The sequence below is a fragment of the Dioscorea cayenensis genome, chromosome 11, assembly GCF_009730915.1.
Source record: "Dioscorea cayenensis subsp. rotundata cultivar TDr96_F1 chromosome 11, TDr96_F1_v2_PseudoChromosome.rev07_lg8_w22 25.fasta, whole genome shotgun sequence".
Taxonomy (NCBI): domain Eukaryota; kingdom Viridiplantae; phylum Streptophyta; class Magnoliopsida; order Dioscoreales; family Dioscoreaceae; genus Dioscorea; species Dioscorea cayenensis.
Window position 1 is genome coordinate 18729665 of NC_052481.1, and position 72089 is coordinate 18801753.

A 72089-nucleotide genomic window follows, 5' to 3' on the forward strand; every position below is an offset into this window, starting at 1 on the left:
TTGTTATACTTTTGGCGTTGGCTTTGTGGAAAATAATGGTTATTTCCGTGATGTGAATGCTTGTCCTGGATAAGGATCCTGTGTTATGATTTATACAGATGGTATTATTGTTGTATTTACTTGATGGTTTTGATGGTGACGGGCTGAGGCCCGACTCATCTGATAGTGGGTCCCCACCGGGCCACCTTTAGAGATGGCGTGGTGGACTCGGGTGTTGATTACTACGAGGGCCGGTTCGAGTGGGAGTGTAGAGCCACCCGTATGGATATTCATCAGTGGCCAGGGGTCGACCCGATGAGCCGATGGGTCAGCGTTAAGGACATGAGTTCCTTGGCGGCTCTGAACCCCTACGCGACCCGGCGAAGGTTTAGAGAGTTTTCTGAACCATGTTATCTTTGGGTGAGTGTTGGGTATTGCTTTATTTTTGAATTTGAAATTTATGTTATTTTTGAATTGTGATGAGGCGATCTCTCACAAAATTTGTGTTTCCAGAAAATCAATTGATGTTGATCTATGTTGAATTTATGTTTCAAAAAGTTCTTTAAAGATTGTATTTTCTAGAATTCTGGTATTTTGGAAAAGTTGGAAAAATTATTTGAGAAGTTGGTATTTATATACTTTATATATATCATGTATTTAAATATTTGAAATTATTAAGCCACTCAACGACCAAATCGAATGTCTTTGTAGAGTCACAGGGAGGCGGGGACCTTAGATTGCCTGATCGACTATAGAGCTAGTTTGGTTGAGTCCAGGATTGCAGTGGGTCCCATATCTTTCTTTCTATTTATTGTTGTTGTGATCTTGTAGCGGTTGTACCCTGCAAATTGAGTTATATGATTCAGTGATATTTATGTATTCGAACCTGTAGTTGGTGTAAAAGTCAGTAAAATGTGATTTGTAAGTCCGATTTTGTTTAAGCAGGGTGTCGGTTTCAGCTTAAAAGAGAATTTTTAAGCGATGGAGTGCCACGTTACCTCGGTAGAAGGGGTGGGTGTGAGCATCTTTTTGGTATCGGAGTCGAGGTTGAGATATCCTGGTTGGTAGAGATCACGGGTTGTGATCCGAGCCTAAGTTTGAAGTCGTCTCTAGACTTAGAGGGTTTAGTAGGGGGTTGAAAGCGGATGGTTGAGGGCCCGATAGAAGTATTTAGAGTCTCCAATCGGGTTAAAAACCTAAGTTCAGCATGTCGGGATTGAGGGATCGATAGTAGGTTTTGACATTTGAGACAAAGAGTCGAGTAGTGTACTTGTGATCGGGATCATGGGTTGAGATATTTCGACTGGAATTGTTTTTATCCAAAATGAGGTTGACTTGAAGATGCCAAAAGAAGTGTGTTTGGCATGTTGTTTTGTTGATCGATATATAGTGATTCTGCAGTGTGATTATTTACTATTGAGCTGATTTGTAGCAAGAGAAACAGGGTCTTGGAACAAGTAAGCGAAATTCGGTGATATCAGATTAATGTATGCTAAGAAATTTCGAGGACGAAATTTTTCTTAAGGAAGGATTAGTAATACCCTTTAACCTTTCGATAATTACTTGAAAAAATATATTCGGGGTATTACTAGGTTGCGATATATTTTTGTATGCGAGTAATTTTGAGTGAGAAACCCAAGTGGAAAGAACAAGGACTTAAATGTAAAAGTTTTTAAAAGATTTTGGGTTAAAGAATAAATGAAAAGGATGGACATGAAATGTTTATGGAAACCGAGGACTGAAAAGTAAGATGGAAGGGATCTTTTTAAAATATTGTGTTATAACCTGGGGACCGTTGGGTAATTTGAAAGGACCTTTTGAGAATACTATTTTCATAATTCAAGGACCATTTGGGAGTTTTTCAGGGACTGTTTTGTAAGAAATTATCTTTTTCAGGGACTAAAAGTGAATTTCAGCTGAAGAGTTAATTGAGAGAGAAAATCTAGAGCTTTGTGTTGTTACATCTTCTTCCACCATTTTGCTACGATGAACTCGAGAGTTAGAGAAATGAGGAAAAATGGGAGATTTGAGGCTGGAGGATGGGAGATCGCGGAGGGAGCTCGCGGAGGGATGGTTTTAGTTGGTAAGAGCTTTTCTTGGTGTATTTTTGATGAATGAGTGTATGTATGCATGTATATATGTGTATTTGATGGATTTGATGAAGATAATGATGGATTTGAGTAGGAAAAACATGTTTTAATGGTTATAGATGATTGTTGCTTCAATTTGTGTTGAAAAATCATCTGTATTTGTGATGAATCTAGCTTGAATGGAGGATGAGATTTTTCGGTTTCTTTATGCAGCAGATTCATGTAGCACCGAGATTAGGGTTTGGTTTAGTTAATTAAGTTGATGATTATGATGATTAAGATGTTAATGATGATGGTTAGATTGGAATTGGTTGAGTTAGGCAAGTTGATTTGGTTGGATTAAACCAAGTTATAATTGATTTGGTTGAGTTAAATTGAATTGATTGAGTTGGGTTTGATTTGGTTGAGTTGGGTTTGATCAAATCAAGTTGAGTGTGGTTGGACTTGAATGGTTTGGTTGAATTGAATTAGTTGAAGTTGATTTGGGTTTGGTTTGGATGTTGGGCTAAGGGTTTTGGGCTGAACCAAGTTGGTTCAACAGAATTTGTATAAGAATTAAGTTGGTTCAAGGCTAGTGGGTTTAATTAAACCTGGTTTAGTGAATTTGAGTTTGGTTCAGTGGAATTGAGGTTGGTTCAAGTTGGTTCAGAATGGTCTAGCCCAAATTGAGTTGGTTTAAGTGCAATTGAAAGCCAGTTGGATTATGCAAAGTCGGATTTTAACCGATTGGAGTGAGTGGGCCCAATAGAGAGTTGATTATTATTTTTTTTGTATTTTCTTTTGAGTTTAAATATGTTATTTATTTTTATTATTATTCTATTAGGTGTTGTTCAGTCTTGGGAGGGAGTTCCAGGTCTAGCAAGGAACCCAAGGACACCAGGTGAGTTGGTAGTGGCTATTATTTTAAATAAATAAATTATTATCATTATTTTGAAATAATTGTTTAATGGCTAGTATTTTGGAAATAAATGTTTAAGTATTTCATTTTATCATGTTTGATTCCATATATAGTTGAAATATACGTATATTTGTTTGCCATTGATGTTCATGATAACCGTATTGATACAATCGTTTTGTATAATTATACGTATTTGTGAATAGTGAAAATACATGTATATGTGATTTAATTATTCAATTCTTGTATTTATTTTTGATGGGTATATATGCTTTGATTTGGAGTGATTTGCGAAACCATGTGAGCATATTAAAGATGTTTTATCGGCATTATTTGTGAAATTGGTTTTCATTCCTGGTATAGGAATGGTATCGTGGATCTGGGCTTTACTGGTATTATGCATTGTTATACTTTTGGCATTGGCTTTGTGGAAAATAATGGTTATTTCCGTGATGTGAATGTCTTGTCCCGGATAAGGATCCCGTAGTTTACGATTTATCTGGATAGTATTATTGTTGTATTTACTTGATGGTTTTGATGGGCGACTTGCTGAGGCCCGACTCATCGAGAGTGGGTCCCCACGGGCCGCCTTTAGAGGTGGCGTGGTGGACCTGGTGTTGATTACTACGAGGGCCGCTCGGTGGGAGTGTAGAGCCTCGACTGGATATTCATCGGGTAGCCGGGTCACCGAATCGGTGAACCCGATGGGTCAACGCGTAAGGGACATGAGTTCCTCGACGGCTCGAACCTAGCCGCTGCCACGGCGAAGGTTTAGAGAGTTTTCTGCACCATGTTATGCTCTGGGTGAGTGTTGGGTATTGCTTTATTTTTGAATTTGAAATTTATGTTATTTTTGAATCATGATGAGTAGGTCTCTCACAAAATTTGTGTTTTCTCGAGAAAAATCAATTGATGTTGATCTATGTTGAATTTATGTTTCAAAAAGTTCTTTAAAGATTGTATTTTTGCTAGAATTACGTATTTTGGAAAAGTTGGAAAAATTATTTGAGAAGTTGGTATTTATATACTTTATATATACTGTATTTAAATATTTGAAATTATTAAGCCACACTCGACCAACCCGAATGTCTCTGTAGTCGGGCAGGGAGCAGGACCTTAGATTGCCTGATCGACTATAGAGCTAGTTTGGTTGAGTCCAGGATTGCAGTGGGTCCCATATCTTTCTTTCTATTTATTGTTGTTGTGATCTTGTAGCGGTTGTACCCGCAAATTTGAGTTATTGTATTCATAATATTTATGTATTTGAACCTGTAGTTGGTGTAAAGCTGTAAAATGTGATTTGTAAGTCTGATTTTGTTTAAAGCAGGGTGTCAGTTTCCAGTTAAAAGAGAATTTTAACTGATGGGTGCCACATTTACCTCGGTAGAAGGGGTGGGTGTGACACCCTGTGACCCCGACATCCTGCATGGACCTCCGGTCTGAACCTGGTCCTTCACTCGTCGGGGGCCTCCACGCGACGAGCCACAGTGGGAGCTTCGCTCAACCGGCGGTAACACACCCTGTGAGTTGGAATTTCACATTGATGATGGTCTTTTAATGTTCTTGTGAATCTATAGATTTTGACATATTTATAGGATGGATTGACCTGGTTTTGGCAGTTGATGCTTTCTATTTTTTTTATTTTTGCATTTGTTCTAGCCTAGATCTCTTAATTTCTTGGTTTCTATTCAGTCCTCATATGGAGCTTTGTTGTAATTAACTACTCCACCATCAATCCCAAGCTAACTCATACATTGTTTATCTACTAGTTTTCTGCTCTTTTGACCTTGTTCATATGACTCCTGCAAAACCCCTTTAATTTCTTGGTGTTTTATTCCTGGTTAAAACAATCAGTTTTAACCATGTTGGTCAATTATCATGATGCTTTTTTCTAATGAATATGGTTTATCCACCTTTTCAAAAAGAAAAATACCGTCATGTCCCCGTAGATGGTTGGAGAATAATATCTAGCCTTTTAGATTTTTTTTGTATTTTAATATGATAAGTTATTTTGAAACTTCAGTTACTCCCATGTTGTTTTGGGATGTTAGTAGGTTTTACTGTTATTATTACTCTAATTAAATTCTTGTATATTTCTTGTAGGGATCTTGTGTATGCTAGTACGGTTACATTGTTAGCTAAACCTGATTGTTTGTGGAAGATTTGTGTATTTTGCAAGTTTAATGCATGTTTTGTGGGATTACTAAGTATAATAGCTTAAGGATAAATTGGATTTATTTTTTTTATTATTATTATTATTATTATTATTATTATTATTATTATTATTATTATATATATGGCCTTTCTTGTGCATTTCATTCGAGTGTTCAAGTTGGAGTTATGAAGTTTGGAGGTTTCAGTTAAATAAATCCACATATAAATTTCTGTATTGATTAACTATAAATTGTCACATTTTTTTATTAATGTATTAATTAATTGTAAAATTTCAGAATTTTTTTATTGTTGTGTTTATTTATTTATTTATTTTAAAAATAATTGGATTAATTTCTTTAAATTGGGATAATGAAATGATGACCTTTAATACATGTATGTATTTATTTGTAGATTTATTTATTAATTTTAATACATGTATGTCTTGACAAATCATTTTGTTTATAAGACTTGTTTTACATCTATTAGTTTATATACTTAGTTATCTTATCAGGCTACACATATTGAAATTCTTGAAAACTGCTTTATAGATTTTAACCATTTATCTTAAACTCTACATAATTCCAAAATGGTTTTACTGAATTTCTTACTAGGTTATCAAGCTCATAATTGCATTTTTTATTATTTTTTTTATCAAATGAGGAGTAATTTAGTATAGTGGGTACATAGCTTAGCAGAGGTTAGTGAGTTCCAAGTGCACACTCGTTGTGGAAAAGTCTTTTGTTATTGACTTGTGTTACAAACTTCAAACATTTTCAATATTTTCTACTTAGAAAGATCTTGCTTGCTTATTGGGTTCATACCCTCTAGGCTTACAATTGTTTTACGCACTTTGGGTCCATCTGACTTAGCCTGGGGTGCAGCATAAATCTTATGACAAAACAACATATATAAATTCTATACTTTAACTTCATGTCTAAGTATCACGCTTGCCATATTTATACATATGAGTAAAACTATGCATAACAGAGCTAGACATGCAATCACTCCCCAAGGATTCCAGACCACTTATTATAGATTGCTGAGTATGGTAAAAAGAAACCAAAAATAACATTAGGCGAAAATTTAAATTTAATATTTATTAATTGAGAAATAAACTTGTATGCAAATCCTTATTCATATTTCAAAGATTTTCAAAGGATGGTGACTGATATAGGGCTCCTCATGAAGTGCTTTCCAGAGTCCAGTTTAAGTTGCCCATCCAAAATATTACCTTGGTTTAAAGACATTCCCTTACTGCTAAATTCAAGAGTGATGTTTTTCTCCTCGCCAATTTGTGAAAATTGAATTGAAGGCTGAGAGACAACCACACTTATTCCTTTTGGTTCTTCAACATCTATGTTGTAAACCTCATTAGCATCCCCGACATTTTTTAGTGTGCGATAAACAAACTTTGTTTTCGAGGGATCTAGAGATATTGATATGGAAGGATAGTTAAGATCCTCAGGGGCAATGTTGCCAACAATAGAACATTGAACTGAACTACCAGCGACAGTGGAAACTTGTGTGTCATTGTATCCTAGACCACAAAGGTATTGAATGTAGTGGTCCGGGTTTATATCATAAATAAGTCCAGGGTCATTGACTGCAATAGGATTCACTTGTCCTGAACCCATGTCATTAGGCTTTGCACGATTGATATGTTCCTCATAGTCATCAAGAATTGGGTTTCCATCAAGATCAAACCTGTTGGCAGTTGTCATAATTGCTGATATGATTGCTGCGGATGACCAATTCCTGTGAGTGCTTTTTAGTAATGCGGCAATCCCTGCGAGATGAGGTGTGGCCATTGATGTTCCACTGTCGAAGTTAAAATATCAGCCTGGAGGACCATTCGGATTTGGTCTAGGTCTAACTGGCCATGCAGAAAGGATATTCACCCCAGGTCCAAGGATATCAGGCTTTATTATACCACCATTATAAGGATGCGGACCTCTTGAAGAGACGAAACCAACAGTGGGAGATGGTCATGCTCCAAACTTTGTACCATTAAATGCAATTGTTGCAGTAGCAGTTGAGCTTGAGTTTTTGAGATAACTTAAAATTTTGCGAGCTGTGGTGTAGTTGACATGAGCTGTTGGAAGTACATAATCATAAGATAAAGTAGTAGCTCCTTCCACAAATGTATCCAACACTATCATCCCCGCACCACCAGCATCTTTCACATTAACGCTCATGTCTCTGTAGTTGCCCTTTTCAATATTGCACAAAACAATCTTTCCCTTTACATTAGTGTTATTGAAGGAGTTTTTATTGCATCCTAGTGTGCCATTCTGAGCTCCAAAGCCAGGGAAGATGATGTTACCTGTAGCATTGAAAGTTCTTGGCTGGTATCCAGATTCTCCTTCAACTTCCACACCGTTTCCTAGTTTGACAGTGGCACTAACCCTCCTATCGTGGGTGCTAGCTCCAACAGTAAGGATCCATGGAGCACCATTCTCAACACTTTCTCGATAAGGGCCTGAGTTTCCTGCAGCCATACAAACAAATATTTTCGCTCTAACAGCAGAGAGCGTTGCAATCATTATGTCATCATCATAAAAGGGAAGAGATTTTTTTCCTAGGGAAAGTGAGAGAATATCCACACTATTTTTCATGGCTTCTTCTATTGCTGCCACAATATCTGCACCACTACAGCCACTAGTGAAGCAAACCTTATAAATAGCAAGATGAGCTTTAGGTGCGGTGCCTGATGCGATGCCCCTAGCAAGCCGAAGAACATTAGCGTTATCAACAAAACTTCCAGCGGCAATACCTGCAACATGTGTCCCATGCCCGTCCTTCTTAGCATCTTTTGGTTGAGGCCTTCTTGAGCCATGAAATGCAATAGCGCCAATAAGCTTGTTGTTGCATAGTGTTTTGTTGTGAAAACGACAACGCCCCTTCCATTTGGTGGGTTTGGGTGGCATTGTGCCATCATCCATGAAAGAAGCATGGTTTGGAGTGATGCCACTATCAACAACACCAATTATGACGCCTGACCCCATGAACGAGTCGACCCATAAACCACTTTGACGGTCTAAACCCAAGAAACTTGGTGTGTAAGTAGTGGAGAGCTTTAGTGTCCTAGATGGTCGGGCTATCAAGAACCCTTCCATAGACTCTATAGCCCTCACTTCTTCTGAAGTCAATCTTGCAGCGAACCCACTAATTGCATGACGGTATGAGTGAACTAGTCGTGGCTCACCAGTATCAAGAGTAGTGTTTGGCAAGTAAGATCTATGCCAATCTTCTATATCTTCATCACCAAGCAACTCATCATGCTTTTGCCTTTGGACGTGAACAATGTAGGTTCGAAGTTGGCTTTCTTTCTTGTCAAGTTGCTCATCAAGAACCGAGGATGACAGGTTGCCATAACTATGCCTGTAAAAGGAGTTAAAGCATTGAAAAAAGAACAAGGAATAAAGCAATGTAAACAATCTATACTTTCCCATGAGGCTTCAATAAGAAAGTAAAGTGATAGAGATGATTGCTTAAATTGAGTGGAGTGATTCTTATATATAGATAGATACCAATTAGAGACCCCGAAAGCATGTCTAATAGTTTCCCCTCGATGCGTGTCTAATAATTTCCACACAATAAGTTTTTGTTAAGGGATCCTATGCCTCCCTATGTTTCCTACAAGCAGCTTCTTGCTTTTTATATGATAAACAAGTTTTCATATCCTACTAATTTTTGGAGTAGCATTGGTAATGATTCTTTTGTTGAGGTCTTCGGGGAGGACAAAAGGAATAAGCATAATTTCTCTATTATATGTTCAGTTGTGGTAAAATCAAGTTATACATTTGTTAGTTTTATTAATGAGCAAATTTTTAAAAGTAATGCTATTTTTACATACTGAATTTATGAAATAGACTTCTCAAATTATTGATCATTCTTTAATGCATTTAATTAAAATGATAATGTTGTTCATCTCAAAAAAAAATTAATATTAAGCAATGAGTTTAGTTGTCAATTAAGTAAATCTAGTCTTTAAAAATTATATATACATACGACATCCACTCACACAAATTCATTTATGATAATTATTTTTAAATTAGTTTTAGAACACCTTTTTTTTTTGAAGAGTGGATAAGCCATAGTAAATAGAAAATAAAAAGAGTACAGACGGGCAAATGCAAAAAATAAAAAGGAAGATGTGAAGTACATAAAACACCGGTAGATGACAGAATGCAACCCACTAGAGATGGTTCCAAATGACAAACAAAAGCACAAAACCCACAGTGACTACAACCATAACACTACAAAAGGACCAAAACAAGAAAAACATAAATAGAGCAACGAGCCAGCCGGCTGTGATAGCTCTTGATTAGGTTGCTCTCTAGAAATGATCACTTGAATCCATTTAGGTACCTTTGAACTCCAAGTTAGGCTTTGCTGAGGCAGCAGAGTCCTCCAATTTTGCCTTCTTCGCCTCTAAAGCTGCTTCAACCCACACTAAAAACATATGAATAACTTTAATAATAATGCATGCGATGAGAATATATCATTGAAAATACGAGCATCTCATTCCAACCATATATTCCATGTAATAGCTCTAACATTGTCAAGTGCATCATTAATTTTAAAAAAATAGAGTGGCTATGTGTAAAAGGGTCATAATTTTTGAAAGATTATATTCGAATCACTAAGTGTTAAAAAAAGATTATATTCATTGTTGTTGCTGGTTTTTTTTTTAACCATTGGACAAGAAACTTACAATGACTCAGGCACACAGCTAAAATTACATTCACTAATTAAAAAGGTGATCACAAATAAATAGCTAAAGACGGAATTACTTGGATAATCATGTGATTTGATGGAAGACAACTGGTCCTTCCCATTGTTGGACGATGAGGACGATGGGGACGAAGACGACAATGATTGGACTACACCACCATCATGGTTAAACACGCGATTAGTGTTCACCGCCGATTTGAAGGCTGTGTACAAGCCTATAGAGTTCTGATGCGGGGCTTATTGAGGAGCTAGCCTGTAGCTTTCTGGAAAAATGGGACAATGCCTAACATGGGTATTTTGGTAATAACGTCACTTTCTGAGCGGTGAAGTTCTGGTGTTTTGAGGGTCCCACTTGATGGAAGACGGGATCAACGAGCATAAGTCACCAGCTTTGCTTGTGAGTCATGCATGTTTTTGGCTGAATTCTATCATCTTAATGATGCTGGGCGTATTAAGGAGCTAGCCTATGGCTTTCTGGAAAAATGGGGCATGGCCTAACATGGGTATTTGGTAATAATGTCAATTTTCGAGCGGTAGATTTTTGATGTTTTGAGGATTCCACTTGATGGAAGATGGGTTAACAAGCATAAATCACTAGCTTTGCTTGTGAGCATGCCGGTTTTCGGCCGAATTCCATCATCTTGCCCTCAAAAACAGGGATTTTGCCGCTTTAGGAAAGATTTGATTTGCTTGTATCTTTAGCTACCAATCTCATATTTGTATGATGTTTTGGGCATTAGCTTTATTTTGTTAAGAATTTTATTTCCCTATTGTAATCCCTCGGTCTTTTTATTTTTGTTTTCTCTTCTAAAATCCTTGGATATTCTCAAACTAAACAGGATCTTAGTTCTTATTTTTTGACTTGGGCATTCTCGAACTAAACAAGTCATCAACCATATCATTACTTGGCGTTCATTCGCTGCGTCAAGTTTCCTTCACACCGGAATGTTAGAGGGGATAGTGGTTGGAACACCAAAGCGAGGCCATCGCCATCCAAGTTGCCACAAGGTCAGAGTGCCTACAAGGATAAGCCAGCCAAACCATCGTCTGGAAGTTCCATGAAGCTTTGCATCGAGGACCAGATAGCTTCCAAAGCCTTATTCTTGGCAAGAGATGCTGTTGTATTTTGTCCAGCGGTCTAACGTACGATGGCGATATCACCAAAACCATTATATATTATTGAAATAAAAAAAATACATAAGAACAAAAGAATGACAACAATAGATAAAAAAACAAAGCAAAAAAAAACATGAAAACAACAATGGGAAACAAGAATCTGCCAACCGGTAACTACGGTTAGGAGAAGCATTCAGTTTTCAGGGCCTTCTACACAAGATGATCGCAATCCTAACGTGCAGGTTCTAGATCCATCGATTGGCACTTGATTTAGCGTTTGCATTGATTACCCAGGTAAAAATGGCTTCTTGAGGCTCAGGTGATCTGTTTGTTATATGCTAGTACTCTTGTACCTCTTCAACTATGTACCTTATCTTTTTCATACTTTACTCATATTTTTTTTTTGAAAAGGTGGATGAACCACTTCTATTAAACCAGAATGAAAAAGGAACAACAAACCCCTCCCCAACAAAGAAGGAGAATAAAACAACAAACCACTAGCTGTGGTACAAACAACTCAAAAACAAAAGTACATCAAAAGAAACATAGATGAGGAAAGAAGGCCTCCTCACAGCCAGCAAAAGAGAGGACTAGTCTGTCTGCAAGACCGGCACCTCCTAGGCTAAAGAACACTCTGAACCCACCTCAGAAAGGGGTCCCAAGAACTCCAAACTTCGATGGACACTCCCCATGGCCTCTTCAAGCTTCCCTTTGGTACCCTCTGCACAGTTAGAGAACTAGGACAAAAGCAACCGATCAATTTTGATAATAAGAGTATGCACGGGGACATCATTGGCATTAAAAATTAGATCATTTCGAGCAAGCCAAACAATCCACACAAGAGCTTTCACAAATAAATCTCCAAAGTCCTTGAAAAAGGGTCGCACAAGCATCCTCCACGTAACCCAAAGGTCGCACATCGAGGAAGGTGGCTTTGGCAACTTAAATAAATTAACAAAATAATCCAAAATTCTTCTAGTGTAAGAGTAGCTTAGGAAGAGGTGATCCACTATTTCAATCCCTGAATGACAAAAGACACAAGTAGCAGTAGGAAGTTTGTTACACTTTCGAAGCGCCAGATTCTCCAAGGAGAGGACCTTGTTCTTCCACACGAGCCAGTTAAGAAGATTGATCTTCTGTGGGCAGATCTTGAGCCAAAAGAACCTCGCAACCGGACATCTGACCCCACCATCATTGAGGAAATTATAGAAGGATTTAACAGAGAAGAGCCCATTACCCGTCAACATCCAACTTTTCTTATCACTCCTTCTTCTCCCCCCTCCCACCCAAATGCACGCATATGTTCCCTGAGATGTAAGGAAATCGGATTTGCAGAAAACGGCAAACCATCTAGAAGAAAGGACAACTCTCGCACAGTACAGTTAGGAAGGTTACTAAGTAGGAATTCTTCATGCCACAAATACCTGGGAGCAATGCCATTAAACCAACGATATTTCCAGAAAAGGGTTGTCTCACGCGAGTTAGTGCTATGCACAATGCACCTTCTAAGCACTGGGAGACAATCATATACCCCTTTTCAAAAGAAAAAAACCCGACCCGTCTGCCTGGGGAAAAGATTCAAACTGGACAGCCCATAGTTGAATTGCACAACCGATGCCCCACACCAATTAGGGTCCATCATAAATTTCCACCACCACTTCCCTAATAAAGCCATATTAAAATTGTGCAAGTCTAAGATACCCCAACCACCCTGATCACGAGGTCGGCAAATATTCTTCCAACCAACCAAAATACACCTAGGATGATCAATATCCGGTCCTGACCACAAAAAATCTCTTCTGATACGATCCAACTCTTTGATAACCCAGCCTGGAAGTCTAAAAATAGACATCCAATAAGTCGGTAGAACAGACAGGACAGAGTTAACCAAAGTGAGACGGCCCCCCAAGGAGAGATGCCATACTTTCCATGAAGAAAGTCTCCTTCTAACTTTTTGTATCAACCCCTCCCAATCCTGTCTACGAGGCCGCCTTCCTGCAATAGGAACACCGAGATATGTGATAGGAAGATAACCAACTTCACAATTTAAAGTTTTGGCAGCTCCCACCTGCAGATAGTTCCCCCATCTTGCTCGAATAAAGACATGTTTTTGCAAAGTTGGTTTCCAAGCTAGTCATGCCTTCAAATAAGTAGAGGATGAGTTTAACAATTCTGAGATCCTCCAGACCCCCTATGGTGACGATCAAAAGATCATCAGCATAATGAAGCTTGCACTTACTTCCAAACTCACCCAGAGGGATACCCACCAAAATCTTGGATCTAAGGGCATGGGTAAACATCGAACTTAGCACATCAGTAACTAAGACAAACAACATGAGAGATAAAGGATCTCCCTGCCTTAACCCCCTCTGATAGCGGATATAACCCTGAGTCAAACCATTGACAAGGATGTTGGCCTTAGAAGAGTATAAAATACTCTTAATCTAACCCACCCATCTGTTTCTAAACCCCCTAGCCGTGAGAAGATCAATGAGGAAATCACAATCCACCATATCGAAAGCTTTTGCAAAGTCAACTTTTAAAATATAACCAGGTAATCTACATTTATAAATGCTAAAAATTAACTCTTTAGCAGTGGCAATGTTGTCCAAAATGCATCTTCCTTTCATGAATACCAATTGATCAGAGTCCACCAGAGAAGATAAGACCTTGCTCAATCGATTCGCCAGAATTTTAGAGAGGATCTTCAACGAAGAGTTAATTAAGCTAATGGGTCTGTAGTCTGTGGTCGTCGCCGGGGAATCAACTTTGGTGATAAGCGCAATACTGGCCCAATTAATTCTTTCCAGGTTTGCACGCCCAAAATAGAAATCCTCACAAAGTTGCAGAAGATCAGGTTTATCGTATCCAGTATTGTTTGAAGAAATGAATCGGGAATCCGTCTGGCCCTGGGGCCTTGTTACTCCCTAACTCAAACACAGCACACTTGATTTCATCCAACCGGAATGGTTGCTCCAGGTACGATAAATCAACATGCATCTTAAAAGCCAAAAGCCTCTCAAGATCAACCCTGAGTATCTTGTCCCTCTTCTTACCAAATTGCAGCTTAAAACGCTCAGAGAAAACCCTGCCAATATCCCTTGCATCCTCATAAAGAGCACCATCCTGTCTGATATTGGGAATAAAATTCTGATTTTTGCGACCGTTTGCCACAACATGAAAAAATTTTGTGTTCTCATCTCCCTCTTTTAGCCATTGGAGTCTGGATCTTTGCCTCCAGTAAATCTCTTCTTGCTTATGAATCTCCCTCAAATTATCCAAAGTCACCTGCTACTGCTGTAACTCCGTCAAGGATAGCCGACGGCTCTCTTTGGCAATGTCAAACGCTTCAACATCCTGCAGCAACACAAGCTTCTTTACTAAGATAAACGCCCCACTAGAGGTGGGCACGGGCCGTCCGGAAAACCGGCCCGGCCCGTGCCCGGCCCGCCGGTTCAATGACCCGTAACCAACCCATACTGTAGACGGGCCGGTTACAGGTTGGAGTTTTCCCGACCCGTGACCCGGCAGGTCAACCCGCCGGGTCAACCCCGGTTTAATGTTATTGTTTTTTTTAATACTAGTGCATGTTGGTCATGGGATTTGAACCCATGATCTTGAACTTGGATAGCAAAAACCCAACCACTTGAGCTACAATTTGGTTTAAATATTTATTGGAAAAAATTAAATATAGATAGATGTAGGACATGGATCAAAATATTTTACATATATATTTAATTTATAAAAAATTAAGAAACTATATAATAAATTTAAAAATTATAAAAATCAATTAGTAAAATATCAAATTATCAAACAATAAATTTTCATAAATATTTTTTAAAAAAATAATTATTTTGTTAATCGTCTTTTAGCTCATAAGCACTGAGTCCCTACATATGCACACTCTTAAATTCTCTTAAATAGCGCACTCTTATTTGTCACATATATATTAGATTATTTTGTTTCAATTTATAAAATAAAAAAATAAAATTACAAAAAATTGTTTTTAAATTATGTATATCAATTTATAAAAAAATATATTAGTAAAAAAAAGAATATCTTTGAATAATAGTTAACACCATATTATTTTGATTTGTAATTTTTTTCAATGACAACATGATAAGCACAATAATAACCCTATAGTTAGAGACCAAAGTGAAATCTAGAGCCAACCTTAATTATAATAAATAAATAAGTTGATGATAACTTCAATTTAAAATAAGAATACTACTTGATATATACATTTTTGTTGCACTTAAAAAGGTGTGCTAATAATTTAATTTGATAGATAAATAAATTAAAAATGTAGCTTTTTTATCCTTTTTAAAATTATTTTGGTATGTCTTAAAAACTTTTAAGTTATTATTATAAATTATTTTAAATTTTTTGTTGTTTTAAAAAATATTTTGCAACTTCTTTATATTTATTTATGTTTTATACTAAAACAAGAAAAATTTGTAGGCCAATTGGTTAATGTTATTTTCTCTAAGTGTGCGGTCCTAGGTTCAAACCCCATCCATGGTAATTTTTTGTTATTGTTATTTACATAAACCCGTCGGGGTCAAAGCAGAGCTGGCCGGACCCGGCGGGTTACGTGATAAGAATGGCCGGATTACGCGGGCGGTTCCGGGGCCCGGCTCCAGTGAACCGGGCAGGTGGGCCACATGCTAACCGACCCGTGCCCACCCTCACGCCCCTGACCCCACCGTTGAGAGTTCCAACCACCATTATACCACCAATTCCTGAAAACCCTCCGCCGTAGTCCAAGCCAATTCGAATTTAAAGGATCTCAGATAGGAGCGGTGAAGGCCAACTTCTAATCTAATCGGGACATGGTCCGACCCGAGCCTCGGTAGACTGTTCTGAATCAATTTTGAAAAATGAGATGCCCAAGCAAAATTTACCACAAAGCGATCCAGCTTCAACCAAATGGGGTCCGCTTGCCCATTAGTTCAGGTAAATTTTCTACCAGAAGCAGGATGTTCTAACAGTCCAAGGTCAAACAAGAAAGCGTTAGCACAACGGATATCATCTATATCAGGAGTACCATAGAGTTTGTCTTCCATCACAAAAATTGCATTAAAGTCACCACCAATGACCCAAGGGATGTCAGAATCACTGCAACATTCACGCAGTTCCTCCCAGAAAGCCATCTTAAGCGCCTACGCATTCGGGCGTTACACAGAGGTACAACGCCACTTAAAGTTATTCAACTTAGAGCAAAACTCCACAGTCAAACTAAAGGCCCCCACCTTTGCCACAGCACCAACAAATAGTCCACTATTCCGACCTATAATAATACCACTACTCGGGACCTCGTGCGAGGGAGTGAAAAGCTAAAATTGGTCTAGATGACTCCCCAATCTCCCGCCACTTAGAAGGAGAAACATCTTCAAGCTTTGATTCTTGAAGACAACAAGCATCCACAAAATGAAGACACAAGAAATCCTTAACTAGAAACCTTTTAGCCGGTCTCCCTAGTCCCTAACATTCCAAGAGATAATATTCATAAAAACAATTAGGGTCTCGCGACCCCTCAGCGGAGGTCTCCATGCAGCCTCACAACAAAGGCGAGCGATGATCGCTCTAGCATGCGAATGTGATTAATACAATCAAGCACTGAGTTGGCAAAGACAATACCACAAGCATCACAATAATTTGAAATTTGTGCAATTGACCAATCAGATAAGAGAAGGGGTTTAGAAGTACCTTCTGCAATGCCCCTCCCCCAGAAGAAACCTTATTTTTGATTGACTTTGGCGGCTCAACAATAAAACCAGCATCTTCATTGAACATAGAAGACGGTTTATTTGGCCTCCCGCTCCTTCGGGTTCCTTTCTGTTAATCGACAGTCATCTCCTCAACATCACCTAGTAAATCTGGTAGAAGTGCCCTGAGATTGAGTTCGAAGACCCGACTATCGAGTCCTCAAACTACGCACTATTGATTTGTGAAGCCCCCGCCTGAGATAGAGTTCTGGTCCCACCCAAATCATGCTAATCACCCTCAAATGGGTTGGTCCCTGTATTAGAATAAGCCACTGCCGGCACCCTAGCCCAAACTCCTGCTAGAAATTGCCATCTGAACCCTGGAGATGGCACCAAAATAGGAGGAACATTGCGATCACCAAACCCTTTCTCGAAAAAAATCGGGTTCCAAGGGGCCCAATATGCTTTGACCCGAGTACTCGATCCGAATTTGGGCCACGCTCAGGCCCAATATCACCACCCACAGGTCCATCTGTATAGCCCAGAACTGACCCAGCAGCGGGGCCCAGAGCCTGCTCAACCAACTGCGGGCTCAAAATAAGGCCCACCTCACAAATAAGTAAAGGATCTTCAAAAAGGCCCACCTCGTTTCCTCTTAGCCCAACCTTAGCCCAACGAAAGTGCAGCCCGACTTTTTGATTCAGCAGGGGTCGACACCCCCATCCTTGCTCTCCATCACTTGGCCCAGCTAACGATCCGGATAGTGCGCATGGATGCCACGTTTTCGGCAAAAAAACAACACTAAAAAGAATCGAGAGCTCCAACCTTGGAGCGCCCAAACCTCGTCACCTCGGCGACTAAATCGAGGCTAGCCGAACCCACCTTACAACTCGATCGATCGGTTTGTTGAACATGCCGCCGATCGACATGTCGGTGCCTCGAGTCCACGAAACCCTAGCGTCATCACGTCTCAATGATCGAACACTCACGGATGAGCGAGTTGCGGCCCGAGCATCATCATCGCCCATCGGTCCTCCGCTAGAACCAGCGGTTCTACCGATCGTTGTCAAAGCGAGGCAAAGCCTCAACACCATCGGTCGAGGAGCATGGCTCGACCGTCACCGGCAATGCCTCCCTTAAAGCTACTCGGTTCCCACCTTCTTAACCACGGGGGACGATCCCTCAGTGCGCACTCTCGACCAATAGTTCTTGAGTGCCGCTATGCGCCTCGACGATGCTCACCGGGCGGTTAACACAATCACTAGGGCGGGAGCAACGCTCAACCATCCCCATCTCCATACTGCTAGGGTACGTCTTGGGTCTTCTGCGGTTTCTTGCCTTTCTCCTCCCCGAAATCTCACGGTTCGCTAACTGCAGCGGGGAAAGAATAATCTTCATTCAATGGTGTGAGAGGGACCCGGTGAGCTTTGTTAATGATAGAGGGGCAATATCTAACACACCTTTGGTTGTCACGTCCCCATTTCCCACAGTACGGGCCCAGGGATAGATCGGCCGCATCCAGTGGGACTGGGCCCCACTGGGTGCAAGGCCTCAGCTAAAAAACCAGGTCAGAGTCAACCCTAACAAGCAAATATGAACAAAACACAAAAGCACAAATAGGATATCGAAAAATTTAAAAATACTACAAGTACGGACTTTAGTGACCCTCTAGAATACAAATACAACCCAGCGGTTCACTAAATTACAAATACAATCGGGAATACAAGTCTTTACACTCACAAGCGGTAATAACAAGATCATCGATAGCGAGACAATACGACTCTCGACACCCCCGGACCTAAACTTGATCTTCTCCTCGTGAAAAGCAGAATACACGAGTGCATGAGCCACAAGGGCCCAGTGGGATCGCGAGAAAAAACAACGGTATAGCGGATATTGCGGAATAATAGCTCATGCTTCATACGAATACGAAAATACGCAGAATCATGGGAATAATCCAAAAAAACACGAAAAACACGCGAAATACATCTCCATGGCTAATAATGAAATCAACAGACGCGTGGGTCGGATCTTCGACTATGAAGTCGAAGCGAGCGAGCGAGCGAATATCACTCACCATAGCCGGATCTTCGATCGCGATCGGGGGATAGCGCTACTACGAAAAAACATGTGCACATGGCTAGGGACTTACTCCTCCTGAGTCGGGCGAGCCGAAATGGAGATGTACTAAAAAGCTCAGAAAATACGGAATACGAGACGGAGGAATTCATCGAATAAATAATGCAAATAAGAAAAATAAATAAATAAACATAAATACCACGCAAATAAATAAATAAATAAAATTATTAAACAATGCAATAATTAAATAATAATTATTGCCGAAATACTGGAATACAGCGGTCGAGAGCCTACGGCTCCGGAGCTACTGAGTTGGGTTCACCAAGTCCCGCTGAACCACGAGCCCAGGGTATGGATCTACCCAAAGCATGAATATTCTAACTTAGGTTACAAATCTTGGGTCGGGCCTAAATTACAACTATAGCTCAAGCTAATTCAACAAATAAAAGAGTTCATAGCTAGCATGACAATAGAACAACCATGCACATAAATATAAACACATGAAAATAGCATGAACATAAATGATCAAACAAAAGCCAAGCTCATTTTAAGAAAATTAACTAATTGAACCAACAAAAACCCAGGCTGCAGGTTTAAAAGAGTTTAAAGAAAAACTTAAGGTCAGACAAACCCTTCTAACTGCAAGATTAACTATATAAAATAATCATAAGGAAAACAAAAGGTTAAAGAAAGGGTTTAAGCTCTAGTTGAAAGATTACATCTCAAATTAAATCCGTATGAATATATCTATATATATATATATATATATATATATAGATTTTTCAGAAAATAACACATGAAGCTATTGCCATAGAACTAAATACATATACAACTGTATTCAAGACTTGAAGATATAACCCATTAATCAGTTGAGAAAACAAAATTGAAATAATAATAATAAAATACAAATTCCTAAGCAGTCAGGATTATGAAATTCTGCAGAAGCATTAAGCTTAAAACGATTTCAACATGGGTTAGTTACACTAAGCAAGATTAACAAGGATTAGCTTTACTTAGTGGGTTAAGCTATAAATTCACAATTTTTGATATAAGAAAACAACAACCTACAAGCACTAATACAATACTCAAACATAAAACAAGCTGGTAAGTATACACCTAAAATGCAACCCCAAAATATACAAGCATAAGTTTAAGGTCATCAACAAAGCATGAGAAAGGCAGCATGCTACAACACAAAAAGGTCAACATGCTCAAACCAAGGAGACAAACATTAAGACACACTATCAATAAACCAACTCAAGACATCAGACATGAAGTACAAGAAAACTCCAAGCAAGCCAGAAGCATGTTGTTCCTCCGCCAAGCTTCAACCACAAGCAAGAAAATCCTACCTCTAATCTCTCCGAGGATCCGCCGGTGAAGAGAATCTCCCTCCAACTCCAAGCTTCAAGAGAAGAAAAACCTGGAAATTCAGCCTCCTGAAGATGCCACAACAACAAGCTTTGAGCTGCTCCCCTTAAAACAAAACAAAGCAACTCATGCCAATAATTGCTCATCAAGATCCGGTTTTTAAGGGCAAAGAGACAAACAACGGGGCCCACTCACCAAAAGCTCAGTCAGCCGGTCAAAGTTGAAGAAAAAGAAATTTTACAAACATTACACTGGCCTCATTTACATAACCGGAAATCATCGAGAGAACAGCCATGCACCTTCGCAAGCTCCTCCCTGGTCTCAGACATTTCCGGTGTAAGGGAGAGTGATAGTGCCGCTCGACGCTAACGACAAATCCAGACTAGAAGCCATCGAGTCAAGAGGAGCCCCGGTCTCCTTTTTCACCTCCTTATGCACCTGCGAATTCATAATCTTGGAACAAACGTGAAGACGTTTTCTCTGTGGACTTCTCCTCAAATCCACAGAGCACCTCGCTGCCGCATGCCCGACACCAGAACAGCGAAGACAAACCACCTGGTGACGACACTCGGCTAGCTGTTTTGTGTGTCGATCTGAAGCAGCATCCACAAGTCTTGTCGGTTGGAGGCCGAGGTCGTTTGGAGCCCACCAGCTTCTTCGCCCCACCATGCTGGCCTGATGACACACACCCCGAACCCTCACCAGCAATCATCACCAGAGAAGAACCATCTCCCGACGAGGAAGAACTTACCACCTGCGCAAAAGTCATACCTTGCACTTTGAGATCGATTACCCTGCGCGCGGAGACGCCTTCTGAGTAGTAGAAGCTTTCAAACCCCCCCTCCCGGCCACCTGCGTCACCACCACCACCTCCGGCGTCGCCCCACAAGTCCCGGAGCAAGCTTATACTCTCCCCTCAGCTTTTCACGCGGTCCTAACCCGGTCCTTTCTCTTCTCAAGAAAACGATGGAGTGAAGCTCTCCTAACCCTATTTTACTCATGTTTGTACTTTCACTTCCAGTGGAAACAGGCACATGTATTTTAGTTTTTTTAAAAAAAAATAGAGATTAATCTTTTTCCTTTTATAAAAACCCTATCAATTATGTTTTACGTTTTTCATATTTTTTTTTAAAATCCACGTGGTTGGTTTCCTTTTATCAAATAAAATACATAACTATGTGTAACCGTTTCTCGTTTCCCGCGCTGGAAAACGGAAAGGGGCCGTTGCTCGAAAGGGAGGGAAATGGCGGGCCTTTCCAACGGTGACCCGGATCCTCTCATCCCGATCTCTCCGGGATTCCTCTCTTTCTCAAGCTCTAAATCCCTAAATATTAGGGTTTTTCTATCCCCCTATCTCCCCACCACCACTTCAATAGGGTTTGGAGAAATCTTTCTCTTTTGTTCTCCAACCCCTTTTTCTTGTTGGATTGGTTGAAACAAGGGGTTCGTTTCGTTGCCCATGGATTCGTTGCTTTCCTCCACTTCGGAGGTTTTGGTACCTTAAACTCATTTAATTTTGTTTTCTTTAATCTTTGTATTGCTTTTGTAATCATGAGCAATGCTGATGAGGTGGGATTTGGATTCCTTTGTGGTACAATGGAAAGTATTGGAGTTGTGGATTGTAAAAATATAAACATTTTTTTTTCCTTTAGCGAAAGCATGAAATTTTGTTTTTTTTTGTTTTTTAAAGCATGTATAATTGAATAGGATGGTGTTGGAATGAGTGGGAAGAAGGTAGAGCGGGGTAATGTGAGTCTTCTTCTGTAGAAATATATATAGCTGCACTTGGTTTTCTTGATTTGAGAGTGGAGATGGATTCAGCCAGGAGTTGGTTTCATAAGCTTCAGCCTCGAGATAAGGCTGGCAAGAAGAAAGAGGAATCAGCCTATGAGATGGAAGGCACAAAACCGCCTACCGGCGAGGAAGCTCCTTCAAGCGTTACCAAGCAGAGAGTTGATGCTGCCAAGCAGTATATTGAGAATCATTATAAGGAACAGATGAAGAACTTGCGGGAACGCAAGGAACGGTATGGATTCAATTATTAAAAATTTTGAAGTTTTTGTGTCTTGCTTGATATTTTCAATGAGGCAGAAGATAGAAGAAGAATATATGATTTTTTCTTGCATTGGTTAGTCATTGATGTTGTTGTATATTGGAAAGATATGACTTGAATCTGTTCTGTCTCAAATAGTCGATGTATTCTTGAGAAGAAATTAGCTGATGCTGATGTATCTGAAGAAGAGCAAAGCAATATCCTAAAACATTTGGAGAAAAAGGAAACAGAATACATGCGCCGACAGAGACATAAAATGGGTGCCGATGATTTTGAACTTCTGACAATGATAGGGAAGGGGGCATTTGGTGAGGTATGTTTCAATGCAATTTTCTTTTTAGAATCTATGTACTTTGTTTTGCTTGTGATGTCAAAAAAGAATATTTATCTGCCTATTTGGCCTATATTCATGTTTAAGATTTTCATATAATTGGCTGTTATTTAAATTGTTAATGTAAATTATGATCATGCATTTTTTTTTTATCTTCTTATATCATCATAACCATGTAATGCAGGTCAGGGTTTGTAGGGAGAAGACAACTGGTAATGTATATGCAATGAAGAAACTTAAGAAATCGGAGATGCTTCGAAGAGGCCAGGTTGAGCATGTCAAAGCAGAAAGAAATCTTCTTGCAGAGGTTGATAGTAATTGTATTGTGAAAACTTTATTGTTCCTTCCAAGACAATGAGTACCTGTACCTTATTATGGAGTATTTACCTGGGTGGGGACATGATGACCTTGCTCATGCGAAAGGATACCTTGACGGAGGATGAAGCCAGGTTTTACGTTGGTGAGACAGTTCTAGCTATCGAATCCATTCACAAACACAACTACATTCACAGGTTTGTTCAGAAAAATTACACATGTATTGAAGTCCTTCACCTGTATGTAACTTGACCTATGATGTTACAGAGATATCAAGCCAGACAATTTGTTGCTAGATAGATTCGGTCACTTGAGGCTATCAGATTTTGGACTATGCAAACCACTAGATTGCAGTTATTTTCCGAATTTGCATGAAAAGGATCTCATATACCGGAAAAGCCCCAGTGGACCACTAAAAAGTGATGGCAGACCAGCTTTACAAAATCGCACACAACAGGAGCAACTACAACATTGGCAAAAGAATAGGCGAACATTGGTAAACTATCTTCTGCCATGTTAGCCAATGTATTAGTAGTGTCAAGTATATTTACTTCTTTGAATAATCTGTAACAGGTTTCTATAAGTTGATGTATCTGTGTTAATTATTATAGTACTTGTGCTTATCTGAATACCAGAAATATGGTGGCAATTGCTCAATCTTGATATGTTCCAATACACGTAAATCATAGATGAAATTTTATATTGAGTACTTTACATATTGTAAGCATCTTGATTTTTTAACTGAACTTTTGCTACTTATCAAGTATAGGCTTTCTCTACTGTTGGTACTCCTGACTATATTGCTCCAGAAGTTTTATTGAAGAAGGGTTATGGAATGGAATGTGATTGGTTAGTCTTATTTTTCCATATTGTATTTGTATATTATATTTGATTTTTATTAGACGTTAAACCAGCCTCATTTCATGCAGGTGGTCACTTGGAGCTATCATGTACGAAATGCTTGTGGGCTATCCTCCATTTTATTCTGATGAACCCATGGCAACTTGTAGAAAGGTAAACTGAACCAACATCTCTTATTTTGTGGAACTTACACAGAATATCCAATGATAATGAAACGTACATTTCTTAATGTATTATCAATTTGCCATTCTTATCAGTATATCTGCTGCAGGAGAAAATAATAATAATATGGACCATCTTTGTTTTTCCATAAAAATACCCTAATATGTCTTCTCTTCTTTGTGATCAGTGACAAAGGGCATTGCATTGCCATTTTGTCAGTTTTCTATGCCATCATATAGTAGTTACATGATTTGGTTTTTGTTCCATTTGATTGGTCTATTTTAGATTGTAAATTGGAGAACACATTTAAAATTTCCTGAAGAAGCCAAGCTATCTGTGGAGGCCAAAGACCTTATTAGCAAGCTATTATGCAATGTAGACCAGAGGCTCGGCACGAAAGGTGCCCAGGAAATAAAGGTTGGCTTCCATGTTTTCTTGAGTTCTGGTCTTGTTTCAAAGTATGTCTCTGCTTGATTAATCTGCTCTATTGTTGTCTGCATTCCAGGGTCATCCGTGGTTTAAAAATGTTGACTGGGAGAATTTGTATCAATTGGAAGCTGCCTTTTTACCTGAAGTCAATGATGAGTTGGATACCCAAAACTTTGAGAAGTTTGAAGAGGTAGAAATACTTGTCCAAACTCTGTTTTTTACATGTTAGTTTGAAACGTCTTTAACTCATGCATGGATTTGCAGTCCGAGGAACAACTTCAACCTTCATCAAGGTCTGGTCCTTGGAGAAAGGTAAAGATAACATCACAGCATTGATTTTTTTTCCCTCGATTACATTGTCCTGCTCTTATCTTCAAAAATTTTCTTCATACTTAACTATTTACATTTGTAATTTTTCCCCCAAAGTAGATGATACTTATTATGCATCTCTTTCCTTTTATATGGTGATGCCTGTACCCTTTAAGTGCTCCTTATCAGAGAAAGATTTTTTATTAGGATTCCACATGAGGCTGATATTGTTTATGTCAATCTTTTTATATATACTTCTGCTAATAAATTTTGCTTTAAGCATGTGTCATAAGGCATTCTTCTCAGTTTGTTTCTAATTCTGAATAAAGTTTCTCTTTACTTTCACAGATGCTTTCCTCAAAGGATATTAATTTTGTGGGCTATACATATAAGAACTTTGAAATCGTCAATGATCCTGATGTTCCTGGAATAGGTAACTTGCGCAAGTTTTACTGAGATATTTCTAACTTTTGCTCATAGATCATCTGTCTCATTACTCTTGTTACTAATGGAGCATAAATGTGTTAGTAAATTGTTGATATGTAAGCATAATTGCATCTTTTTTATTTTTATTTTTATTTTTATTGTTTTTGACAACTTCACTGGCCATTCTCTCCTCTTGACAGCTGAATTGAAGAAGAAAAGCAAATCAAAGAAGCCTTCTGTCAAGTCACTATTTGGTATTCATCCTGAAATTTTTGCTAAGTGTTTTGCGCTAGTCACTCTTTGGTGCTTACGTCTCTCCATTGACATGTTTCAGAATCCTCGGAGACTGATGATCAACCAGATGAACCTACTGAAGGAAGCTTCCTGAAACTCTTGCCTCCCCAACTTGAAGTCCCAAAGAGTCAAAGCTCAAGATTCACATAACCTCATTTATCTGCAATTGTGATACTATGCAGTTATCTTTTAAGCACTGAAGAGATCCACATACATTCCACTGTTGGTATCATTATTTCGAAAGTTTTTAAAAGCAATTATATGCAGAAACTGATTCAGTGACATCTTAAGCAAGAGGTTATCAAATATGAAAAAGAAGTCAAAAAGGCTAGTTTGCACTGCTCTTGTTCCAAATTTAATGAAATTCATGTGAAAGTAAATATTCATTCGTTTACAATGAAATTCATTTTTTTCTCCAATAATATTATTGTAAAACTTCAAACTTGTAGATCTGTCTACTTCCAGTCTTTTTTTAGTAAATAAAAATACAAAAAAAAAGTAACCTAAATAATGGTTGGAACAATAGAAATTTCATTTTGGATCCTGAATGTGAAAATCTCATCCAGTTAAATACTTTTGAAATTTTATGTAAATGAGCTATTCAAGTGGTTTGCAAGGTGATGAGTTTTCACTCATCACAACCAGTGATACTTACGAAACGTTTGTGCCCACAGCGTTATACACAGGTAAAGAGTTTTAACATATTGAGTTATGTTGAGATTATCGTCGCTTCCATGATGATATTGTTAGATGTGAACTATATATCCACATCCATGTTTACCGAATTAACCAATATAGGACTATTAGTTACTCTAACATATATCATATTGAACTGATTATCAATTTTATTATGAATGCTGCAAACAGCTAAATTACTGTCATGCAGATCGCATTTAGACCTTTTATTGTCTCGTTATATGGATAGAACTGCTCAACTTAGTACTAAATTTACTTTGCATTATTATTAGGATTAATGATTAATTTATATCCAGATGGCTCCTGCTGTCCAAGCATCATTTTTATATCGATAACGATTTGGGCAATACATTATGACAAAACTTGTTGACTAGTTCTCTCCTTCCATTGAAGAATAAGGTTAAATGTTGTAATGATGAAAGCTCACTCAATTTGTAGCAAAGTGGTAATAGCTGTAACGTTATTTTATATTGATAAGTGAAGCTTAAAATCATTGTTTCTCAAGATTAAATAATGAGGGTTTAGAATATTTCTGTTTAACTAAGTTTCATCTTGGCCTGAGATTGAGACTTTGTTATTGTTATAGTGAGAACATTTTCTTGGTCAGTAACATGACAAAGAACAGGATTCCATTATCCTCACCGGATTTTCATGACAAACTTCTAAATAGGAATTCGAAGAGAACAGCTTTGTTAATCAATGAAAAGCCTCTATGTTTGGCTAATTCATGTTTTTCATTTGAGTAACTTTCTACTGAGATTATCATACGGTGGCACCATTAATGTTTCATTCATTACATTCATGGATTAATATGGCATGCCAACTTTTGAGGTTACTGAAAAATGTAACATTATATTTCAGCATGGCTGCATCTTTGTTTTGTTTCTTTTTTTTTTTTAAATGGTTGTTTGTTTCATTAGCTAAGAAAGAAATACTACACCAAGAAATCAATTACTGACATGTAGTGGACTCAATGTTATAGCCACTCTGCCATGTTCACATCTTTTTTTAAAGAAAAAAACAATTGACAGATCAGGATTATATCCACACATATATCTTCAGACAAAAACAACAATGACAGTGGAAGTAGGAGCTGGGTGTGTATGTCCAAAGAGCAAAGCATCATCCCATATTCAACATTGGCTACATTGACCATTTCAGGTATCTTCTCATACTACCTTCATGCTAAATTGCAGTAAAACTTTAGAAGATTATGTTCCTTATGAACAACTATTAAACTGAAGTTTTGCTGTTGTATTTTTCCATATATCAGTGTCATTTCAGATATCTTTGCTTATACAGCGCAGTATACCGTAAACTAGTGCAATTGGACACACTCTGTTTTTCCATTTAAGTCTATATATTCGCATTGTTATGATTGCTGCTTCTCTGCTATCAGTATCAGAGCTTTCGGCCATCGAAGAAGGATGTGGTTGTCTCCCAAGTGGAGGTTTCTCTTGCCAACGACATCAACTAAAGTCCAGGTTTACTGCAGGTGCAAACATGTCAAATTTCAGAGCATCATCAAAGATAATCACTGTTTCTTTCTGCTAGTTCTGAATTGTTTAATTGATATGATGCTGACCTTTCTTTAGCTTAATAATCTTGATTTGGTTCTAATGCATGGACTCATCTGTTTATAATGTCAATGACAAGGCCTCCAGCTAAGCATTATATTGATGAATATAATTTCAAAAGTAGTTATGTGTCATGCTTAACTTTAATCATATTTTGCTTATTCATGATGTTCTCACCATTGTCTTAAAGAACAAAAATCTTTTCTCTAGTTTGACTCCTTCAATATCTAAACTGGCTTTGATTGTTTGATGAGAATGATGATCAGAGAAGAGTGTTTCATTAGCTACTTTGACTCCTTCAATCATGTATTAACTTTGCTCTTGATGGATAACGTTGCATGCTTAATTTATAACTAATTACCAGCAAAACAAGCAGTAAATTCTAGGTTTAAAGTTATTACTTTCCCTGAAAAACATGCCTTTTTCATCTGTCAAAGGAGTAATTCTGTTCATTTTGGACGTAGTCGAATGATCGTTGATCTTATACAGTATTCGATGGAATAGCTAGATTTTATATTAATTGATTTATTTTGAGAAATATGAACAAGGCATTTTGAGAAATGAGATTTGAACCAGCAACCTCTGATTAGAAAAACAAAAGAATGTAATCGCAATAATTACTGTGCATTTAGGAGGAATCAAGAGTTTGTATCACCAATCAAGATTCCAAGCCAAGCAGGGCTCTCTCCAAGTTAAACATTGAAACATTTGCATAAAATGTCACACCATTTAGGACTTGTTTTTCATGGTTGATTGTCTTATCCTTTGTTTTGTTTGGTAGTGTTGTTCTTTACAATGCCCTCCAATTCCTAAGACACTGATCAATGGTTCTAGTTAGACATATGCCCATTGCCCTGTCTGTCACTTTGCACTTCACCTTCATTGACATCCATCTCTTTACCTAGTAATAGTCATCAAACACTCTTGCCTCCTTCTATACTCTGCTCCAATGTGAAAGAGAAACCTTTGTTCTTTTTTTATTAATTTATTAGATCACAGGTCACTGCCATCCTGACATAGGGTTTGTCCCTCATCTGTTCATCTTCTTCTCCATGTCTTCCATGCCGGCCATTTTTCTTAGAATTATGGAAGAAGCCATTTCCTTAGACCCCACTTTCTAATTTTACTAATGGAGATGTATCTCAAGATATATATATATATATATATATATATATATAGAACTCAACTCTCCTCCCTTTTATTATACCTCTAGTTTAGTAATGAAGAGATCTTTTGAGATGCATGGAACTCTAGAACTTATCCATCCCAGTGAACAATGGGACTGTGCTCCGATGAGCTTTAAGGCGAGGCAGTACACCGGAGTCGACATCTCAGACTTTATGGAGCATGTAGCCAGGCAATTATCAGAAAACTCGGAGAAACACTGCAGATGGCTTCTCAATGGAATCACTATCTAATGAAGCCTTCACGCCGTCTATCCGGGAATACCATCCCCGGAAACTAGCAAGAACATACTACAACAACAGCGACATCGATGGTGGCGATGCGGAAGAGTTACAGTGGATTAATGGAACTCAGAGTTATGAGAACATGATCAACATGACCAAGAACAAATCAGGCGGTCATGATCATCATCATAATGATCATCAACAAGGTCTGAGCCTGATCACACTTTTAATGGAGTGTGCAGTGGCAATATCAGTAGATAATTTGGAGGAAGCCAACAAGATGTTGTTAGAGCTGACACAAATAGCTTCACCTTACTCAGCTTCATGTGCAGAGAGAGTTGTTGCTTACTTTGCCAAAGCCATGGCTAGAAGAGTGATGAGCTCTTGTTTAGGAGGTGGCACCATCATGTACTCTCCTCTACTCCAAACTAAAGCCATTCTTTCAGCATTCCAAACTTTCAACACAATCTCACCATTCATCAAGTTTGCACACTTCACTGCAAACCAAGCAATTCTTGAAGCTTTTCATCAAAGAGACAGAGTCCACATCATTGATCTAGACATCATGCAAGGCTTACAATGGCCGGCTTTGTTTCACATCCTCGCAACAAGGCCGGAAGGACCGCCTCACGTCCGCATGACAGCTATGGGAACCTCTTATGAAGCACTAGAAGAAACCGGAAGGCAACTCTCCGGCTTCGCTCGCCGTCTCGGCATATCTTTTGAGTTCCACCCAGTAGGGAGAAAGCCCGGAGATGTCGATCCGGCCATGGTTCAAACACGAAGAGGCGAAACAATAGCAGTGCATTGGCTTCAACACTCGCTCTACGACGCCATTGGAGTTAATTGGAAGACAATGAGACTCTTGGAGATAATAGCTCCAAGAGTGATAACTCTAGTTGAACAAGAGATGCCACCACATTCAGGGCAATTCTTGGAACGTTTTGTTGGAGCACTCCATTATTATTCTACAATCTTTGATTCTTTAGGAGCTACACTTGGTTGTGAAGATGTGAATAGGCATAAGGTTGAGCACTGGATGTTGGAAAGGGAGATAAATAATGTGTTGGCTGTGGGAGGTGCAGGAGAGGAGGAGATGTTTGGGAGCTGGAGGACGGAGCTAGTGCGGAGAGGGTTTGCACAAGTGCCTATGAGTGGGAACTCAATGACACAGGCTCAGCTTATATTGAATATGTTCCCTGCCATGCATGGGTACACCATTCAGCAAGGTGATGGCACTTTGAGGCTTGGATGGAAGGAGACTGGGTTGTATACTGCTTCTGTTTGGACGTCACCGAGGTTGATGAGGTATAGTAGGAGTGATTGATTACGTGCATGCATGCATGCAGCTGGGTTAATTAAGTGATTAATGATTGGGGATATTAATGCATGGGTTGTGTTTGATCTTGTTGTAATTTACTTGGTGATTATGATTATGATTATGATTATGGTTATAGGGTGGTGTTGGATTCATGGATTGGGATATTATATATTTTTGTGTTTGAAATTGTTGAGGAAATGGAGTTAATTTGAGCAAGATGATGGAATAGATGAGATCGTTTGGAATTGATGACCATTGTTAACGTCTTTAGTGTGGCAATAAGATAAAAGACTAATTAATTTGCTCTTTCTCCTTGCCGGTGGATTTTTATATATATATATATATATATATATATATATATATATGTTTTAACTCTATCTTGATTTCATTATGAATTAGACATCAGTAGATTTGCAATCAAAAAAAAAAATTTTTTTTACGACATTAATTTAAGTTTTTGTAACGATAATTGGTCACAGTAAAAAATAGTTTATCTTGTAGTGTATCTCCTTCAAAAATGTCCCCTAAGTGTCAACCTAGAGCATAGCAGTCCCCAAAGTATTCAGAGGAGGCATTTTGTCATTGTATGTTTTGATTTTACTTTCTTTCACTTCTAATAATTGGGTGGTATTAGCCTAAAATTGATTAAAAGGGAAAAAGAACCAAAACACACACACAAAAACAAAAAGTTGTAAATATATATAAGCAGGATTACAAAGATTCCAAAAGAGTGAAGAGGTTACAGATATATATACCTAAAAAAGAGAGGCACTTGGCAAGGGAAAATAAAACAAATTAAGCCACTAAAAGATGATCATACATAGGATCATTATCCATGGTCCCACCGGCAAAAAGAGATATGTAATGGCGGGGGAAGTCAATGGCACTAGAGGAAGTGATTTACAAGCAAAGCACGTGCAGAGGAGTATGGCGTGGAAGAAAGTTAGTTTAAAAGATGTTGAGGTGGTGTGACATGGCAGAATCTTCGATGATGACGGGACAAAATAGCAAAACCGAAAAGGAATAATTTAGGTGAAATTAGATAGGTGTAGTTAATGTAGTTCATCATTGGATGTTTGACACCGTGACATAAGATGAGTAATTTTTAAAAATTAAATAAACATTATAGGAAAGTTATTATATTTTTATATATATTTGGGACACGTGTCACAATATCAATGGTGAACTACACTAACTACACCTATTTAATTTCACCTAAGTCATTTCCAAGACGGAGGAATATAGGTCTCGCAAACTTTTTGGTAACGTGGCACAAAGGGAGAAGATGATTGGATGGTGTGGAGAAGTTAGTTATGTTACAATTCAGGAGCTATAAAAATAAAAGTAGAATAGACGTGAAGGGGAAGGAGGAAAAAGTTTTTGCCCTGCCTTTGGTTCTCCAATGAGCTTCTTCAGTGATCTATTAGGAGGGAAGTGATTCCCATTTATTTTTACTATTTTTCTAGCTTTTTGTTTCTTCATAATTTGGTGTATGCTTGAAGACCTTACTCTTGTTCGGTTGATTTGATGATTAGTTTTTTTTTTTACAATATATTACATACATAATTGATTGGAGACTCGTAAACAGTGTGATGAATCATAGTGTTATCTTAATCAGTGATTCATTATAAGATATCAGTGTTTATTCACTTTTATTAAAAATAAATAAATAATTATTTTTATATTTATTCATTTTTACTGAATTAATCACATATATTATTACATCTTTTTACATGCCAATTTTTTTTTATTTTGGTTTAGGCATCTTGTGGTGTTTGAATTAAATAGTTATTGATCACAAAAATAAAGTTAAAACACAACAAATAAAATAAGCTTCACTTTATTAACATTTTTTTAAAAATGTTATTATGTAATAATATGTTAAAAAAATCATAAAAAAAAAGAGCATAAGGACCCTGTGATTAATGTGATGGAATGGATGAAACTTAGCCTGCCGAAGTGAGTCACATCTCTGGCTAAACATTAAAATTCGGATTCGGGTCCCAAATCCAGTCATAATCCAAATCCATTACCTGGTTTTTTTTGTTGGCAGGTGGCACCCATACTTCACCAATGGGCCCCCACTGGATCCGTTTGAAAGCGAAGCATCCGATTGGGTTGTCGGACTTTTCTTAAATCCGGCCCAATTCAGGGCCCGCTATAATATCCACGTGCCCCATCACGTGCATCAACAACGTGGCATTCCCTCATTTTTTTTCCCACATATAAGGTCCTTATAAATTTTAAATTGTTATAAACAAATATTTTAATGGATGCTCATCGTAGCAATTTCTATGCGAGTAGCGCGTTACTATAACAACTCAGAATATCTGGGATATCGCCCTGAAGCCATTTGTACTGCATTGTGGCGTACCACGATCATGTACTTATTCCACCAACGAGGGGTGATTTTGGATGGTCCGGGATCGAGATCGATCCCTGCGTTCATTCAACTCTTAGTAACCCTATAAATACCCCCATTTTTGTATATTTTGTGATATAGAAAAGAAGAGAAAGAAAAGAGAAATAAAAGAAAAAAAGAAGAAGAAGGCTAATTCTTCGGGGTTTTGGGTGTTTGGTAAATACTTTTGGCTTTCTATCACTATCTTTATATTTATAACATATATTTTTAACATCGTTATCGTACCGAATTTGCTCATATGATTTTAATTTTCTTTGACTCATCTAATATATATATGTTATATATGTGGAATCCATTTCTAACATCTGAATGCGGGGAAGGATCGGCTGTAATATAATACTAGAAACCATACATTTTATTCGATCCAACAATACGTAAGATTTTCTTAGAAGCATACATAAAAAACATACTGATACTAAAGCCACTATAAAGGCTAATATTGCCAGATACTTTTTAAAAATAAACAAGAAAAACAATAATATTATTATTACAATGAGGGTTTTCCATCAAATCCAAATTAGCAAGCATCATCTTCTTGCATGGCGACCCTCCCGATCCCGCTGATCGTTGACAAAGTCGGTAAAAACCCTCTGGGACCCTTTCTCTCTTCTCCGCCCTTCTCTCTACTCCGTCGGCCTCCTATTTTCTTCTCTCCACTATTTTTACTTCTTCTTCCCTTTTAACTTATAATCACTTTCAAACAAATTTTAATTCCCAATCTTTATGATAATTAGCGGTACGGAATAATCTACCGTGATGCATGAATAGTCTAGTATATATGAATAGTGTTATACATGAGCAGATCCGTATATAGCAAGTATAGATGCTTTATATTTTTATTCTATACTCTCTATTCTAATTACATGCTATATTATTATTTTGAAGAAAAATGGCAAATATTGCGAAGAGAATTCGAGGCCCTCTGAATCTCAGGGGAGCAATTATATATCATGGAGCCTTGATATCAAGCTCATCCGAAAGCAAGAAACCCTGAGTAAAACTATTGGGGCTAATAACGATGAGCCTAGTGATAATAAAGGCGAAGGCCTTACTATTTATAAGGCATCATATTGATGATGGCACGAAGAATGAATACTTGACCATTTGAGGATCCACGGGAGTGTGGGTTTATCCACTGAAGAGATTTGAACATCTCGAGAATGGTCTACTTGCCCAAAGCACGCAATGATTGGTCAAGCCTCAGGTTTCAAGATTTTAAAAGCGTCAGAGAATATAATTCCGAAATGTTTAAAAATTGTTTCCAAGATTGCCGTCTCTGTGGAGAAAAGCGATGATGAAGGAATGATGCTCTAGAAAACATTTACGACATTTCACGCATCGAAATGTTATATTACAACAACAATATAGAGAAAAGAATTTTTACAAAAATTCTACGAATTAATTTCTTGTCTCCTTGTGGCGAGAGCAAACAACGAATTGTTGATGCGAGAATCATCGATCTCGATCATCCGGATCAGACTACGCCGTAGAAATTAATTTTGAGGCGAAAGAAGATGGCGTGGTCGCGGTGCTAGTTTTAAAAACCGCGGTGGACGAGGAAATTATGGTGGTCGGGGACTACTGCGGTGCGTGGTGGGGGCGAAATAATATCGAGATGACGCGATACTGAAGTGATGTCGTCATGCAGCGAAGCACAAGCAGCAGATGGGGTTAGAGACAAAGAAAGATACATCTTATCGTTGTGGCTCGGAAGGTCGTTGGTCAGAAATTTGCAGGGGACCTAAACATTTTTGTCCAACTTTGCCAAGAATCAGCCAAAAATAAGAAAGGTAAAGATATTGAGACAAATTTTCTTGACAACCCCATAGTTGATCCAATTGAGGATAATTCCATAAATAATTTAAATGTAGTCGAAAATACATATTTAGATATGTCGATTTCCTTATAGACTAGTTTGTAATATGTCTTTTATGTTTTTATTAAATTATGTTTTTCTTTTGTTTTGTTAGAATATGGCTGATGATAGATAAATTTATTGATTCGTGGGACAACGCGTCACTATTTTGACAAGAAAAATATATTTTATATCCTTATCGAGTGAGGAAAAGGCATATATAGCCACGATAAGCGGGGTCGTCGAGACACGGTTGAAGGTTCGCAGAAGCGGCGTTGATGTTGCCAAGTGGAACATCCTTGCGGATGAAAAATGCTCTATATTCCCCTAAGTACTAGGAGGAACCTTTTTAAGCTTTAAAGATATACGTCTCAATGGATATCATTTAGAGGCGGTTGATAAGGAAGGAAAAAGAATATCTTTATATTACACAAGTTATTTCATGCCAAAAGCGTGTAGCTTGAAAGCTTTCCTGTATATCCTCGGGGATTATATTTTACACGTATTAAAGTGATGGAATCACATATGGTATTAACCGGAAGGTTAATGAGCCGAGAGATATTTAAAAATATGGCATGAAAGACTTGGACATCAGGGTGTGTCTATTATATTGCGGGATTGTTACTAGATTCTCGTGGACCTCGTTGAAGGATTATAAAATCCTAACACATAATGAATATGCATGTTCAGGCATGTTTCGATGGGAGAGCTAATAACGAGACCTTCTATAACAAAGGTGGTGGTGAATCTCACTAAATTTTTAGAAAGAATACAAGGAGACATTTGTGGACGATACATCCATCAGTAGCCAAGATACGATTTGAGGTATTTTATAGTTTTAATCGATCGCGTCGACTAGATGGTCCATGTTTCATTTCATCTACGAGGAATGTAGCATTTGCAAGGTTAGTTAGGCTAGAATTATCAGGGCTTAAAAGCACAATTCAGGATTATCCCATAAAAGACGATTAAGTCTTTGATAATGCTTTGATGAATTTTCATCAAAATCATTTTATGATTATTGTATGGCGGGTTGGAATCGTGTGTGAGCGTCAGATGGCTCGTATGCTTTACAAAATGGGTTGAGCGGGAGTCATTAATTAAAAAGACTCAGTTATTGCCGTCGATGTTATTAGGGCGAGCGCCTACAAGGGTGCGTGAGGGTCGTGCTATTTTTGCATCTTCACGCACTATCACGGATCCGACCAACGCGTGTAATTTCATATACCACACCAACTTGTTATGGGTAAAAGAGCGCGATATTTCATATATAAGAATATTTGGTTGTGCAGATATATGTGCCAGATACCGCTGCACTAAATCGTACGAAAATGGGTCCCTGACTCGAGACTTGGTATATCGTTGGTTATGATTCCCTTCAATTATACGATATTTAGAGCCGTTCTTGATGTATTTCTGCAGGAATTTGCAGTTGTCATTTTGATGAAGTCACGTCTTCTGCGCATTAGGGAGAAATGATTACTCAAAATGAGCCATTGAATGGAATGCGTCACGATTACATACATGCATGATCCCTACGTACTGGAAGTAGATGTGAGCTTGAAGTTTGAAAGGATCGTTAAAGTTGCAAAATATACGCAAATGAAATACCCCGATGCATTCAATCGATACTAAAAATGGTAACCAAATCATATATACCAAAATGCAATGCTCATGCAATTGAGATTCCTAAGAATCCATTGAAAGAAAATCAAGTAGAAAATAAAACGCCAGTAGCGTAGGAAGCACGATTGGTGCCAAAGATTCGCATCTCAGAAAAAGGAAACGGAAAAATAAAGATAAGGATCTCCCATGTGAAAAGGGAGAGGAAATTATAAAACCCTCGAACGAGTTAATGAAGAATCAGTGGGGATGATATTTCCGAAAATGTTGAAAATTCAATTTGCTTATGTAGATGATGGTCCGAATTGAATCGGCATGAGGGCAAGAAATAAATGATATATTCATCGTACAATGTGGCTGGATATAGAAATAAATACTTGATAATGATCCAGTCACGATCCATTGAAGAATGTCGTAAAGAAATGATTGGCCAAAATGGAAAAGAGCTATCCGGTGAAAGCTAAATTCCTATCAAAAGCGTGAGGTGTTTTGAGGATAGTCAACACCGATATGGAGAAAACCAAGAGTCGGTTATAAATGGGTGTTTAGTGAGAAAAAGAAATGAAAATAATCAAATTGTGAGATACAAAAGCAAGGCGGTTGCTCAAGGTTTTCCAAAGTGCAGTATTGATTATGAAGAGAGCCATGACTACTCCATAATGGATGGAATTACTTTTTCGATTTTTAATTTGCCATGGCGAGTAGTAATAAATTAGATATGCGAGTTGATGGATGTTGTCGCAGCATATGCATGGATTCTGAAAATGACATTATATGAAAATCCACAGAGGATATAGAAAAACAAACATTACAAAATAATCATCGTTTATACTCTATTAAATTCACGAGGAGATCTCTTTTATGGGGTTAAAACAATGCGGGACGGATGTGGTATAGTCTCGGTGAATATCTTATAAAAGAAGTATACCAAAATGATAGTATATGTCCATAGTGCGTTTATTAAAAAGTTATACTAACGGTTTTGTTGTGATAGCGAGTATATGTGGATGATTTAAATCTGTGTAGGCACTCCTTTCTAGGAAATCTGACTACTGACGTCATATTCGAGAATTTGAAATGAAGATTTGAAAGACCAAATTACATGCTAGGTATACAAATCGGCGCGTATCCGAGAATATTTTGTCCGTAATCAACCATCACGGAAAAGTCTGTCAAGAGATTTGCGATATGGAGAGGCTTATCCGCTGCAGTCGCTCATGTGCGTCGAACTCTTGATGTTAGAAAGATGCATTTCCATGCCGGAAGAAGGAGAGATCATTCTTGGTCCAGGAAACTCCATATTTAAGTGCAATCGGTGCATTAACGTATCTTTACAAATAATACCAGATCGGATATAGCTTTGCGATGCGAAATCTTCTAAAGCAAAGATCGAGCTTCTACAACGACCACGAAGCACTCCCGAAAGGAATAAAAGATGTGCTACAGTTATTTTTACGGGAACTACGGATCTACGGGTTTATTCTATCGACACGAGTCTTCATCCAGACCTCACAGGTTTTATGCCGATCATTTGAGTGTCCGTTCGATCCTCATAAGAGGCGATCTCGAGTCGATACATGTTTTCTTACAATGGTACAGCTATCTCATGGCGTTCCACAAAACAAAAGCTCTTACAGCCTATCATCAAATCATGTCAAAATTCTCAGCTCTCCCGTGAAGCGAAAGTCGTGAATGCCAATGGTTACGATCTATGATTGGGCATATACAGGTATCCTCGAAATTACCATCAGAACAACAAATGCTTTCACGCATACTTCATGAAGACAACAATGCTTGTATTTCTCAAATACAAGGAGGATTTATCATTAAAGCGTGAACGAAAAACATATATCACCAAAATTTTTCTCACATCTCATGATCTCCGTAGAAGGCGTTATGAAGTTCACAAAGATTCGATCCAGAGTGAGAATCAAGTCGATCTATTCACAAAATCACTTCCTAAGTGCATTCACCAAAGACTTATGTACAAAAAATCGGGATGAGAAGACTTAAGGATGTAAAGTACTTCGATCATGAGTTAAAAGTTATTTATTTGAGGTGGGAGATCTGCATCCCTTTACATGAGTTTATGTCCAATGGGTTTTTCCGAGGCAAGGTTTTTAATGAGGCGAGACCCTCAGAATGTGCCAAGGATAAGTGTACTCTTTTTCCCTTAGCTAGGTATCCCACTGGGTTTTCTAGCAAAGGGTTTTAACAGGCATGTCCTTTGGTTGTAGTGCATCCAAGAGTGTTATAAACAAATATTTTTAATGGATGCCTCACTGTAGCAATTTCACCGCAGATGACATTACTATAGCAACTTCTAGATATTATCTAGCATAGGCAGTAACGAAAGTACCATGTGACTGTCAGAAATGCTACTGAGATCGTTACTATTCCACCAACCAGGTGATTTTGGGCACCGCCGGATCGAATCGATCCGACCGCTCATTCAACTCTCATAACCCTATAAATACCCCTCATTTTGATACTTTGGAAGATATAGAGAAGAGAAAGAAAAGAGCAAATAAAAGAAGAAAGAAGAAGAAGGCTAATTCTTCAGTGTTTTGGGTTTTGGTAAATACCTGCTATCTATTCTTATTACTATCTTTACTATTTATAACATATATATTCTTAACAGATAGTATATGTTTATATCACATTTAACATTCTATTTACCGCTTTGATTTTTATTATTATTAATATAACAATATGAACAAAGCCTCACTTTGTTGACTTCCACCACTAATATGAAAAGGTAGATAAAACATTATACTTCCACCACCTACCACGGATTGTATTATTGTATTTTTCCTCTCATAATGTTTATTTATGGTGCATCTAAAAAGCGTGCAGCTCATTCAACGACACATTAAATCTTCAACCATACGTTAAAAATCAAACTCTTGATCTTATATATATAGAGTGAATAACATTATCACTCATCTATTACTGATGATGATTCTATTGATAACTAGTAAAGTAATATATATATATATATATATTGATGATGAATGAGATTGTAATTGTTTATATTCAACCTTCTCTCTTTGATATGGATGACGTTCTCAATTTTTCATTAATCGATATTGTCTTCTCATCAAATTAACCTTATATTATTGAAGAACTCAGCTTTTCATTTTAATCATTGAATCATGAAGAAAATTGAAGATTACTATACATATTTGATTAATTTTGAAAACATAATACTTTTCAAACACATATATATACACACAATTCCCTTCATTAGTATTGTGGTACTAGAGGATTTATATATTTCCATCCAGTGTATTTCCAATATTAATCCAATCTTAGTTATCGGAGTTTTAATAATCTCAACAAAACACATATTCTCAACAAAGACCTAATGGTACATGTGATGATCCTTCAATTTACTTTACATATTTGTATTATTACAAAAGGAAAAGAAAAGCGGGTACATCTATAAAACAAAACAAAGATCACCACCTCACCAAAATTAACTATATATCCCTCTCATTTAGTTTCTCATATCTTCTCCATTTCATGAGTTTGAACTCAACCCCTCTTAAGCTTCCATACATCATTATCCCTCATCCTCTTGCATGAAGAAAAAACATCCAAAATATCACAACAAAAATCTTTATCATAAACACATATTTCTATAAATGCAAAATTATCATGTACATGATATATCTATATTAATATATACAGACACACACACACACACACTCACCTCCAAGGAACATCTCCAACAAGCATCAAGTCACCATCTTTATCTTCATATGCAATTGCATATAGTTACCCTAAAAATCATAAAAACACAAGAAGAAAGTTCAATCATCAAATAATAAACACACATATATGTATATATTTCATATTTTTAAAAGTGTATATATATATATACCTATGGAAAAACACTTGAACATGTCCTCCAAAGCTGAAGTCTAAACTCTTCATAGCCTTGATAAACATTGAGATCTATTTTCCTCAAGTATGGAGCACCATCCGTGCTAACCTTCACGTAAAGTCCACCCTTCTGATCAACCTCTTTTATAGCCTCAAAACTCTTTAGCCACCTTGACCTTATTGGTGTACCCTACTACTTGCCCCTGCCATTTAAAATTATTTAATTTTATATATTAATACTCAAAAATTCAATCCAATTAAATAAAACTCTTTCTAAACAACTCTTCAAACCATTATAAAATAAATAAATAACCAGTGACTCCAAAAAATCAGACTCACTTGGCTACCGGTGAAGTGTAGCCGAGGCAGCTTTAGAGCGTGCCGTCTCCGATGAGCTCCTTTTGTACTCACCTCGTACTCGTACTGTCCTCGGCAATGCACGTTTATTACCTCTAGACACCACCTGTGTTGGTATTACCTCCTCACACCGGTCCCCAGAGCCCAAGTCTAAGTTCCGTTACTTGCTTTAAGTTATCGATATCGATATCATCACCATATCTTGTTCTGACTTCCATTGATCTAGATTTTTCTTTTTTGAGCTCAAAAACTTGAACTTGAAACTATATCAGATTGGTTTTGGAGAATGGATCTAAATGAATTATATATAGAAGAATTAAAGTATAGCTAAAGGTGAAGGGAGAAGAAGAAAGAAGAAGAGGGGCTATAAAGAGGAAAGAGAGGAGGGGAGACATGATTGAGATTAATTGGTGATGCAAAAGGGTGCATGTAAATGGGACCGAGAACAACAGTTTGTCTGTGGACTGTAAAGGGCAACATGTCGGGCCCTGACCTTGGACCACGTCCAACTCAGTTTAACCGTGTTAATTAATATAGCCCTTACAGTTGAGACATTGTAATTAGTTATATATAATATTAAGGCCAGCCCGTTTAATAAGATGGTGAGAAGAACTCAACTCATGAGAATGGGCATCCTTTTCATTGAGGCGAGGCCCAATAAATAGATACAATGTGTATAAATACAGAAGTAGTTAGTATGTATAAACAGTAAGATACAAAGTATAGTATAAGTATATACTAGTCCTCTAACACCCTCCCTCAAACTCACGGTGGATCATAAACTGAGAGTTTGTCAATCGAAGCTGAAATCGAGAAACATATGTGCCTTAGTGAAAAGATCGGCAAGGCTGATAGCGGAGCAACATACGGAAGAAGAATATACCAAGACAGTAATGATGATGAACAAAATGTAGAGCAACCTCAAGATGTTTGGTGCGTTCATGAAATACAGGATTAACAGCAATTTTGATGGCACTCTGATTGTCACAGTAGATAGCAGTGAGTAGATAAAGAGACACCCAAAAATCCACCAAAAATATGACGCAACCAAATAATCTCCTTAGCAGGAGGACATACACCATACTCGCTCGCAGTGGAAAGAGTAATGCTGGATTGTTTCTTGCTTTTCCAAGAGTAAAGGAATTCCAGAAAATGCAGAAACCAGTGGTAGATTTGCGATCAGTAGAATCACCGCTAATCAGATTGCCAAGTAGGCACATTTGTACTCAAAACGATGATGTGGCGACTAAAAGATCTAGTAAGAGTACCACGGTAGACGAAGAACCCGGGGCGCAAGATAATGAGTAGAGCGAGGAGCACTCACGTTAAACCGACCGAGAATGACGACAGCATAAGCAATATCGCGAGGGATGACTGTCAGACGACGAGCACCAACAAGCAGCCTGAGCACCCAGAGGTGATCGGCCAGCTCACTATCGATGAGGAGAGATGCTGATGCAACTAACGGGAATAGAAGAAGCTATGCGAATACTGCCATGATGCCGCATCACAAAATGCGCGTCGATATGTCTCTTCGCGCCGAGATACCAGCAATAACGCGACGCAGAACAAAGCAAATCCCAAGACCTAGAAAGCAACGTAGGACCAAGCATCTTCATCCTGAACCTCGCGAGCAGAATCACTGCTTCGTCAGAAATAATAGTCTCGTAAGATCATCACCAGTAAATAACCATATCGGGCCAACATATAAAAGAAGAATAGTGAGACCATCGAGGAGCGACGAGCGAAGAGCGGTGGATTTCGCCGATGAGCTCTCTCGCGGAAACCAAGAGCAAAGAATCACATCGCGAAAACGCCCGCAACCAAGCGGCTAGGAGCCCTGTTTGAGCCCATAAATAGCTCGACCTAAGACGTACTACTAATAAGGCCGAGGAGTGACAGGAGAAACGTGGAGGAGGAGTCATATAAACCTCCTCGTAAAGATCTCCATGTAAGAAAAGCATCGTCACATCTAATCGGAGCAGAGTCGCTTAACGACGCGCATGGCAATGACTAAAGCAGTAAGACGATTTAACAAAGAGTCAACTCAAGGCGAGAGCAAAGGTCCTCGCTCATAATCAACGCCATACTCCTAGCAAGTAGCCACGAGCAACAAGACGAGCCTTATACCAAGCTAACAGTGCCATACTGCGACGGGTCTTAATCATATAGATCCATCGGTCAAATCGATAGGAGTACCCGGAAGGAAGATGAACGAGATCCCACGCCCAAGAGCCCCAAGTTCTCGCCATAGCCTCACCTTAATGGGATGTCATGCCTCACGATATGACTGTGGCTAAGGATGGTGAACGGCAAAAGAAGAAAAGTCCGAAATGGAGAGTAGAAGAAAGAGAAAGAGTATACCGAGCTAGAGGACGACGAACACGGGTCTGGTAACGACGAGGGATAGCGTGAGCATCTTCGTGGCGAGGGATCGAGGAGGAAACGGAGAATCACCAAGTATCAACATCTCTGGGGTCAGAAGAAGAAGGAGGGAGAAATGTCAAGAAAATGATGTAAAGTAAGTCGTGGAGGCTGTGCAGAATGTCGAGAAGTCGTAGAATAACTAAAGGTTTGGGAGTTGGAAAAGCAAGAGGAAGACCAAGAAAATGAAATATCTCGGAGGAGGAGAGGTAAAGGTGCGGTTTCTTCCTTCAAGAAAGGTAATACGACGAGAAATTCAAGACAAACGAGAGGTAGGATCATAAGCAACATAACCCTTGTGGTCGTGGTTGTATCCAAGAAACTGCACATCGCAATGTGAAGAGCTTAGTTCATGAAGCGGAAGGTAGAAGCACAAGCAAAACACAACCAAAGGTGCGTAAGATGACCATAAGATGGGGAACAAGAGAAAAACTATAAGGAGTAAGTAACACCTTAAAGAGTTGCGAAGGTGTTCGATTAATAAGATAGACGGATAAGAGAAGTTTCGTACCCAAAATTGTTGGAGGAAATGAGGAGGCGAAAAAGATGGTTATTTGTAGTAGTCTCAAGTATATGGCGATGTTACGCCAAGAACACCATTCGAAAGGTGTGTGGGCGATTGTGGATCACGAAAGAAAGCGGTGCCATGAGAGGAAAGTAAGGATCGGAAAGACGTAGAGAGATACTTTGAGCCTATCACGAATTCCACCTCGATTAGTTTACCCAATCGAGTACGGACCATTTGCGTGGAATTGAGAATAAATGGTGACTTCGTAACAAGATCGATTAGGTAGAGCCGTGCATATCTAAAAAAGTCATCAACGAAGCTATGTAATAAGAGAATCTTAGCAAGAGTAAGAGGAATGAGCAAGTCCCCAAACATCGTAATGCGTACTAGATCAAAAGGTGGAGTTGGAAAAGGAGTCACTAGATGGAAAAGGAAGAGTCTAATGTTTAGCAAACTTACAACCCATACAAGAAGATAATGAGCCGAAGAGATGTAATCAAGACACCTCTCGAACTAGTTAATAGTTTCCGTGAGCGTTAGATACATGTCCAATCGGGCATGCCAACGATCTAATGAACAAACAGAAGTAAATAATAAAGGTGAGTACATATAGAAGGAGACGTAGATGCAGGTAGATGAAGAAACTCAAGGTGATAAAGCCCGCTAACTCTACGCCCGGTCCCAATCCTCTGACCTGTAAGATGGTCCTGCACAGAACAGGCAGAAGAAGAGAAGGTAACAATCAAACCATGATCCGTGTCGATCGATGTAAATAAGATTTAAAGCTGCAACCAGAACATGGGTGAACCGAGGGAATAAAAGTAAAGAAGATCAAGATTTACTGCATCGCGGATGTGAAGAAGATTTCGGGCCGCCAAAGACGAACACTAGAAATGAGTGAGTACTAGAATGATGAACCACAGTAGCATCCTGGCAATGCTACGCAAGCGAAGAAGACTGCAGTCAAAAAATCCATTGGAGGAGGAATACATACCAGAGGCAGCAAGGTATATAACAGAGGAAGAATCGATTACATGGCACACCGCATGGCATGTAGTTGTTCGTAAGCTTAGCAACCCAGTAGCTAAATATCCCCGTAAGAATCAGGAGTCAAGGCCCCCGACAAGAAGCAAAGACGAGGTGAAGAAGGAACTCCAAAGACCTGAGGCGGACGACGTCAAAGGGATGATGCCGCTGTCATCAAGCTTTGACATCGAAGTCCGACGCCCTGTCGCCAAAGAACGGCAAAGGAGAGGATCCGTGAGAGACAACCCGAGCAATCGGGAGTAGAGGTCCGAGAAGAGCGCTGCCAAGATGTCGCCCAAGATCGTATCGGGTAAGAGAAAGGCCGGACGACGACGAGAAGGCGTAGCCTCGCTTTCCTCGTACCTACAACAATCGCGCGACAAATATCATCAAAGGAGGGAATTGGTCTCGACATAATTGGCCGCGCAAATTTCATAGGTCGTGACTCATGGCATTTAACGTAAACTCAAGGTCCGCTCGGTGATCAATGCGAGCCTTACAACATCAGACCGCCAAACAAGCCATTTAAAGAACAGCTGTTTCCACAATGATCTAATTCAAGAATATATTCCAAAGCGAGCGCCTCCTGTCACGAATATGACGAGATCCCGTAGGGCCAAGATATCATGGAAGAGAGTCGGGATCGCTTTCAAATATACGACGTATGGGTCCACATAGCTAGCGCCGGAATGCCCAATTTTCATGCGATGAGTCAACTCACATGATCGATGATGATGATACTGATGACTGCAACCTAACAAGAAATGTACTGGGCTGGGCCTTTTAGAGGGGAGAGGTATCATCCACATGTCCAAATAACTTCATATCCAAAGAACGATACGTAGCAGCTGCACTATCTTTCGTAATTGGAAGCCATTAATTCGACATCCACCTGACCAAGAAAATTTCTCGAGTAGTAAAGCCATGGAGGTTTTTTTTTTTTTTAATAAACAACTATTAGTGAAATAATGAATGAGATAACATCACATGCAAAAAGTAACATCACATGCAAGCCTGTCTCCCATCATGTTTGGTCGGCTCAATTAGTTGAATGTCACCATCTAGTGAATAGGAACATCCACTATCATCACATGCAAACACAAATGCCATCAAGCTTTTATTGACCAAATGAAGGAAGCTTGGATCATGCTGGCCAGCGGAAGTGAAGGAAGAACGGCAAAGACTCAATGGAAGCCTCGCCATGAAGACTCTGATGTCCAAAGCCACGGTCCTTGATGAACAATAGGGATGGCCGGACTGCAATGCAAGAGGAAACGAAGTGACGGAAGAGGCAGGACGGTCACCCATAGCTGTGTACAGATGACGCATGATGAGACGCACACGATAGACCGAAGCAAGGAGCTGAAGAACTTGGCGGCGGTGGTCGGAACCAGGGACAGCCGGGCTCACAAGGCGCCAACGGCGGCAGTGGTGGATGATCAACGAGGAAGTGAGGATCATCGCTGAAACAACGTTGGCGGAGCCAAACTCAGAAGAGAGATCCAGCCGAGGTAGAAGAACCGAGAAATGATGAGGAACAAATCAGTTTCCTCAAAAGTTCGGCGAAGTGGACTCCAAACTCCGGCGGATTACTCAAAGAACACTTTCTGATACCATGTGTTAGATGTTGAGCAAGAATGGGCATCCTTTATTAAGGGAAGAGGCCAATAAATAGATACAATGTGCATAAATACAAAAGTGAAATAGTATGCATAAACAGCAATATATAAAATATAGTTTATGTATATACTCAGTCCTCTAACATTGGTAAATTAGAGATTTAATGATAGTTTAACCTCATTCAAGAGAGAGGTTGAGACCTTGAGGTTTAATTCTCCTCGATGGTTGGAAATTATGACTTGTAAGTTGTAACATTACTTGTCCACATTTATTCCACTGGGATTACAACTGACAAGTGAAATATATAGATTAATGTGGAGTCATCTCCAACCATCAGAACTTTGTATGATGTTTCAACAAGTTATAAAAGAATATGCAAATATATATATATATATATATATAAGAGAATAAAACACATTTATTAGAAAAGAGAACGATTACATTAAGAGAAAGAGTACAAAGATAAAAACAGTAGAGAACATGAGTCTATCTGGATGAGGAGTAAAACAGATAACCCGCACAAAACAAAGAGACAACATGTACATGCAAATATTATTACAACTAGTCTTAGATTTCATCATATTTGAAAAGCAAGGAGCTGCATGAAGAAAAGTTCAACCTCCTCCCACCTGTAAGACCTGACCTTCAATCATGTCCAAATCCTCCACATTCATACCCAAATTCCACCAAACAAATGCACCAAGTTTGGAATAGTGAGCTCAATTATCAAAGTTGAAAACTGAATTCCTGACAACACTCCCTCCCAGCACCAAATGGAAGCACCAAAATCACAGCCTTTGAAATCCAATATGTAACTTCCCAGAAATCTCTCAGCCTGAACTCATCTGGTGCTTCCCAAACCTGAGGATCTCTACCAATGGCCCAAACATTGGTCATAACTCTGTGTATTCTTTTGGGATCTTATAAGGTCCTATTTGAGCTTCCTGCATTGATTCTCTTGTGGGACAAGTAATGATGCTGGAGGGTGTAAACGTAAGGTCTCTTTTATAACTGCCCTCTAAATAGTGCATTTTTAGGTCTTGTTTTTGATTATGGTATAGTTGTTGCAGAAAATGACATTTCTGGATTTCAGTTTTTCAAGGATGTCCAGTTTGTTGGGGGCTTTTTGAGGAGCTCTGCCATGATCCAGTCCATCACAACAGATACTGACTCTGTTCCAGCGCCCATCACGTCCTGTGGAAATTTTTATTATGTATGATAACTTAAATCCATGAAAAATCTAGTCAACCACTAAGGTACAATGGGTGCTGCTGTATAAGAAATTGCCAAAAGACATAAATATTATAGTGCACTAATTTCGATGGTTTAAATATCTTTATTACTATATGGGGTGGATTAACACGTGAGACAATGATAATCTATTACATGTGCTTAAAATGATATATGAAAAATTATAAACTTATAATAATCAATCTTCCTTACTCTACAACCATGTCATGTAAAAAATAATAATATGACTCCATTTATTATAAAAGTAACTATTTATATTTGTCAAAAATACATGTGTTTTTTTTCATTGATTGAAGAGATTTGATTCAAGCAAAATATAGAACTCTCTCTGGATTCAAACAAAATATAGAACCTAGGAGTACATAAGAAATGTATCTAATTGATTATTTTTAAATAAATAGTTCAAACTGTGGATTTGAATATAAAATTTAAAGAGTTTTTAGTTTAAGAGAAAACACAAGGAAAATATTTAAGTATTTTTATTAAAAACAAATCTTTTAAATTTATAAACCCTTCTTATAACTTTAATTTTTTTTTTCAAATAAATTTATAATATTATTGACACTTCAGTGATTTTTTTCTCAAAAATATTATAAGCCATAAATCCAAGTTTGAATTGAAATAATAAAATATAACTCTCCAATTAAAAATCACATCACATATGAGCAACTTATATATATATATATATATATATATATATATATATATATATATATATATAATGTTAAATTTGATAACAATCGGAGAGCTTGCTCATTGGCATTGGCCCCAATATAAAAAGTATTGATTTGCAATATTAAAAAAGTGCCCAAAAAAAAATGAAGAGTTTATAGAGTTTATTACTAGTGATGGTGTTAGACTGGATGATCAATTCCAAAAAATAAAAATAAAAATAAAAACAAAAACAAAAATAAAAATTAAAATAATGGAGAGCTAAACAAAACTAACCTTGATAATAGCCTTGATGTTCTCCTTACTGAAAGTAAATTCCTTCCTCTGATCCTTATCAATTAGAGAGATCAAGCCATGAATAAAAGTCTCACCCTCACCCTCACTCTTTCCTTTCCAATCTCTCATCTCATCCTCAACAATCATATCCAAAATCTCATCTGCTTCTTTTTGAAGCTCTTCTCAATCCTCCCATCCAAAACCACTCAAACTATCCAACCAAGCAAACCCTTTTCAAATAATCCCCACAATGAAAGCACCAAGCTATTTAGAACTCTCACCAATAGTCCTACGCATCTTGATACCCCATGAACCCCACTCTCAAACTCTTCCCTAATGTAATCTTACTAATAATATCCATAGTCATGTAGTTCAACTCTTCACTCACATGCACCATTTTCCCATCACAACATGACTTCTTTATCTTCTCCAACATAAACACAACTTCATGTTCTCTAATGGACTTATAAGAAGAGACCATTGTAGGACTTAGAAGGTGGTAAACACTGAACTTCCTCACTAGTTTCCAATACTCACCATAAGGGGAAAAGGCAATATCCATGCCATTGTAGAGGAGCCTAGTGGCAGCCTTGATTGAAGGTCTGTTAGCAAAGAGATGGTCTTGAGTTTTCATTATCTCTTTGGCCATGGAAGGAGAGGAAGCTACAAGGAGAGGAACTTGGCCTAGTTGGAGGAGCATTAAAGGGCCATGTTTCTTTGAAAAAGTTTGGAGTGAACGGTGAGGTAAAGGTCCTAATTGGTGGAGGTTCCCAATGATTGGGAGCTTTGGTGGAGATGGAGGATAATTGGGTTTCTTTGAGAAATGTAGTAATATTTTGGACAAGAAGGATATGGTGATTAGGAAGGAGATCAATAGCATTATTAGAGACATTGTGGACTATATGTGCTTGGTAATGAGCTCTATAAGAAGGTGTTGCTTTGTTTATATAGGCCATTGTTTGAAATTATATCAAAATATATAATTTTGGTCCTTGGACTTGACTAGAGTGTGTGTACTAGAGTTGTGTATCACATGTGATGTGAAGTAGACATGGTCACTGTTCAGTAACCTCTTGTTTCAAAAATCTTTGAATCAGAACCAAACCGCTTAGGCAAAGTTCTTGGTGGTTTGATTTCGGCCCGGCTTCTATGGCTCAGCTTTTAATCTGCTCAAACTGCTCACGCTATATTTTTAAAGTAAATGATCCAATATTTCAAATTAAAATAAATACAAAAATACAGGAATTAATTTAATATAATATTTTATTAAAAAATAAAATTATTAATAATTCAAAACAATATTTTCTAATAAAAGTACAATATGAGAAATAAAAAATAAATAAAGGGCTTGAACTTAATTATATCAAATTGCCTACATATCCTCTCGAGGAATCAAAGCCCATGTAGTTTTTTTATTTGATATTATAAGTCATAACATTATTTTATATAATATAATAATATATATGTAACTAATTAATTTGATATTTTTGAATCTTTATTCAAGTGGAACTAGCGCTTTTGAACCGGGGTTTGAACCGCGTGCCCACTTGTTTTAAAAATTCGAACCCGAACCCTGACTTTATATGAAGGTTCTAAGCATGGTTTTAGAACTAGCATGCTTTTTCGAGTCCTGCTCCCGGCTTTTATCTGGGTTCTGCTCCGGCTCGATTCCACTGTTTTCACTCAAAATGACCACGTCTAATGTGAAGCCAGAGAATTTATTATTTGGAGTTATTTTCTTTTAAACACCGTAAATGTTTTTGTTCTAGGTTTGAATAAAAGATAGATATATCGATTAGTCTCCACTTTTCTCTTTCTTTGTTCTTCTACTTGAAATACTCCCAACAAATCCCTCCACTCGAAAATTGTTTTACTTAATCCCTTCTCACCTAAAATAGGCTAATTATCATCGTGATTTTCAAGAGTAAAGTGACTCATAAGAAGAGATTAAAGGTGAAAAAGACCAAATCTGACTCATTTTCAAAAGATATAGGGATTAGTGGAGGATCAATAGGGGACCAAAGTGAAGAAACTGAAAAGAGAGAGACTAATTCGCGATTATACCATAAAGATATATATATATATCCACCAGATGTATAGCACCAAAGTCAGTAAAAGCAGGGCCACGGCTCAAATCCTCCTCCCGACGAAAAGACTCGCTCCAATGATCTGCTTATACAATCGCTCATCCAGGATTCTTATACTATACATATATTGTATATCTGAATTTCGGTATTGTTTATATTTATAAAAACGGTTGCTTGGCATAGCATCAACAAAAATAGGACATCCTGAAATTCATGTGGCTCACACGGTTGAAGAAGGTGACTAATTTGGAATTATATTAATGGAGATAAGTATAAAATTTTAATTTTTTAATAAATAATTTTTTATTATGTATAATAATGATTTAAGTGAATTTGTAGTGGTTTTGACTGAGAGGCGTGTCACACGATTGCTCAAATAACATTATTATTGGTCACACTCATAGTGACGATCTATTGAGAAGAAATTAAAAACAGGACAATGAATAATAGGTAAGCAAACGTGTTGCATGCCTTTAGATTTCAGTTGGAGAAACGACCACATATCCCAGTGCGTGGTGGGAAAAAAAAGTTCTATAATGATTTTTTTATATATATAAATGTTTTTGAACTTCTAATTTATTAAAAAGAAGTTGTGCTAGCTAGACAATGATAGAAAGGACACATAGGAAACACAGAAATAAAACAATGAAATAAACCAAAATAGACATAAGACGGATCATTAAAAACACTAGGCATCCACCAAGAGTAGATAAGATATGAGTGGAATGCACCAAAAATAAATAAATAAATAAACCAAAAAACAAAGACAATCAGATGTTTGGGTTGGGAGTGTCTCTATTTGATTATTTTGACACAAATATTTCATAAAGTTGAGACTCCTTTTGATCAACGAGAGTGACTCCTCAAGTATAAGTTTTTCTAGAATTTAGAGTTATATTTAACTATTTATCTAATAATATAAGAAAAAGTTTGAGAAACTAATTGCGTACCAATGTAATAATAAATAGTTATAATATATACCCTCATAAAAATAATATTTTTTCATATTCTTTTCTAAAATATTTTTATTTATTTAAAATAAGCTACATCAATTATTAAAAATATATATATTAATTTAATTTTTTATTTTTATCTCTGAAAATGGAAAAAAATATAAAAATAATTAATTTTTCATTTTTTTTCATTTATTTTTTTTTATCCAAAATGTATATAAATCATAAGAAGGGTTCATAAGAATATATAACCAAACATATATAAATGGTTTGCATTTTCATAAGAATATATAAATAAATAAAAAATTAAGAGAGAGACAGAGAGAGCGAGAGAGATAGTGACTTAACTTGAATTTCATTGGACGGTTAAATCTCATTACTTAAATTTGTCTTTTGCTCAACGACTGTCATGTTTTGTTGGTCAATCACGACTCACGGCTTATGTTTGGAAAATCTAAACCTCTAATTTTTTGGAAAATCTAAACGTCTGATTCAAGATTGGCAAAAATCTAAATCTTTAATTCAAGTTTGCCACTACAAATCTTTGGAAAATATAAATCTCTAAACGTGATCCACACATTGTCGGACTCACAACCCCAAAAGACCAATTTGATAAGATAGAGTTGCTCCTCACATGTATACCCATGAATTCCCTCTCAATTAGGCATTGTAAGACTAAACCGGGTTTGCAACAAAACATTTAATTTTTTGAAAATCTAAACCTCTAACTAAAATTTGGCAAGATGAATCTTTGGAAAATCTAAACCTCTAAACCTCTAATTCAAGTTTGGCAATTCCTTATAAACAAATATATATTAATGGTATTGCCTTTCTATAAATCCTTGATGTGGGACATATTAATCGTATTGTCTTTCTATAATTATAAATACCTAACGTGGAACATATTTAAGATTTCACTGAGGTAAATTTTTTAGATGAGGATTATAATAGTTGAGTATTATAATATTGTTATTTTTTATTTTGAATATCAAATTTTAATTTGTATCATTTTGATCATTTAAATCACAGGAGAATTTGATGACAGATTTGTCATTTTAATATTAGTTTGTGCGTTATCTACATACGTGTATGTGCCACATCATCCAAAAGAGCCACATAGTCATTCTTATTAATTAATTCATCATGCTGACGTGACATATGTCATATCAATAATCAATAAGAGTGGCCATGTGGCCTCTTTAATGACGTGTCATGTTTGCATATGCACATGGACTGACGAACTGGTATTAACGTAACAAATCCGGTGTATATCTCATCAAATTTTTCTCAGAATTCTCTTGATACTTTTTTTTTTGTTAAAAGAGTTACAAAATAACTAGAGTAATCAAGAGAAAACAAACAACAATAAAGAACATCCACATAGAAAATTTAACACAAAACTAAACAAAAAGAAATGAAAAACTAAAGTATGAGGCTACAATGATGGGTAATTTTTTTGGTATGTTACTAAATTTTGGCTCATTTTCAATTTGAATTCAACTTTAATTTGATTTCACTAAGTAATAAATCAAGGGATTTCAACCCTCAAATGAATGATGTGGCTCTTTTTCGATGACATGACACCTCCAATAGACTTAATAATGAGTCATCGGGAGGATTGACTCAGATTTTCAGACAGTTATGTAATCAATTGGGGGTTAAAATCTTTGATTTATTTCCGGTGAAATCAAATTAAAACTGAATGATCAAATTGATACAAATTAAAGTTCAGTGATCAAAATGAAAACAAATCAAATTTTAGTGACCCAGCAAAAAATTTACCCCTGCAATGATCTTCATGAGTCATCTGAAAAGAACAAATCCTTTGCCATAAAGAGTTAATCTGGTCATACTTCTCCCATGGTTGGCAAGCTTATATGCTAGTACTCCAATCTCTAGGAGTCAGCTGCACTCCATGGCTTTGCTTCCAATCTCCAAAATTCCTTGTAGAATATCTTCCTGAATGTGTTTTAGTCTCAAGTTTGTGATGCCCGCTGTGTTCTATAAACACCCACACAGCTCAGCACAGTCTGGGAAAATACTCCCAATCTTTTGTTTAGAGTTTCTAACATTTTGTAGAGCGATTGCTAGAGCTTGGGCCTCTGTAATTACTCATGATACTCTTTCGTTGAACACAAATTAAAATTGAGTGACTAAAATAATACAAATTCAAGTTTAATGTTTAAAATGAATAATGACCATAGTATTGTATCCATTCAAGATATTTATCCGATTTTAACTTCTATTGGATTATTATTTAAAGAATTAATGCAAAAAATGTGTAAAAAAACCTTTCTACTTGTTGAAGCATACATTTTTTTTTAATACAGAATCCTCCAGTTACAATTTGCAATTGTGAAAGGAAAACGAAATTTATCCCTTTAATGTCAAATAATAAAAGTCCTAATAACCCCTATTATTAAGAAACAATAAAAAATGGCTTTGAAATAAATCTAGCTCAATCTAGTTGTACATAAATTAACTAAAAGTTTAATATTAAAGATAGCTTATTTAATATAAGTCTCATATCAAAAATCATCCAACCAGATAAGTCTTTAGCAGGAGAATATGATATAAATTGTATATAAATTAACAAAATTATCTTTTATAATAACTCAAAATTCATAGAAAAAATAAACACATCAAAATCAATTAGAAAAAAAAAATCCAACTAAAAAAAAGATTTAGATAAAACAACCAATACAATTGACGGAAAAACTATTAACACTTAAGCGCTACTTAAAATATTGAAATGACAAGCTTTTTGTTCTATGTCTCATGTGTAAAAAAACAAAAGAAATAATACAATGAAATCCTAAATAAGTTGAAAATGAAATACAAGCTTAAAAAAATAAATAAATAAATAAATAAATAAACTTTTTATCTTAATCAAATGCTCATTGCATGTTATTATCTATCCACCAAACAGACCCTATATATTTTATATAATAATCAACCCAAATTTGATAATTAAAAAAAACCTCTAAAATTTTAGATTGGTTCTCAAAAAAAAAAAAATGTTTTAAAAAGTACAAATTTTGTTATTTTATTAATCTAAACTTTTACATCCACACCGAACCATATGATGTTCTACATAAAATCAACCACATGATATTCTGCAAAAATATTCGCGTTCAATGGCAAAATAGTCACTTTAAAAATAAAAATATTGGTTTAATTGTTGTACAGGTCTTTGTTATTGTGTACTTTTGACCTTTTTAATTCTTGTAATATTTTTGGGTACATTTCAGTCCTCATATTTGATCGAATCAGGACATTCTAGTTTGCGGCGTAGATGGTGTTAACTTTGTCGTTTCTTTTGCGCCAATGTGACTTTTTTTATTATGAAATTGAGGCACTAAAAAGTCTTGAATTGATCAAATATGAAGATTTAATTGTACCTAACGGCGAATGTGACTTTTTTTATTACGAAATAGGGAGACTAAAAAGTCCCAACTTGATCAAATATGAAAACTTAATTGTACCTAACATCGAATATTTAAAGCCATGTCGGCTCAAAAGAAACGGTGAAGTTAACGACATCTATGCCTCGGAGTTGAAAGTTCCAACTCGATTAAATATGAGGACTTAATTGTACCTAAAAATATTACAATAACTAAAAGGGCAGAAAGTACACAATAACAGAGACATACGGCAATTATACCAAAACTATTCAAATACAAGTATTTATACATAATTTTACTGAAATAATGTGAATAGCAAATGGAAAATTTTTAAATAACTCTTTACCATACAGAAATTTTGTGACCTTCAGCCAGTGGCTTCAACTTAACTTTCTAATGTATATTTTTTTTCTTCTAAATTGACTTTGTTAATTGACCACTATAATTTGCCCCTTATTACTTGAACACTAAAACGATAAAATTAAACCAAAACCACTCATTTCAATTCAACAGCCCAAATTCAAATTAATTTCATTAACCAAATATCAGAGCACAAGTTATTCTAATATGTCCCAAATGCTTAAATGATGTGAATGATATGAAGACTTTCAGAATCATTCAATTAATCAATGTCGGACTTTTGGTTACTCTAATAATCACCAATAAGTACTGGAAATAAGCAAAAAATAAAATAAAATAAAAATAAAAATGTCTGGATGAAATTCTAACAGATGGCAACCATAAAATTAGATTCTGATGCAAGTATTAAATGAACAGAGATGATCAAATAATTCGAACCAGACATGCACATTCTTCTGAACCTTCCCTTGATTGTCCACTTATCTCCAAATCAATAGCTGCAATTTTCCTATAATCAAAAACAGATGGTAAAACCTTTGCAAAACTCTAAACTGAAACTAAGCTACAGAAATCAACCACATTTCCAAAACATATTGGTTAATCAATACAAATACGTATGAACAGAGGCTGAAGAAAACTACTCAAAGGATACATCCTCGAAAAATTGTCCAATATTTTCGTGATTAAACATTCAGTCCCAACAATAGAACCAAACTGAAACATATAACCTTCACCTGCAACAGAACGCAACTAAGAAAAAGAACAAACGTAGCCTATGTTATTCCTATACCTTGGATAATTTACATCACCAGGCTCAACGATCATGTCGACAAGCCCGTCTAGGCGCCAGTGCTGCCTCTAGCTCTATCCTCATGCAAGGAAGGCGTTCGGATCCTAATAATCCTTTCAAGTGCTCTTATAATTTAAGTCAGTCCCTTTCTGGGGCATCTCCGGCATCTTTTCTTGCACTGAGGTTGCCGGTGTATGACCAAACTCTCTCTATATCACCAGCAGCAAGTTTGCCAAATTTTCCGTCTTTTTGTCCAAGAAGGCCACCTTTGCTTCGAGATGACTGTGTTCTGCCAGGACTATGAATAACTGGAGTTGATGAACAATATGTTGGGGTTGCAAATGGGGATGCATATGGAGTGTTATGGATGGAGAAGGGGCTAGGAGAGATCCTCTTTTGAATGGGAAGCCCTCCCAACCTTCCTGGGTTAAACAATGACACTGAGTCTGTAGCAGCAGTTTTCCTTGTTGCATCATCCACGTAAATGAGATCATCTATTCTTGCTATTATGTTGAAGGCCAGACTCTCCATTACCCTCGAATAGCTTTCCAGGATGGACTGACCTACATCCTGCAAAAATAAAAGAAATAAAATCAATGAATAACTCAAAATTGTACGGAACATAAGCGCCAATATTTATTTTCTTGTTTCTTGCAGTCATTGTGAGTTAAACCTTAAATTAGGTTTTGGTTAAGGATGCCATTATCATCTGATGAAGTTCAGATTCCATTGCATATCAGCCACTAGTCCATGAATTGACAGTATAATCACAAAAGAAAGAGCGAGGAAAACCTTGTTGTACTGAATCTTGTTCATATCCAATACAGTCTGCGGGAGACCAGGATACCGAAGCCTTAGGCTCTGCAAGAGGCATTCAGCACGTTGAGCTAGAAATTGATTCCTTTCCACTGGACTGACAAGACCCTTGACCTTTCCGCTCCATGATGACTTCTTTGTTTTTGATTGGTTTGGGTGTCTTTTACGATCTTTAAGTCTCCATATGTGTATGGCTGCTTCAATCCTATTTGCTATTTCCAGAGTAAGGTGCTCAGATGACAGGTCTAAGCAATCCATTATACATTCCGGAGAAAATTGCTCAGCTGTCATATTGCGGTATGTGATCTCGCCTAAACAGGCTTTTCCACTCTGCAAGATACATAAATCACAGGAGAAATTCTTAAAAACAAATAGTGCACCAGCCCACTACAGATTTTAATGGAGTTTCAACCACAGATGCACAAAAAAATTATCTCATTTAATATGTAAGAAGATAACAAGGAAATTTGTCATTTGTATGTCATTGATATGCTCACTTCCATACATGCCAAAAACTGAATTGCTAAGTATGATTTCAGGAAAACCTAAGATGATGGTGGAAGAGTTGCTCTTGGCTTAAATATGACTCCACCGAAGCATGTCTCATTTACATAACACTAGCAAAGTATGAACGGTTCTCTCTGACTTAATGACATTCTACAAAGTATAAAAAGTCAAAATCCATTGTTTCAAACTAAACTAGCCCTACAGTTAGTTCCCAATTTAAAAAGGTGAAAAGAGCCTTTTTTTTTATATCATGCAGGGTGAAATCTTATAATTCAATTGCAAACATTTGTGATAAATCAATAAGATGAAATGAGATTTGATCAACTATTAAAAGATCATGCACACAAGAAAAATCATATACTATGATGCACAATTCAGGCAAAATTTGGATATTGCAAAATTTGCAATAATGTTTATATTTATATCTAGTATCTTAAAGAAGAAGTGAACATGCCAACAAAAGTATGTATAGTTCTATAATCTTCAATTTGAATATATTTATATCAATAAAAGATTATGTAAATCATAACTACCAATTGAGCAATATCTTCCAGCAAATTCCACTAGAAATTTCAGACAGACTTCCAAATGATGTAACAAGCGAAGTATGCCAACCAATACCTTGGGTAAAGTCTCCAAGTAAACATCAGGAATCTCCATCTCTGCAAGCACTCCACTGTTAATCGCCATAGCTGCCTTCAGTATCTGATTTGCACAATCCCTACACTGCTGCAGCCTCTTCCTTGAATCCTCAGACAGACCATTAGTCGGTACCCTCGGACACGGGAGCCACCACTTCTCCTCCTGCCTAAAAGACGGCCTCCCAAATGACGAAGACGGGCATGATTCACCACTGTCCTCATCAGCCTCAGCGACCAGGATCCCCCTATCCACATACCAAAACTCAGTGTTCCTGAACCCATCCAACATTGCAAGAAGCATGGCGTCAAGCTTCTTCAGAGCAGGGAGGTTCATGTAGAGATCTGAGCGTGGGCGTGACACCATCACCTCAAATGTCCCTCCTCCTGGGAACTCTTGCAAAGAAGGAATGAGCTCCACAATGTAATCACTCACACATAGCAACCATTCCATCTCTCGCTGCCACATTGATTTCCTCTGCGGAGCCAGTGGCTCTAATCTCCACAACTCTCCAAACACAGTAGCTGGAAATCATTCTCCCTAATTAATACACTAAAAAATTGCACAAAAAAGAAAAGAAAACCGGATTAACAGAGCTCACCGGAGAGATTTGTGATGGCGTTGGAGATCGCCAGGGCAGTGCAGACGCCCTTACCGCCGCCGGACATATCCTCGCCAAGAAGAAGCTTTGAGAATCTCTCCTTCATCATCTCCACTTCTAAAACCCAAAAACAACAAATCAAACCAAATTGATCTCAGTGCTCGCGAAAAAAATGGAAAAAAAAAGCTAAAATCCATCAGTTCAATCAGTCCAAACTAGATCTAAAAATTTTATCTTTTCAAAAATCCAGTAAACAAACCGGCGAAATCGGGCTCCCTTCTCTCCGGCTTTCCCTCCCAGAAGACCAAATCAGCCCCCGGGATCATCGGCGGGGCCTGGGGTCGCGCCTTCGCCAGAAGCGGAGACGAAGCGAAAGAACTCGAAGTCCCAACGCCGGAAACCGGCCGGAACTCAACGGACGACTCAGACTCACTCACATCAGCACTAGGGCTATAACTCCCACACCGATCACTCTGCCGATCGGAGACATCCTCCTCCGAAGCACTCCCCATCTCCATGAATCACCAAAGCTCAAACAAACAATGCCGCCAGCTCACTGATCTCAAGCGCAGTCTAGAAATGGCACCTCGAGCAAGGATCAAGACGGAGATCAAGAGATCGAAGCAATGGTGTGGCATTCCTCTACGGAACTCCTCCCATTCTCACGCCATTGTTGATGCTAAGCCGAAGAGACAGTGGAAAAAGCGAAAGAATGAGAGAGAAAGACGAGCTTCGTTGCTTTTTCTCGTATCGGCCCGACACTAGCGTCTCTTTTAGTTTATCATTTTTGGCGATTTAATTATATTAATTTTTTCATTTTTTTAAAAAAGAAAAAAGAAAAAGGAATATTTGGTGGTGGGGCCGGGAATGCCATGTCAGATGACACGTCATTGGTCGTGTAGTGTTGGACTCGTGTGTGTGTTTTGTTTTGGAGGTTAATTGGTACGTTTGTTGTAGACACTGGATCCAAAGACTTCGGATGGTGGCACCACGCCATGTGTCAGCTTTTGGATGCTGAATTATTATTATTTTTTTAAATAATAATAGTAATAATAATAATATTATTAATATTAATTTTTTAGCCTAATCATATGCCAGTGTTGTATAGTAATTATTAAATTAAATTAAGGATTAAAAAAATAATTAAAAAAGGGCTTCACTGCCAAGTGGGGTTTAATTGTTTGATTGAGAGTGGTGCCAAATTTCCTCATGATATTTTTTATATAAATGATTGGATTATTTGATCTTGTCCAATTAAAATTATGTGATTATTATTTTATTTGTATTTTATAAATATGAACTAGATGAATTAAAATAAATAGTGAGATAACTTAGATATATATATAATATACATCATACGTAGAATATCCCAGAAATTGAAAAATAAAAACAACAGGTGAGAACGCTTTGGATGCATATTAAATATTGATTCATCCAAAAACATCGAGGGCATCTCTATAAAATATTTTATGATAATATCTCAATATAATCTCATATATATTTATATATAGTCTGAGTCATCTGCAGACGTTTGTAAAATTCCGTAGGCATCATTAAATCAACATCCAATGTATCGTTCATTCTTTCATCTATGACCTCTTTTCTCCATTTTAACAGTATTTTTTTAAAAATCCAAACTTTACCTATCACTTATACCACTACTCGCTCTTATTTTTTTTTTTGGTAGAATACTTGTCGATAACATAAACTATATATCCAACGCTGATGACATAAAATATATATATATAATATGTTAAAGCGCAAGTATTGATGATTCAACGTGAGGTCTCATGGTGAGTATGGAAGCTTCAATGATAAGACTCGTTTGTGCGCAAATTGCTAGTATTATAAAACTCGTATACTTGACCCTTACCCTTAGCATGAATCCAAGACAAAGTCAATTAAAAAATATCATGAATCATAAATACCCAAATAAAGCCACCTGAGAAAAATACAAGCAAGAAACAATGATCAATTGCTTAAAGAAGACAGAAAATGCATCTTACAACACCCACCATAAAGCATGACATAGTCATGATCATTTTGTATTAATGTTTACTGATTTTAGTCATGCTTTTTTTTTCCACATTTCATCCTAAAAAAAAGAAGTCAGGTTTTTTAATGGTATCATAACGCTTCAAAAATATTATAATTGATGCTTTTCAATCCTAAGTTGCTTATAAATTTAAACATGCAAGTTGAGGAAAAGATTTATAAATATAAAACTTCTTTGGTTTGTAATATTAATAAATAACATCTACTTAAAAATGTTTTGATTTATATATATATATATTTATAAGGCTAAAATTTGTAGTTATGGGTGTCTTATATATATATATATATAAAGAAAAACTTCTGATCAAAGTAGGTTTGTATTTTTATTTTTATTTTTTATTTTTAACCAGGAGATATTTGGGAGCAATGTAAATTTTTTTTTTTTTTTAAAAAAAAAGAGCTTGCAAATGTATTTTCTGAAAAAAAAATTATTTTAAATAAAAATACAATAAAAAATGGTTAATAAACAAACCTTTAATTACCTAATTACTCTTGAAAACTATTTTGCTTAATCAATATCTAATAACTAATAAGGTGACCTCATGATCATTTTTGAAAAATAATTAAGGTCTAAAGCTAACGGTTAATGTAATTATTTATTTGATTATTTTAAATAAAATTATATTTATTTTGATTTATGTGTTTAATTTAGCATTAAGCCGGTTGATGTGACTAACATCCCCACATTATTATGAATGGAAGCCGAGTAAAGAAATTTTTTTAATAAAATCAATAAACTACTAATGTTTTAAAATAAAAGAATTACAGAAGATTCGACAGAAGAGATGCACAAAGAATATAACAACAGTATTAAAGCACTTGTCTTGTGGTACCTGAAAACAAAATGAGAAGTGCCTTAGATAGCACTCGGCTACAAGATCAATAGTTAAACAATGTCTTTATTAAGGACGTGTTTGGATTGGCCAGAATTATGGCATAATCTGTACAATATGTTATAATTTAATATTTTCTAAAAATTATGCCATATTGACTGTTTGGGTACTTATTTTAAAGTATAAAATTATGGCATAATATAGACATTATCGTAATATAGACATTATCGCATAAAAAAATATTCCACTCTTAGTGGAATATTTTTTTATTGTTAAAAATCTCTCTATTTTTTGATCCAGCAACCAGCTACCAGTCCACAGGTGGCTCGGCCAGTCTCCGGCCACTGGCCACCAGTCCAATCGGCCTCCGACGACAGGTCATCGGTCCACCGATAATCCAATCACCGGTCCACCGGCCTCCGGTGACACACCGGCCATCCACCGGTTGTCCGGCAGGCTTCTGGCAACTGGTCACCGGTCCACCAACCTCCTGTGACACGTCGGTGATCCACTGGTGGTCCGCCCGGTTAGCCTCAGTTGACACACTGCCGATCCACCGTGCTCCGTCCGATCTCCGACGACCGGCCACAGGTCCACCGGTGGTCTAGTTGCCGATCGGTCGATCTCAGTAATTTTTTTTTATTTTGGTAACCAAACACTCATTCTGTAGAAATAAAATATGCTATAATTTCTGTAATAATCACTTGCACTTCTTACATAATAAAATTATTCCATATTTTTTTTTTTTTGCAGCCAAACAGGCCCTAAAAATATCTCACAAGATCACTCCCAACATGCGTATGGGCTCGAGGCTATGTTTAACTTAATTGATAGCCGCCTTCATCTTTTTCTTCTTAGAATAAAGAACTATAGACACCCACAGGATAAATATTTATATGAATGATTTTCACAATGGTTGTAGTAGGCGATAACAGTTTTAAAAAAACAAATGTATGCATTTCTATCCAACCAAATGTTCTAGATGACGGCTTAGAATAAAAGATCCAGGTTTCTTTGGCTTGACTACTGAGGTAAAGTCTCCAAGGACCTAACTAATCAAAGAGTAATATATAAAAAAGACTCAAGCCCAAAATTTGACCAAAGTGATTCCGAATATGAGCAATAATAGTTTGGAGTTGGTTACATCTTTTAATAACCAAGTTTTCGAGCGTGAAGATCTTGTTGTCCTAGGTCAGCTAGACAAATGCGCTTACTTTCCCAGGAGAAACTCCCTTCTAGATGATAGGGAGATCGAGTAGTGGCAACCCCCATTGTTAAGGAATTCATAAAACAATTTGACTATGAAGCATCCATTAATGGTGAGGCCTTATTGCTTAGTGTCCCAACTATTCCTTGAGGAAGTGGGGATCCTAGAGAGTGAGTTAACTAGTATAGATTCTTATGCTAGCTCTCAAGATGGGGAGGAAATGAAATCTTTTACCATGCCCCACAAGTTTTGAGAGTTACTAAAGACATTAGGTCATAAATATCTAGGCGCACAACTAGCAGCCAAACCAAAATAGAGCAACGACACAATCATTAATAGTAGGGATTGATGTAAGTCCTAAACATCGGGAAACAACTCAGGATGTCATTCCATAAGAAGGATCTCCTAGAAGGTGGACTAGTAAAAAGGTTTCAAAAGTGGGTTCGAAGAAAATAATTAAACCAGAATACTTGCAAACTGTACCAACGCTAATTAGACCCAATCTTCCACAACAATTTCCCCAAGATTGCATGGCTAAAGTCTACAAGATTTAGAATACTCCACCCCCATGTTCTTGTGATTTGCACAGTGGGCTCCATCTAACAAGCCAGCAAGCAAGCTTATCTATCTCATGGTCAAACCAAAGAAAGTTTGGGCTGATAGATTTATTGGCCATGGGGACCCAACTTGGAAGCTTAAAAATGAACACCCAATAACTAGGAATTGACTTGAGAACAGAGTTAATTGAGGTGAGTTTGTAGTCTAATAATGGGAGCTTGGATTTCTAAGAGGAGAATTAAGCCTTGTTCACGGAAGTGAGTTTATCCCAATCTTGGCCACGAGAGTGCCTCTTAGAGATGGAAATGTCAAGATAGATTAAAGGAAGAAGACTGATGGAACAATTAAGTTCCTGAGAAGGATGTATCGTGTACTTGCCCAAATATCATAGAATATATGTTAAAATTAATAAACAATCTTGAGTTATCGTTAACAAAGGATAGCTTTATGATCCTAAGGTCTTCTCTGTCCCTAACTAAGAGAATAAACAGATCATTAGCACATTAGAGACAACACAATTTACTAAACCGATCTAGCAGGACCCAATATAGGATCCCATAGGATAGAGCATGTGAGAACATTGACCTAAGGACATCAGTTACTAGGGTGAAAAGTATGAGTAAGAAAAGATCACCCCTACCTCGAACCTTAGTACTATCTAATGTACCTACCCAGGAAACTACTAATGAGGATTGAAGCTTTTGAGGTATATATAATGTTCTTAATCTAATCCACCCTACAAGTGTCAAAGCCCTTGACAAACATAAGTTCAAGGATGAAGTTCTAGTTTATCCTATCGAAAACTTTTGCAAAATCCACTTTAATGGTGTGATCAAGATGTGTTTTTCCAAAGGCTGAAGATTAATTCCTATGTCGTCACGATGTTATGTGAGATATATTTACTTGAGATGAAGGTAGATTGAGAATTGTCCACAAGTGACCCCATTACCTTGCTAAGGCGCATGACAAGAATTTTAGAAATGATTTTGAGAGTAGAATTAATGAGACTAATCGAGGGATAATTAGTTGTAATTAAGTCGAGGAGTGTCCGCTTTCAGGATAAGAGTGATACATGCCTAGTTAATCCTTTCAAGATTGATTGATCCCCGGTAGAATTCTTCACAAAGCCTCATCAAGTCATCATAGACAATTGGTTAAATTTAAATAAAAATAAATACATAATGGGAAAACTATATGGCCTAGGCACCTTCTTTGCTCCTAGCTCATAATTGGCATTTTTGACTTTTGCCATCAAAAAAGGGCTTCCAACGGGGAAAAGGTTAACACTTTGGTTACGTTGTGGAAGTTTAGACCATTCAAATTGAAAGTAAGTTCAGCACTTAGATCGAAACTGTGCATAAAAATATAAGATAAAAATCTTTCTAATATTCTCGTGATCTACAACCCAAACATTATTACCTTGAATATTAGAAATAAAATTTTAATTGCATCAACCGTTGATAACTGCATAGAAAATTAAATTTTGTATTTAGATCTCTAAGCTTCATCCATGTCAAACCTAGAGTGTTGTGTTTAAAATATTTATTTTTATGGGAAGAAAAATAAACATATTTGCATACTCATAATTTCCTTTTTTTTAAATAAATACGAATAAATTACAATTCTCACCATCTCATTTAAAAGGAAAAACAAACAATTACCACTCTAATTAAATAATAAATAAATATTTAAAAACAATTAACCCAAAATTTATATGGCCACAAAAATCTCACATTTGATAACTTCTCTTCCGTTGGGCATCGTTTCATACTCTAATTTTTCCGTAACACAACAAGTGGGATCTGTAGACGCGCTGTCGTTTCTTTCCACTCGTTGACGCTTCTCGCCGGAATCTCACACCCCCACCGGCTCCGACCACCCGGCGATCTACCTCGAGATGTCTATGGATTTGTAGAAAGATCCTTCCTTTCCGTAGAATCAATCCAAAGGAAGTAAGAGACGAAGGTTGTCAACAAAGACCTCGATCGATCTCTTTTGAGATCCTGAGTGGAAGAGAGATGATAACCAGGTCGAATCTGGCGGAGCAATTGAGGGAGTACCAGATCCGGTCCAAGCACGACTGGGCCTCGCTCTCCCTCCTCTCCTCCCTCCTCCTCCTCCTCCTCATCCTCATCCACGACTAGTGTCTCCTCCAGGTGCGTCATCTCTCTAACCCTAGATCCTTTCTTAGTTCTATCTCAATCTCAATTGTTGTGAATTTCTTGTAGAAATTATTATAATTTTTGTTAGGGTTGTGCAATCTCTGGATTTTAGAGTTTCTTGATTTTGGTACTTTAAGCTGCTTATATTCTGATTTGCTAATTTTATCGGTGTAGTTCTTGTGATTTTTCTAGTTCATGTTTGGTCTTGTTGGCATTTATAATTCCTTTGTGGAGATCTTAGTTTGGCTAGAAATGTGCCTGGATTTGATTAGTCTCTTTTATCATATGCTGCCATCTATGGTTACATGCAAATCCTTGTCAGATGTAGATGTTATCACTCTGGCTTCTCCTTTTTGTGGTTAAAGTCCTTGTTTTTGAAGATAATCAGCAAGGTTGTCATTGCCTCTACCGAAATCATTTTGTTTATATGTATCTAAATCATGCACTGGCCACTGATGCACATATATATAGATATACATGTATTGATCCTTTTTCGCATACCCTGTCTCCTATATAGCTTTAAACTGATTGGTTGCTGTTGAGTTAGTCCTGATTACTGTTATTATTCATGGATGTAGGTCAGTCTAGTTTATTGTTTTGAGTTTCAATAAAAAGCTTCCAGAGTTTAAAGTGTTAAAAGATGGTTTGTTGTTGCTCTTTGGAAGCTTTGGATCAATTTTTGTCGTGTTACTTGACACCTTTTTAATCTTAAATAGCACTAAGAATGTTTGACGAAAAGGTTGCATTTTTCTTGAGTTTAGAATTCAGTGTAGGTCCAAATATGAAGTCTTATATAAAAAAAGATATATCAAGTAAAAGAGATAATTTGGTTAAACATACATAATCTCACATGGTGAAATAGCTAATGTGTTTCCTCCGTTTGAACTTGTGATATCTAAGGCATTATGAGTAATTTATTTGGTTTTCCAAGTCCTGTGTTCGGTGGAAATTCAAATTTAATAACTAGTTTTCTTAGTTTTTCCCCTAGAAATGTTCAAATTGCATATCTCCACATCACAGACTTACTTATTCCCCTCCAATTTCTCTTTGCTTGTTACTATAACTACATCTTTATTTAAAGCCATAATTAGGAGCTAATTTCCTTCTTGATGTATGTAAATGACCATGGCCTTTTTTATGGCTTTAACCACCATCATTTATCACAGTGATACTCTTTTTTAATCATATTTGTTTAGTTTTTAAGGCTTTCTTCTTTAATGTCTTATTGGTGGAAGTTTGAGCTTTCAAGATTGTTGATTTTTGCTAGTCCTTCCTATTATTTTTCAAACAAAATTAGGGGGAAAAAATTAGTTTCCTTAGTGTTGCATATAGGGCTTGTGAGAGTATTTTAATTGGTAAGTGAATCATTTAGTATAAGAATAGTTATTTTAGGAGGTAACAAGTACATAAAAATTAAGAGAATGCATATATCTTTTTTGAAAGGGTGGACGTGTTTAGTTTGTCATTTTTCCAAATTTGATTTTAAGTATCCACAAACTGTTTTTAAAAATGATAGGGATGATTATATTTATTTCGTTGATTTAAATTTTTGCTAAGATGGAGGGATGGGTTGGAACTTTGGTGCATTAACTTATGAAGATGGAAAACACGGTTGGTTCTCACTTATAAACAAGATTGTATTTTGGTTAAGGGAAGGATTTGATCTAGTGCCCTGCTTTTTTTTTGAGGGAAAGAGCTCAGAGAGCTTAATTATTAAAAAAAGAAGGAATTACAGAGTTAAAATTACAAGTAACAAACCAAACACAAAGACAAAAAGAGACAACAAAGATAAAGGTAAGACACAAGTGCAAGAATCAAAAGGAAAAGCCAGCTTCAATGAAGATTTTCATAATCCATCGCGGGAGATCACGCCCGGTCAAGAAAAGATTGAGATTGTGGTTGTTGGCGCCTGAAGAAGCAAGAGCAATGGCGGGGGAATTCCAGCATCTAGGAATCTCAACGAGAGGGGGATTCATCACAAACCGGAGAAGGTTGTTTATATTGGAGATGGCTTGAGAGAAACGCCAATTGACTGGTTCACAGTTGCTGCATAGAAGTTGGGAGATGAGCTGATGATAGTGTAGGATGCGGCGGATGTTCAGTTGTCTGGTGATAGCATTGTGAATGGCAGTATTCAGAGCATGGATTGCAGATTCGAAGATTGATTCAGCAGTGAAAGAACAATTCCCTGCACAGATAATTTTGTGATTAGAGTTTGAAACAAAATACCCAAGTTGACCAACCTTGTTAGCACAATTCCAACTGAAGGCAAAGAAGAGGAAGAGGCCGTCAGCTTGAGAGAAATTATTAAGCAGGAGACGCCGGCCACTGAGAGAGGCATTTCCCTGTAAAAATTCCTGCACATGGGCAATAGCTTTGCGGACAAGAAGAGGGTAATTGGGCCTGATATTGTTGAAGATAGCAGCACATCTGCCCTTCCATAATAACCAGATAGAAACAACAATAATAGAAATGGAATGCAGGGAGAGATTATAATCAGTAATCCAAGCTCCAGAAGAAATGCGATCAGGGAAGGATATGTTAATGTTTAAGGTGCGGTTCAATAAGTTCCAGACCTGCTGAGCTTTACAGCAACCATGAAAAAGATGATCAGCCGATTCCAGATCAAGACTACAAAAGATGCATAAAGTTCTGGGACTTATATTGATACTATGTAAATAATCAGTGGTAGAGATTCTACCATGGAGCAGCAACCAAATGAAATGCTTGACGCGCGGAGCGACATGGAGACGCCAGATTTTAGTCCAACCAGCCCAGGACTCATTATGGTTAATATCAAGATTAAGATGATGATAAACAACAACAGAAATTTTGAGCTTTGAAGGGTTGGGAAGCCAAACCCAAGTGTTATTACCAGAACAGTCAATAGCACTGAGATTAGAAATAATGGAAGAAAGGTTTTCTCCGAACAGAGATTCAAGGAGAGAAAAATTCCATTGCCCATTAACAACTAACTTAGACAGTAGGATTACTAAAATCAACAGAAACATTCAGATAAGTTGGCTTGAAAGCAATGGGCACATCAAAAAGCCAAGGGTCAAACTGAAAAGATGTCTGAATGGGGTTAAAGGTTTTAATCCAGAGATTTGGTTTTAAAATACTAGCAGTTTTACAAATACTTCTGAACACCCAAGAGCATCTGGGGGGGATTAGATCAGTCCAGAAATTAATTCTACCATATTTATGGCGAGCGATTTCGACCCAGAAAACATTATCAGCATTGAGATAGGTAAACACATTTTTGGCCATTAGAGAGTGTTTAGCAAGTGCAAGATTGCGAAAACCAAGGCCCCCCTCAGATTTAAAATCAGTAAGACGACACCAAGCAACAGCATGGATGCCCTTTCCATTGCCCCCTTTAAACCAAAAGAAATCCCTGACAAGTTTAGTAATTTCATGAAGAACAGAATCAGGAATGGGATAGACCGAGAGGTAATATGTTGGAATAGAGAGAATTGAGGAATTAATGAGGATAGATTTAGCTGCAGCAGAGAGTTTAAAGTTTTTCCATCTAGTACACAAGCAACGGATCTTATCAATCATAGGTTTGAATGAGTGGACACTTATCTTTTTTGGAGAAATAAGGATACCCAAGTAGCGCAGTGGAAAAGAAGTTTGAGGAAGTCTCAGAATGGAGCATATGCTATTGATAACTCTTTGATTGAACCAAGAGGGAAAGAAGATTTGAGATTTAGTGTGGTTGGGGTATTGGCCAGAAAGTTGTGAGTAGATTGAAAGGCATAAATTAATATTGCGGGCAGCAGAGCGAGTGGCTTTAGTAATCAGGATAAGATCGTCCGCAAACATGAGATGGTTGAAGTTCAAACTAAGGTTACAATCAAAGCCAGGAATAAAATTATTTCTGAGGGCAAAGTTCATCATAGAGGAGAAGTTTTGGGCAACTAGAATAAAAAGGTAAGAAGAAATGGGATCTCCTTGGCGGATTCCTCAGGAGAAAGAGAACCAAGGGGAAGGAACCCCGTTAATTAAAATGGAGAAAGAACTAGAGCGAAGACAAGCACTGATCCAAGAGACCCACTTGTCAGGGAAATTCATTTTAGTTAAGGTTGCAAGAATTGCACTCCAGCTAAGTGAATCATAGGCTTTCTCGATATCTAATTTAGATCTAGTGCCCTGCTTTGATCACTAGGAGTTAAGGTGACATTGTAAGCATGCATTATTTGCTTGCTAGTTGGTATAGGTTGCATTGCATTGCATATAATGGTTATCAGGACACTTCACATGATCAACTACATAAGCGTATGTATTTGCTCCAGCTTCTTTTTGTGACATTGTGAAATATTTTCTTTATCATGGGGGAATCTCCTAAAAGTCGACCATCATACTGTAAAAATGTCAGGATTAACAATTTGAAGCTAATGCATAGAACGCCACAAACACAAATTGAGTGCAAAGTCTGGTCATTATTAACTCAATTTATTGTGTACATACGGATAATTCCGTCCTTATTAAAGTGACGCTGCATTTTTTTTTTCTCGGCAATGATCATATAATGATGTAATTATATAGATTCTCTACCCAATAGACCATATTAAGAATGTCTTTTCACTTTATGGTGCATTATGTGATAGATCAGTCACTGCTCTTTTCAATGAAAATAAAAGAACCGAGGGCTAATTTCATTTTCAATTGAATGGCCTTTCTTTTTGATAGATTGAGAGCCCTGCTAAAATTTTTGAAAACAAATTTTGTGCAATCTAATTGATTTGTACTGTTAAGAGTAGCTAATAGTCCCACACTAGTTAGTTTGGTACGTATGGTTGTGAATATATAACCTTGTTGTGTCTCTCATTCTGTGAACTTCAGTTTTGGGGTTAAATCAGACTTGGCTAATATGTTTGCATGATATTAGAGCTGCGTTAATTGGCTTATTTGGTTCATTTTTTATGTTTTTAGTTAATATCTATTTACACGTTTCACGTGCTGTATTAGAGTAATCGATTGTCTCGTATCCGTTAATTTGATAAATTTAGATATGCATGCATAATTATGGGTCTTTCATTCTATAAGTTTAAGAGTTTTGGGTTGAATCGAGCTTAAATAACATATTTGGTTTGTATCTAACATGTATGAAAGCACATATGAGCTGATTAATTAACTACTGCAGTTTATAAATCTAAATTACTTTGTTGATTTTGTAGCATGATTATTTTGGATAAGCAAGAGTTCTAATTCAGCAAATCTATCAATTTTATCATTGCAGGGTGGATGTAATGTCAGTCATATGGGAACTGGCGATTTTCGCTTTGGTGGTTTTCTCAGCAGTCTCTTTATATTTCCGGCATATGAGGCTCGCCTTTTCCTTAATGTTTGTGGCAACCCTTTTTTACATTTGTATGAAAATAACAAAGCAAGTGAGACAAAACCGGAAAAGCAAGCGAAGAATGCTCCTGCCATTGTCTATGTAAATTTTAGATGATCATGTTGTAAACCCGTCTTACCGAAGGGGACCACTTGTCATCTGTAACTTTTGCCTTGCTTACTACCAAAAATTTTGAGTTTTTAACATTTGTATACATTAAATGAGTTGATTGAGAAATTGGTTTATTTGTTCTAAAGCCACTGTGAAGATGATGCATACTTGATAAATTGCAACTGCAATAAAATGATAAGTATGATCTTTGATTCTTTGTTCATTCTTTATTCTGTTTATCTGTGTATGAGTTCAGGCAATATTTACAGTGCATGTGGGCTTTTATTTATTTATTTATTTTTTCTTTCCAAACACATCAAGTGTTCTGCTATCTGACTACAGATTAAATATTGCAGGTTTTTAGTCAAGCTTTCTGATTTTTCAGTCTGGTTGCCTTTACAGTTATGGTCACCAAAAAATGGCTGAAATACTAATGATATCCCTGCAGGGAATTCTGGTTTGATTAATTCACGTACCCTTATCCGAGATCAAATCGTAAAGCTCATACAAGTGAGGGTATATGTGTGTTAGAATATTAACTCCATCACGCATGTGCATCACTGTGATTTTATTTTATTTTTATTTTAATGGGGGCACTTATATGCTCTGTTTGGTAATATAAAAAATAAATAAAGAAAGAAAATCAAAGTTCCATTAAAAAATTAAAATTGAACTTCTCTCTCACAAGTCACAAGACACCGGAATGAAAACCATTCTCAAGAGATGACATCTATAGAGAAGCAGTGAACTATATATACATAATTAAACAATATAAAAACAACAAAATAAACCTGATCAAAAGCCATGCAAAACTGCATGCAATTGGGTACACCCTTGAGAAAGAAAAGGAGACGTGGAACAACGAGCAGTGAAAATAATGTTATTCAAGAAGGCCTTCTCCACATCCTTAGAGACATGCATGTTAAGAACTTGTAGGACTTGTCCCATGGAAATAGCATCACAAGGCAAAACAATAGGACCTTTTCCTGGGAGTCCAAACTCCTCTTCTGCAAGCTTGAACAATTCCTTAAAGATATCACTGCTGAGGAATGCCAAAGGGACCATGAAACGGTAGCCATCTCTTGAGTAAGCTATGAAGTGGCCTTTACAAGCTATGGATGAAGAAGCACTCTCTGTTCTTGTTAAAGAAAGAGCAGTACTGTGTCTTCTTGTTGCTGCTAATAACCTCCATTTTCTTGCCATTTTGATGAGCTTCTTTGGGCTGACCATGGTTTGGAGTTTTGAGGGTTGTTAATGGATGATGGAGGTGAAGTGGTGGCAAGGGAATTGTTAAGGATATATAGACAAGGGAGGTACTATAAGTGGACCTTTCTACATGTTGGGTGGGCAAGGATACAGGAACATGTGCTGATTGGAAGACATGACCAGCTTTTTAGTGTTCAACTTGGGCAGGTGTATCAAGCTTCA

The 72089-nt window shown here is 37.1% G+C and overlaps 5 protein-coding genes and 1 pseudogene across 6 annotated transcripts; 2 read left to right on the plus strand and 4 right to left on the minus strand.

Moving 5' to 3' along the window:
• Nucleotides 1-6269: 6269 nt before the first annotated feature.
• Nucleotides 6270-7409, minus strand: LOC120271691 (subtilisin-like protease 1). The gene has a single exon (XM_039278370.1). It carries the CDS (start codon nt 6924-6926, stop codon nt 6270-6272), a length of 657 nt encoding a protein of 218 aa, XP_039134304.1. The 5' UTR covers nt 6927-7409.
• A 14453-nt stretch (nt 7410-21862) lies between these two features.
• LOC120271920 lies at nt 21863-25675 on the plus strand (annotated as a pseudogene).
• A 3120-nt stretch (nt 25676-28795) lies between these two features.
• On the plus strand, nt 28796-30576 carry LOC120271921 (protein SCARECROW-like). Its single transcript, XM_039278604.1, has one exon. It carries the CDS (start codon nt 28984-28986, stop codon nt 30316-30318), a length of 1335 nt encoding a protein of 444 aa, XP_039134538.1. The 5' UTR covers nt 28796-28983; the 3' UTR covers nt 30319-30576.
• A 16548-nt stretch (nt 30577-47124) lies between these two features.
• LOC120271692 (cytochrome P450 Tp4149-like) lies at nt 47125-48421 on the minus strand. The gene is made up of 2 exons (XM_039278371.1): nt 48235-48421; nt 47125-47229 (listed from the first exon to the last, which is right to left on the minus strand). The coding sequence occupies exons 1-2, from the start codon at nt 48379-48381 to the stop codon at nt 47125-47127; spliced, it is 252 nt and encodes an 83-aa protein (XP_039134305.1). The 5' UTR covers nt 48382-48421.
• A 6947-nt stretch (nt 48422-55368) lies between these two features.
• Nucleotides 55369-59137, minus strand: LOC120272378 (rop guanine nucleotide exchange factor 1-like). Of its 2 annotated transcripts, XR_005540180.1 has the most exons (6): nt 58651-59137; nt 58392-58508; nt 57773-58314; nt 56621-56974; nt 55829-56398; nt 55369-55546 (listed from the first exon to the last, which is right to left on the minus strand). XR_005540180.1 is itself a non-coding variant. In XM_039279201.1 (5 exons), exons 1-5 carry the CDS (start codon nt 58907-58909, stop codon nt 55967-55969), a joined length of 1704 nt encoding a protein of 567 aa, XP_039135135.1. In that variant the 5' UTR covers nt 58910-59137; the 3' UTR covers nt 55688-55966. The 2 variants fall into 2 exon arrangements, 1 of the variants encoding a protein (XP_039135135.1); XM_039279201.1 differs by lacking the exon at nt 55369-55546 and having other exon boundaries at nt 55688-56398.
• Nucleotides 59138-71296: 12159 nt separating this feature from the next.
• On the minus strand, nt 71297-71912 carry LOC120272598 (auxin-responsive protein SAUR68-like). The gene has a single exon (XM_039279466.1). The coding sequence runs from the start codon at nt 71889-71891 to the stop codon at nt 71457-71459; it is 435 nt and encodes a 144-aa protein (XP_039135400.1). The 5' UTR covers nt 71892-71912; the 3' UTR covers nt 71297-71456.
• Between the last annotated feature and the right edge of the window lie 177 nt (nt 71913-72089).

Coding starts and splice junctions, on each gene's coding strand:
- LOC120271691 (XM_039278370.1), bottom strand. CDS start 6,926: ATGGCCACACCTCATCTCGCAGGGATTGCCGCATTACTAAAAAGCACT.
- LOC120271692 (XM_039278371.1), bottom strand. CDS start 48,381: ATGATTGTTGAGGATGAGATGAGAGATTGGAAAGGAAAGAGTGAGGGT. Junction 47,230..48,234: donor ACATCAAGGCTATTATCAAG/GTTAGTTTTGTT, acceptor AAATTTCCACAG/GACGTGATGGGCGCTGGAAC.
- LOC120271921 (XM_039278604.1), top strand. CDS start 28,984: ATGGAATCACTATCTAATGAAGCCTTCACGCCGTCTATCCGGGAATAC.
- LOC120272378 (XM_039279201.1), bottom strand. CDS start 58,909: ATGGAGATGGGGAGTGCTTCGGAGGAGGATGTCTCCGATCGGCAGAGT. Junction 58,509..58,650: donor AAGGGAGCCCGATTTCGCCG/GTTTGTTTACTG, acceptor TTTGGGTTTTAG/AAGTGGAGATGATGAAGGAG. Junction 56,399..56,620: donor ACAAGATTCAGTACAACAAG/GTTTTCCTCGCT, acceptor TTATTTTTGCAG/GATGTAGGTCAGTCCATCCT.
- LOC120272598 (XM_039279466.1), bottom strand. CDS start 71,891: ATGGTCAGCCCAAAGAAGCTCATCAAAATGGCAAGAAAATGGAGGTTA.